The sequence below is a fragment of the Drosophila simulans genome, unplaced genomic scaffold, assembly GCF_016746395.2.
Source record: "Drosophila simulans strain w501 unplaced genomic scaffold, Prin_Dsim_3.1 Segkk87_quiver_pilon, whole genome shotgun sequence".
Classification (NCBI taxonomy): Eukaryota; Metazoa; Arthropoda; class Insecta; order Diptera; family Drosophilidae; genus Drosophila; species Drosophila simulans.
In genome coordinates, this window is record NW_025416883.1 from 1,325,405 (window position 1) to 1,387,454 (window position 62,050).

At 44.5% G+C, this 62,050-nt stretch overlaps 1 protein-coding gene and 1 pseudogene across 1 annotated transcript; both read right to left on the reverse strand.

The window, feature by feature from the left end:
* Positions 1-8,143: 8,143 nt before the first annotated feature.
* Positions 8,144-11,719, reverse strand: LOC123327449. Its single transcript, XM_044923870.1, has 2 exons — positions 11,000-11,719; positions 8,144-8,422 (listed from the first exon to the last, which is right to left on the reverse strand). Exons 1-2 carry the CDS (start codon positions 11,717-11,719, stop codon positions 8,144-8,146), a joined length of 999 nt encoding a protein of 332 aa, XP_044779805.1.
* A 6,032-nt stretch (positions 11,720-17,751) lies between these two features.
* On the reverse strand, positions 17,752-22,447 carry LOC123327453 (annotated as a pseudogene).
* Positions 22,448-62,050: the final 39,603 nt, after the last annotated feature.

The following is a 62,050-nucleotide window of genomic DNA, read 5'->3' on the forward strand; positions in this document are numbered from 1 at the left end:
AGGAAATATAACCTAAAGTTGCATCCAGAAAAATGTTCATTTTTCATGCACGAAGTGACATTCCTAGGTCACAAATGCACAGACAAAGGAGTATTGCCAGATGACAAGAAATATGACGTCATCAAAAATTATCCTGTCCCTCATGATGCGGACAGTGTAAGACGATTTGTAGCATTCTGCAACTATTATCGTCGATTTATAAGGAACTTCGCCGACTATTCACGGCACATAACTAGATTATGTAAAAAGAATGTCCCTTTTGAATGGTCAAGCGAATGCCAGAACGCATTCGAATACCTGAAAGAAAATCTTATGCACTATTACAATATCCTGATTTTCGCAAAGAATTTTGCATTATAACGGATGCCAGAAAACAAGCTTGCGGAGCGGTTCTAACTCAGAACCGTAACGGGATTCAGCTCCCAATAGCTTATGCATCACGTTCATTTACAAAAGGAGAAAGCAATAAGAGTACAACGGAACAAGAACTAGCGGCAATTCATTGGGCAATTACCCATTTTAGACCATACATTTATGGCAAACATTTCACCATTAAAACGGACCACAGATAAAATAACTTCACAGTAGAATACCTAAGGGGGAAAGATAATTTTGTAGCAGACGCACTCTCACGTATTAATATAAAGGAACTCAAAGACATGCAACATAAAGTCCTGAAAGTCACTACCAGGCAACAAAGTAGACAAGAAAACTGTACAGTAACAAATAAGGAACTATTGCCTAGGCAAAGTATCCAAAATGTATCTAAGCCCAACGTACACGAAGTCATAACAAATGATGAAGTACGAAAAGTAGTGACCTTGCGAATAACTGAATCTATTTGTTTACTAAAACGAGGAAATAAAGTTATTGCAAGAATTGATGTTGACGATTTATATACCAATGGAATTTTTGATTTAGGTCAGTTCTTCCAAAGGCTTGAAATGCAAGCCGGTATACTAAAAATCAGCCAACTCAAATTGGCACCGAGTGAAAAAATCTTTGAAACCATTTCAATAGATAATTTCAAAAATATGGGCAATATAAAATTGAAATCATTAAGAGTAGCGCTACTCCAGCCGGTGACCATTATAAAAACTGAAAAAGAGATACAATCGATACTGTCTACATATCATGACGATCCAATTCAAGGAGGTCATACAGGCATTACAAGAACGCTAGCGAAAATAAAAAGACACTATTATTGGAAAAATATGACGAAATATGACGATTGGATGAAATATGATATATGAAATATATGATTGGAAATATGATAAAAGAGTACATACGTAGATGTCATAAATGCCAAATATCAAAAACAACGACACATACAAAGACCCCAATGACTCACACAGAAACCCCAACAAATGCTTTTGATATAGTGATAGTGGACACAGTTGGTCCACTACCGAAATCAGAATATGGCAACGAATACATCGTCACACTAATATGTGATTTGACGAAGTATCTAGTAACCATACCTGTTGCGAATAAGAGCGCAAATACTGTCGCAAAAGCTATATTCGAAAATTTTATACTAAATTACGGTCCAATGAAGACGTTCATTTCGGACATGGGTACCGAGTATAAAAACAATGGAATTCAAGATATGTGTAATATATGAAAGATGTAAATATATGAAGATTGAAAATCTTACATCCACCGCATATCACCACCAGACTTTAGGGACAATCGAACGAAGTCATAGAACATTCAATGAATACATTCGTTCATACATCTCTGCAGATAAAACTGATTGGGACGTTTGGATACAATACTTTACATATTGTTTCAACACAACACCATCAGTCATGCATAATTACTGTCCATATGAACTAGTCTTTGGAAGATTACCAAGGCAGTTCGCAAATTTTAATAAAACAGATAGAATAGAACCACTGTATAATATAGAAGATTACTCAAAGGAAATAAAATTTAGATTAGAAATAGCATATAAAAGAGGTAGACTTATGTTAGAAAAAGCTAAGTCTTATAGAAAACAACTTTATGATAAGAAAACTTCAGATTTTCAATTAAAAATAGGAGATAAAGTTATACTAAGGAACGAATCGGGTCATAAGTTAGATCCAGTATATCTAGGCCCTTATACTGTAGAAACCATAGAAGACAGAGATAACATAGTAATTAGAGATACAAAAGAAGCAAAAAGTACATAAGGATAGACTAAAAATATATAATCAATGAAACGTTTCATTTCACTTAAGAAAAGGTCTGATCAACCTCAAAACAAAAAAAAAAAAAAAACCACAAAAAAAATTTAATTATTTTTCCTTCTAAGAAAGTTAAACATAAATCCAAAAATATCGTAATTCAACATACATTTTTTGTATTATTCTGTCATTATACAAAAATGCTTTGAGACAAAACATTGCTAATAATTAATAAGAAAAATCAATATCAAAAATTGTTCCTTTCTAAACACAATATTAATATTGAGAACTCAATGACTACATATATTACGTCATTTCTTTAAAAAGGGAGGTGTAGCATATTGGACTAATCTACCCTAAAAATACAATAAATGATTGGGTATAACTTAGCGTCAATACATTGTGACACTTTGTCATAATAAATATAAATATACAAAAAGACCACCAAAAAACTACGTAAGCACTCCAGCGCCCCAGTAATACGATCTAACGCTTATACATAAGCCGATCGCGGATCGGCTTCTGCATACATATGTATATGTATAAATGTAAGTAAGAATACATAGATATAAGCAATGTATGTGCGGGTTAGCTGAACCCAACTTCAGCACACTTTGATTATTCAAATAAAGAACCTCGAACAGAGCAGAAGCTAACATCAAAATAGCACCCTTTAAAATAGCACCTTTCATATTATCAATACAAAGAAAAAAAAAGTTTGAAAATGCTTTTGATCAGTTGAAAATATCTATGTAGATAATTTCCCCATTATAACCGGGAATTGGTGTTTCCGCTATGGTTTGTTGCACTGGGTGACGATTGTATTTTTTTCTTTGGAACACGTTCTGCAATTCGCTGTGATTTCTGCCGCTAGCTGGCCCATTTTGGGAAAAAAGTAGTCACGAAGGACCTGTTTTACTTTTTCCTGTCCTGCTCTATGGGCTCTATTGTGTTCCGTTATCATAATTTCCCTTCGTTCGGTACTGTTTGTTATATCAATGACCAAGCTCTTACAATGTCTAAGTGTCGTCGAGGGAAAGGCGACGATTAAATCGTGCTCAATGAAGGCGAGTATAGGTAGCTCGCAGTGGATTGCATTGACGAAATTTTTACTAAATCTTTTAATGAGCGAAGCAATGTTGTGCGGTCTGTAAATCGCACAATATTTTTTTTCCATGTTTTGCTTATTTATTGAATCTCCCCTTTTACTTAAGAGACTAACAATAAGTTTTTAAATCTTATTCTAAACTAACTAAATATAATTTTATGAAATGATTCGTGCTGTGTGGCCTAACAAATTTAACGCTGCGCTGGTTGGTCGTTCCGGTGCAGTTGGCTTCGGCTGCATACTCGAATAAGTTTTCTTGCAAGAGGATTTGGATATGAGGCTAGTTTTTCATTGTATTTTTCTTTCTTCTCTGCTATTGTCTCAATGACAAGTTTCATTTGTAAGTCTCTGTGTATATTCTCGTTCCGAAGATACCATGGAGCTCCAGTTGTGATTCTCAGAATCCTAGACTGCGCTCGCTGTACTATGTCGATGTTGCTTCTCGATGCGTTGCTCCACAGCTCGGAGCCATAGGTCCATATGGGTTTTAAAACGGAGTTATATAAGAGGACCTTGTACTCCAAGCTTAGGTGAGAGCGAACGTTTATAAGCCAGTGTATATGCCTTGCTTTTAGTCTGAGGTGCGTCGTCTTGACCTCTATGTGTTTCCGCCAGGTGAGCCGCTTGTCCAGATGAATGTTACGTTATCGGCTTGTGGGATGCGCGTGTGGTTCATTACCAAGGGCGGGCAGGTTTGTTTGTTTAGGGTAAATGTTACCTGTTTGCACTTTTCTTCGTTTACTCGTATGCGCCAATTTGCAAGCCATTGCACAAGTTAGATGGCGTGCTAGTTACATCGTAGCTTTTACTGATCATCTGGATCGACTTAGTATTGCAGTGTTATCAGCGAATGTGGATATCGTTAGCTGGTAGTTTGTTTGGATGTCCGCCGTGTATAGGCTGTATAGAATTGGGCCCAGAACACTTCCTTGAGGCACTCCGGTTTCTATATTACAATCGCTTGAAGTGCTTGAACTGCATCTAACAGCGAACACTCTTTTATATAGGTAAGACTTTAGAAGCTTATGTATGTTTTGAGGAGCAGTTTGATTATTTTAAAGTTCATCCAGCCATATTCTATCGAATGCTTGTGCAACGACTAAGAAGAGAGCTGTGCAGTATTCACGATGTTCAAAGGCAGTGCGAATTTCTGTTGTGATGCGGTGAACCTTTTCAATGGCTCCATGTTTTGCACGAAAACCAAATTGGTGCGATGGGAGTGTTTTGTGTGTTTTGAGGTGGGGACTGATGCGTAGCAGCAGCACTTTTTCAAATAACTTGGATAGACCAGTAAGTAAGCTTATTGACCTGTATGATGATGGCTGTGTTTTGTCTTTCCCGGGCTTAGGGATCATAATTATAATTGACTTCTTCCACTTTTGAGGGAAGTATCCAATTTTAGTAATTGCGTTTAAGAGCAAGCAGATTCGTAGAACTGCACACATTGGGAGCTCAATGATCATTTTCGGAGTCGTAGCCAGGCGATTTTTCAGTCTTCTGTTGCCCTTTAATGACTTTCGTTATCTCGCTTGGCCGAAATTCAGATGCTGTCAGATGCAGTTAAAGGCGGGAGAATAATTGAGTTAGTGGTTGGATTTGGTTGAAATACTTTTTTAAGATGATCAGCGAAGACTCTTGCTCTGTCCGTGTCACTGCGAGACCAGTTTCCGGTAGAGTTACGCAGAGGTACAACCAATTCTGTTGGTGCCTGTATGTTCCTGTGGTCTTTCCACAACGAGTTCTTTGTGCCTGTGGGGGTAAGATTATCGATGTACCTTAGTTGTGCGTCCGCTTCTTCTTTCTTGAGCGCTTTTGTAAGTCTGCGAGAAGCTGCTTTTAATTTACTCTTTGCGTTGGTGATCTGTGCTCCTGCCACTCCCTTCGATGTTGTCGTTTTCAAGCACAAGCAGTTCAATATCTCTACTTGTCTTGTTAAACTTTATACTGCATACATGGTTGTCTTGTGGAGTTGACGCTTTTGCTGCTGCGACAAGTATTGATTCTATATCACCAGCAAACTGATCAATGTCTTGCTCGGTTTCCAGGGGGCTAGAAAAGCCGGTATGAGAACAAACATATTTTTTGTACCTCGCCCAGTCGGTCCTATTGCTTGTAAGCCTAAACGGTCGCTCGATGTGTTGTAGCTGGTACAAAAGATGAAAGAGCACCGGACAGTGATCAGATGAGAGTTCTGGAAGTGCCTCAGCGGTAATCATTGATTGGGATATCCTTTTTGTGATGGCAAAGTCAATCAAATCTTGAAGCTTCTGCTGGCCAGTATGTAGGCGCTCCCGGGGAAACATAGTTAAGTTTGTGTTGCGGTTTGATGATTGCGTTGTTCAGCTGTTTTCCTTTAGGGTTCGCTATCTGAGATCCCCCGTACATATGCTTGGCATTCCAATCACCAGCTGCAAGAAACCTTTCACCAAACGAGTCAAAAAGTGTTGTGAAATTTTCCTCAGAGATTGTGAAGCGAGGTGGGCAATAGACAGCAGCCAGAGTGAGAGCACCGTTGTGGCATGGGAGGTTTATAGAGGTACATTGTAAGCAGTCTTCTTGCCAATTACCAAGAAAGTGGTGCCTAATTCGCATTCGTATTAGTATCCCAGTGCCTCCATGGGTCTTGCCATCCGTGTGATTCGTAAAGTATTTGGAAGTTGTAATTTTCGGTAAGGTGAGTTTCTAAGAGTAGCATAACGTCAATGTTTCTGTCTGCTAAGAACTGAGCAAGTTCTAGCTTGTGCCGCGAAACGCCATTAGCGTTCCAGGTAGCTATTGTTTTAGAAGAAACGAGCATTTGTTAATGATGTTTTGGTTCCTCATAAGCTCTTGCATAGTTTCATGCATGAAAGTCATGAAGTCTTTCATGCTTTGCTGCATAGAGAGCATTATCGCTTCAACGCCAATAGGCTGCTGTTGCATGTTCTGTGTGTTTATTTGGTGAATTTTACGCTGGACGCTGGAGGTGACTGCTGTCGGTTCTTGGATCGCTGATTTTAGTACACTTGCAAAGGACGAATTTGGCATTGTTCGGTGGCTGGCAGTTGAAGGGATGCTAGTTGTAGTCGGTTCCATTACTTTGTGAATTGTTGTTGTGATACGATCTCGAGCTGAATCCACTCGTTTGTTAAGGCGACTCTTGAGTTCCTAGTAAACAATGCATCCTCGACAGTTGGCTGTGTGTTTTTCGCCACAGTTGCTGCATAACTTAATTGAACTGTCGTTTTTATTCTTAGGACAGTTTACAGTACTGTGGGCATCGCTGCAAACGACGCAGATGAATTTTAGGGTGCAGTACGCTTTGGTGTGTCTATATTCTTGGCAGTTGGTGCACTGCACAGGTTGCCTGCGCTTGTGTGGGTGTTCGCAGTTGCTAAAGGTTCAGTTGCAGTAGATATCATGATTTCTGTACTGGTTGCTAAAGGACTTGACACCGTTTGGAATGGGAAGAGCTGTAGAGATACGCTCTCAGTGCGTTCGGGTTCATTTCCTGCAGTCATAAGCATTGGTGAGCAAGACCGCGATCGTTTGCATTCTGCAGGTGCTAGGTCATTGACCGGATGGATGACTTGGCACTTACGGGAGTCAGACACGACGGTGAAGTATGCATTGTTCCGGTGCAAAGAGAGTCGGCGCTCGTCTTGCTCTTTTTGCTGCTGAGCGCGCAATTCGCGTTGGCTCATTTTATAACGATCGATTTGTTCGATGTCTATTTGTTTTTTATTATTCCACACACAGAAAATTTTATAGTATAGGAAATTAACATTGCCAATAGCGTCTCTTTCGCTTTCGATTTGCTTATATATTTTATGTTATTAACTATTTACTTCACTAAATCAAGTGATTTTATACGGAGGTCGATGAAAACACGTCTGTTCACTCTGGAGGTTCACGCTACCATGTTGATTGACTTTACAGACGGGAAATCCGCCTGTTCGATCACTATTTGGTTCCTGAAACAGTTTACAGGTTTTTCTGTTTTTCCTCGCTGTGGATAGTAGCGCTGTCGGAGTGTGCATCATTATCTAAAGCGTTTACGTTTTGCCGCGACAAGGCGTCGGCTACTTGGTTTTCGTTCCCCGGCTTGTAGAACACTTGTGCCTTATATTCATCAACAAACGCTTTCCACCTTTTGAGCCTGGGATTCGAATTTGTATCCGACATTGAACCGGTCAGTGGTTGATGGTCGCTGAAGATGTTTAACTTCTTTACGCCATAAAGTTTCTGAGATTTTGAAGTGCCCATACTATTGTTAGTAGTTCTCGTTCATTTGTTGCCATTGAATACTCGGTTCCGCGTAACGTTCGAGAAATCATGGTGATCGGACGACCTTTCTGTGAAAGAACAGCCCCTAGGCCGCTTCCAGAGACGTCAGTGGTCAAATCAAATGGCTGAGTGAAATCTGGGTATGCCATCATGACATCCTAAGACTCCAGGGTGTTTCTTAGTTTTTCGAATGATTTCTGCTGCTCGTTGGTCAGTTCCAGTTTGACTTCCTTTGTGTGCTTTGCACCAACTTGTAATAACTGGCCAATCCCAGAAATGACCTAAGACTGAACAATGTGGTTGGAGGTTCAAATTCTTTTATAGTCTTAACCTTTTTAGGTGACGTTTTAATTCGCCCTCGGGACACTATGAATCCCAAATATTCTTCGTTCTCTTTAAAGAACTTAGATTTTTCTACAGACACTCTCATACCTGCATCGCACAAAGTTTTCAGAACCGTGTTTATATCGTTGACATTTTTGACTCTCCATTTTTAGGGAGAAAATAATTACGTCATCGACGTAGACATAGCAAGTTTTACCGATGTGTTTTCTCAGAACATCATCTATGGCCCGTTGGAAAATACTAGGGGAATTTCTTAAATCAAAGGGAAGTCTGTAGAATTTCTACTTTCCGTTGTTGATCGAAAAAGCTGTCGTTTCTCGATCGCGCCCCGCTCAATTTGATGGAAGCCCGACTTCAGATCAAGAGTCGTGAAGTACTGGGCTTTTCCAATGTTCAACAGTTTGGTCGATATGGATGGTACTTGTACTTCAATTGCTTTCTGATTCAGTTTCCTGAAGTCAATAACGAGACGTTTCTTCCTATGATCTTCTTCGTCAAAACCCTTCTTATCAACAACCCAACGTTCGTTCCCCTAAAAAAATACATGATTCGGAATCAGGCGTGTTATCAGCCTCGATTTCCGCTGGTCATTTGACTGCTCTTGAGTCGTATGGTTCAACCGTTGACGACTTCGAGCTGTATGCTCGCCCCTGAACTTAGAACGTGATGTGGGATCGACGTCCGTCCATTGGTTCAGGACCTAAGTTTTGCGTATAGCCTTTTCGAGGATTATTTGATTCATTGTTCTGATGCGTTTGGCCTTTGTATACCTGTTTTTTTGAAAATTGAGAGCCATTAGCTTGATAACTAGTGCCCGGTGCATTATTGTTTTGGTTTCTCTGGAAAGCACCCTGGGAGTTGATGTGGTTATTACCTTGTGGGGTCTTATGAAAACGGTTACCCTGCGACGGTTTTCTGAATGGTAAGATTTTTCTTCTTTATTTTTATTAAAGCTTGCAATGAACCAGGCTCGTTCATTGCAAGACTCTGCCCGTTGAGCCATGGCCAATGCTGACGGCAAATCTTTGGGCGCAGCTGAGAGAACTACGTGTCGGACTGATTTTTTTAACCCGGTCACAAAAGCGTTCAAGGCGTCCTGCCGTGATCTGTTATTTAAGATAGCGGCAGTATTTGTGTCATAAGACAACAAAGTCTTACTTATAATAAGAGTTAGCTTTCTCTCAATCTCAATATAAAAAGTCATTAGAGGAAGTTCTCCCTGACGCCTAGTAACCATTTGCTGCTGCGATACCTCAATTGGAGTTTGTTCTGCATATGCGCAGTCCATTTTAGCTATTATAGCATCGAAATTTAGTACTGTATTATGTGGCGTAAGTATTACTTCCGCGGGGCCTATTACCTTGTTACGTATGATTCCTACGGCCTGGTAGGTTCTAGAGCTACCCAAATATGGTTTGTAGATTTCGTAGGCGTTAACTGCTGCGGTTCGCCATGTAACATACTCATCTTGTTTTCCGTCAAAACTTGGTATGGACTTTACCAAGTCTAGTGGTTCATTACAAGGGATAGCTACGCAGCTATATATATAATGTGGTATTTGCTCGTATACCACTAAGGGTCCATCCTCATTTATTCCTGCCTATTCTCAATCTCTTTAAGCTTGTCTGAGAATATTTTTTGTTGATGCGCCAGTTTACGGTGCGCCATTTACGGCCGTTTCCAAGAGTCTAATTACATCTTTATTACTAATGGTACCTGAGGTTTTCGCTTGTTCTTGTGTCTGTGTTGTCTCTTGTTGAAGGTCCTGATGTTGATTTTGAAACTCTTGATCGTTAACCATTTTTACTTTGTCTGTAAAGCCGTCTATTAAGTTTTTTAATTCTATTATCTTATCTATATCTTATCTTACCCCCCTTATTTCTTATGTCTTTATAGCTCTGTATTAATTCCTTGTCACTGTCGTTGTTTTCGTTACTATTTCTATACATCGGACAATGATACGTTTGTGATTTTTTTTTATAATTTGTATGACAAAGAATTACTTTTTAGGAAAGACTTTAATTTTTCTTCTTTATTTTTTTTAAACAATTTGTATATGAAAATCGCTATACTTGAACTTTTAGTTGTAATCACTTTTTTTTATATGTTTTATTTCGCTGATTACTGATAACTGTTGATATGCAGCGGTTTTCACTTTTGTTTGTGCAGCGTTGTTTTGTTTTTGTGTTGCTGTTCACTGTTGTAGCGCACCGCGCGAGTCCGAAGTGTTTTCAAAGAAACCCCGATTACGAGACCTTGATTTCTAGATCTTTTTGTTTAGCTATTGAGCTTTTTCAATAGCTGTTGCGAATAATAAAAAACCGAAGAAAGTTTGTTTATATTACGACACTGTTTATTTTGCGAATTGTTTAAGGCAGCTAGGGCCGACAAAGAGCTATATCGAATGTACAAGTTTAGTCTTTTCCGAAACACGAAGAATTGGCAATTGGCGGGACAGACAGCCGAAATGCAGCGCCCAAGCTTTACGTAGGTAGATACAAACGGAAGAAGGAATGAGCGCCGTACAGATAAATGCGTGCGAGAACAGCTGTTTGTACTATGGGCATCGCAACTGCTACCACTGACTAATTTGGCTTACAATATTAAAGAATATGAGATTAGTCTACTGCACAGTTTTGGCGGCAGCATGACCCAACATCCTCCCCCCGCTGGAAGCTTGGCTTCCAACAGAGTCCTCAAGGGGAAGCAGACACAGCTTGTTCACTGCCCGCCTTATTACTCCAGACGCGGTCCTCAATTCTGCAACTCGAGCGACGGCGTCTCTGCCAGGAATCAACTGCATGACTCTCGCCAAAGGCCATCTCATTGGGGGTAGATTCTCGTCCTTAACAAGAACGACGTTGTCCACGGCTACGCCAGGCTTTGGGGTGCGCCACTTGGAACGCTGCTGGAGCAACGCCAAGTACTCTTCCTTCCATCGCGACCAAAATATTTGCTGAAGAAAGGAGATGCGCTGCCAAGAGTCAAGCCGATTATAGTTTAGGCCCGTTATATCTGGCTCGTCAAACGACGAAGGCGGACCACCATTGAGAAAATGCGCCGGAGTGAGGACATCCAGATCGGCAGGGTTCTCTGAAATGGGAACCACAGCGCGGTAGAAATGATGCTTGGCCGTTTTTACCGCTGCTTCCCAAAGTCCACCGAAATGGGGCGACCGTGGAGGGATGAACCGCCAGTCAATATGCTTCGGCTTCCGCCGGGTGCATATGAACCTCTTGAGTCCGCACAGAAACGCAACTGTCGAGAGATCCTTGATCAGCTCCAGGTGCACTGCCTTGGTTGCAAAGCATTTAAATACGCCGTAGCATTTAACCGCGGGCTTGTTGTGACTATCCGACTTGTGAAAGAAGGGTCCACAGAAGTCTATACCAGCAACCTCAAAAGCGTGAGATCCTTCCAAGCCCTCCTTGGAAGGGTCCGCCATTATGTGCTCTGTCAGCCGCGGCTTAATCCGAAAACATCTGATGCACCTGTTCACGGCCTTGGTAACCGTCTTCCTCCCCCCAATAGGCCAATATTGGGATCGAATTGCACCCAGAAGAGCTTGAGGTCCGGCATGAAGATTGCTTTCATGGTAATGCGAGATAAGTGCCAGAGTCACCGGATGGGACCTTGGAAGGATTTTCGGGTGGCGGCCATCAAAGTCCAATGACGAATTCCGGAGGCGACCGCCTACTCTAAGAAGTCCAAATTGATCAAGAAACGGCGAGAGCGAGGATATGGGACTAGACGAGGAAACTCTTCCCAGCGTTTTTAGGGACTGCAGGTCCTCCCATAAATGCGCGCGCTGCACCAACCGCAGCATCATATGAGTACCCTCTTGAATGTGTGCGATGGTGAGCCCAGGATGAAGAATTCCATTACAAAATTTGTAAATGTATGCAAACACTCGTTGCAGTGAGGGGTAAGAATTTGCAAATACATCCACGTACGGCGACTTTACGATGAACACACTTCGACGAAGCTCAAGCACCGGTTTGTCAGGACAAACAGCTGTTGGCCAATCTCTTTCAGGCTCCGTAAGATAGGCGGGTCCATGCGCCCAGAGTGACGATTCGCTAAGCTCAGACGGCAGGGATCCTCTGGATAAGATGTCAGCCGGATTTTACGCTGTTGGAACATAACGCCAAGCCGTGACATCTGTCAGCTCCTGAATGGCAGCAACCCTATTTGCCACAAATATGTTGAACCTTGCGCGCTCATCTCGGATCCATGCCACCGTCGAGTCGCACCAACAATAGTAGCGTCCTTTAAATACTTTCAAGCCAACTATTTCCCTCATGATTTTAGCCAGAAGATCCGCACCACAAAGCTCCAGCTTTGGTACTGTTATGGTCTTCAACGGAGCTATGCGCGACTTCGAACAAAGCAAATGGCTAAAACTTTGATTCCCTTTAGAAACCACATAAACGCAGGCTCCATAGGCATCAATGCTTGCATTACAAAACCCATGCACCTCAAGACCAGACTCTGCGCTAAACACGAATTATTTCAAAACTGCGACATATATCAAGCCATTTCGTGTTATGAGTTTCCTGGAGGCTTTCATCCCAGGTCAGCTTTTCCTTGCAGAGCTGCTGCAAAAAGATTTTACACCTTGTGATTACCGGACCAGGCCGAGAGGATCGTAAAATTTTGCAATCGCAGATAAACAGAGCGCCTGCAGGGTCTCAGTGGCGGCTGAAAGGCAGAGAACGAAAACAATAGCTGGTCGGAGGCGGGATCCCAAGCGAGACCTAAAGTTTTGGTGAAATCGCTACCATCTTCAAACTTCATGAATGACTCCTTGTCCTCGGCGGGCACACCCTCCAGCACAAGCGGAATGTTAGAGCACCATTTCCTTAGCTTGAGCTTGCCCTTCGCAAGAATGCCAGCCGTCTGTTGCATTATGCTGATAGCATCCTTTACCGTGCCTGAGCCGGAGATAAGATCATCCACGTAGAAATCACGCCGAAGGATTTCTGATCCAATGGGAAACGATGCCTGCTCATCGATTGACAACTGCTGCATAGCCCTTACGGACAAGAAGGAGGCTGGTTTGGTGCCGTAGGTAACTGTGTCGAGTTTGTATACTTGAAGGTCAACGATCGGGGAGTCCCTCCATACAATGCACTGCAAATAGCTATCTTTTTGCGAGACCCTCACACATCGGTACATTTTACATATGTCTCCTGTATACTGGGTGTGAGCGAAATCGAATTAGGATGTGAAATAGCTTGGGCTGGATGACCGGGCCAGCCATTAACACATCGTTAAGCGAGTAACCAGTGGAAGTGGCAGCTGATCCGTCAAAGACAAGGCGAAGCTTGGTGGTAGTGCTATCATTCTTCATGACGCAGTGATGTGGCAAAAAATATCGGTACGAGCTGACCTCGGAGGCAGGCACAGGCGACATATGTCCCAGATCATGATATTCCTTCATGAACGCCGCATATTAAACCCTCAAGCCAGGGTGCTTTGTAAGCTTCTTTTCCAGCGACAAGAATCTCTACAAAGCCTGAGGATAGGAATCTCCTAAAGAGTCCAAATGGAGTTTTAGCGGCAACCGTACCGAGTAATCACCAGCTGGCAGTCGGGTGTAATTTTTAACAAAGTGGGCCTCGCAGTCTAGCTCCTCCTTAGTGGCTTGAACTATTGGGCCGGGACAATTTTCTACCTCCCAAAAGCGCTGCAGAAGTGAATCAAGTTCAACATTAATGCTGTTTTCCTTTCTGGCTGAAGAAGGAACGCGTGAAGCTATGAAGGCGCTACCGCAAGGGCGCGCGAGTTAAGTCAGTGCACTCGAGGTTGGATGCGGTGATCCAGTTGCCGTCTACCCGGTTGAGTGTCCGACGATTTGTTTAGAGGCGTGGGGGTTTAGGGGGTGGGGTGGAAACTCCTCCCTCCCCAGTTCGATGTGACGGCCATAGCGAAGGTAGGGATGGCGCGTAGATTGGTACGTGATGATCCTCGTGGATGTGGACGATGTGTTTCGTTCGTCGGTGCAGCCATAAGATGACTGCTAGGGACGCTACCAATCCGAGCAGAGTGTAGAGTGTCCAGGTGTGCTGTATGGTATTGTGATGGACGGCCAGGATTTTATCCATTGCTTGGGTGGCTTCGAGGTGCAGTTTTTCTAGGCTTAGTACCGTAATAGTGGCATTCCTAGTTACTTCTCGCATGGGGGAAAGAGCTAAATCCGTCTGTTCAGGGAACGTGTCAACCGTGCCGTCGTAATCGATACCGTTAATCTGTATTGTTTCGTTAATGTATCTGATGATGGCTGACCCCATTATTGAGAGCTCAGAGCCGTTTGTTAGGGATACCTTCAGTTTGTTCACGTTGACCGCGAAGATGTAACCTCTCTCTGCCTCGAACACGTCGGTGATGAGGCCGGTTTCCCGTACATTGCAGGAACTGTTTTCTCCGTTCAAAAGGCGTTCCAGGCATGCGTTATTCTGCGGTGTATCAATGTAAAAGTCCTCGTCGCACAAGAATGTATTATCCAGTTTGGGGCATTTACGGGTCATATGATATTTCTTATTATTAATATTATAAGCTAGGTAATTTGGGGTTATTACAAAATATGTGTTATTTATTGGTAATGGAACTAGTCTGGCGAGGGTATAAAAAGGTTGTTTAAAAATTGGGACTTTGATATTAAAAATAATTTTTTGTTCGTAGCTTAGCGTATTCATTTGTAGGAAATTATATATATTTTGTTCATTTTTGACTGTGATATTTTGTTTCTCCAGTATTGTATTTATTTTATCTATTTCTTGTACATTTAGGATGAACTTGGGAATTATATTTATTTTCGCCAATAGCATACTTTCTGTTAAGTCATTTAAGTGGTTAATGAATAATTCTATGTTATAATTAATCCTATTTAAATATTGTATTTCTTCCAGAAGGGTATCTTGTAAGTTTAAGTGTTTGCAGATTTTGTTTAGTGAGGTATCAAAGAATTTGCTTATCAAAATTTGCTCATTATTTATATGGTCCGTGATATTTTCAAACCGGATAAGTATTTCGTTGTTAAACATTACTTGTTTTTGGAGATTGTCAAATGACTTCGGAATTTTTCTTTATATTGTCAAGTTCTTCATGTATTTCTTTATCGTCGTTGGCATCCATATTGCCGGTAACAACCTTTACTAGACTACCCAATCCGTTAACCAAACCACGTTTGTTTCTATATGATGGCGTAAGGGCTTTGAGCTTTACTTGGGCTTGGGTTAATTTGGCTTTTAAAATTGTGACGGAGTCCGTCAAAGTGGAGTCGGGATTAAATTTATTAATGGTCAGATGAAATTGTTCCATACATCTGCTGTAGTCTTGTAAGTTTATTACATGACTCATTATTTTGTACCTCTCAATTAGTAAGGCTTTCCCCAGTTCTATCCTGGCTATAGGGGTGATATCATTTAAATAATGGACATGGATAGCCTGAGTTGGCACCAAGAGTGAACCTGAAATGGTAAGTTAAGAGGTAGTGGGGTCAATTATTATCGTTGTTGCTTTTGTCCTTTTTCAAAACTGTTTTTCAAATTTTTGATTTGTGTAGTTTTTGATTCCTAGTAGTTATCAATGTACGAGCTTTGTCGTGTTTGACTTTGTGAATCGAAAACCTGGGTGTAATCTTATTACGTCTGTTTTCCTTCCTAAGGACTAAAGTGTCTGGTTGTAGGTCTACAGGGTCTGTTCGGGTTTCATTTAATTTTAGGGTTCTCCTAACTACGTCATTTAAAAGTTTGTCCGTAATGACGGGGTACAACTTCTCGCGAAATTCATTTAATTTCGTTAAGTAGTCGTGTTCATTATTGAACTGGATTGCTTGGTTGAATATATGAGTACGTCCGGTAAATAGTTCAAAGGGGGTATGTTTAGTCGCAGAATGAATAGCGTTATTATATGTGATTAAGGTTTCGGACATTATTTCGTCATGTTCGCTACTGAGTTTCTGTTGTTTTCTGGCGTCAAGTATTATTCTGTAAATCTCAGTTAGTGTCGAGTGAAGCCGTTCAACGGGAGAGTTACTAGAGGATTGTTGAAAGGACGTAACGTGCAGGTCAATGTTAAATTGAGTACAGAACTTATTGAACATATCACTAGCGAATTCTGCTCCCTGATCATAGATCAGCTTTTTGGGAATACCAAATTGAGAAATGAAATGTTTTAAGGCTTTAACTACGCTAATACAATTCCTATTAGCTATAGGGTATGTTGGGGTGTTGGGGGGTGCTGGTCCTGGAAAATTCCTAGTTTGCTGAAAAAAAGACCACTCGAAAAAACACTCGAAGACTTGTAGAATTAGAGCGGGCGCAACCGGGCGTATGTTTTATTGATCGTGGTTAGTTTTACACTAAAGCTTATTCTAATGCGTTGGGTTCTCCCAAGCGCAGCGGAGACTCCTCGGAGACTCTGTGGTGAAGAGCGGGAGAGCGTAAGAGGGAGTGGAGAACGTAAGAGGGAGCGGAGAGCGGGTGACAATCCAAACCCCGTAACATGAACATTCCGCCCCCCTTGCAATCACTGGGGTTGCAACATAGCCATCCTACGGCAAGCTGCAGGCACCGGACACGATCCACCCAAACACGGTCTTTTGAGCGACCGGCATTCCCTCGTCGAAGGTCAGGAATCCGGATTGGATAACCTTAGGATAAATGTCTGCTCCTAAGACCATGGATACGGTAGCAGGCCGATGGAACCCGTCATCAGCCAGCATGATGTCCCGGTACTTGGACACTACGGTGTCGCTTAACGCCCGGACAGGTGTACGGATCCGCACCCTGGGCTCGATCTTGAGCACGACCTCGAGCTTCGTGTTCGCGTCGATCCTGGAGCGAATCGTCGTCGTGCAGACCTTCTCGTCGCCAACATTGGTCATCGAAAGCTTAAAGGCTGACGCCAACGAAGCGTCGATGCAGCTCATGGGGCTGCACGGATCGATAAGTGCTGCGGTCTCGAACTCCTACGCTGAGTTGGCGGATTGTGCCGGCGGGAACGTTGGGACGAGGCCGAAGCTGCTTGTCGGGTTGGCACTGGTTGGCGACGCGAGCGCGCTCGCGACCGCGACAACGAGCTAACCTGCTAGTGCATGTGGAGCAGCGTGTGGTGGGATCGGTCGCACTTCTTGCAACGATCACCGCTTCGGCAGTCTCCCGTGGAATGCTCGTGAGCGAGGCAATTGGCGCAGTATTTGTTAATAAGGACTGCTCGCAAACGCTTTTCAGCGCTGAGCTTTAGGAACCTCGCGCACTTCCGAAGAGGATGGATACCGCGGCAGACTCGGCATCGGTAGGATTGAATACCTCGGGTACGTCTGCTCTCCACGGCACGAGCACTGCGTGCGTTTTGTTGACGAGGAGCCATGCTGCGCGTAGTCGAATGTCGAAAGGAGATCGAAAACGAAATGAAAAATAACGGATGATTAGTGCTAGTGAACTACAACTAAGGACGAGAGGAGCGCCTATTATTGTGGAGATTCGGAAGACTCCGTCGGCAAAAGCACCACTTTTGCCACTGGACGTTTAATAACTCCACGTGCAGTACGGATGTTTACTACACGGACGTTGCCGTCAGCTCCTGGGAAAACAGACTCAATTCTGCCGAGCCGCCACTCATTAGAGGGCAAGTTGTCGTCCTTGATGACGACCATGTCATCGATGCGTAGATTTTTGGACGGGGCCTGCCATTTAGAACGCTTGTGGAGTTCTTTGAGGTACTCTTCTTTCCATCGCACACGGAACTGCTGATGGAGAGCCTTCAAATGCTGCCACCGATTAAGAAGGGATTTCGTTTCCCCCTTTACTTCGGGTTCCACCGTGGACATAAGGGGTCCCCCGACAAGGAATTGCCCTGGCGTCAGAGCCAGCAAGTCTGTCGGATCTTCAGACATAGGAGAGAGCGGCCTGGAGTTAAGGCACACTTCTATTTTTGCCAAGAGCGTGGAGAGCTCTTCGAACGTGTATTTTCGTGTGGCCGTGCATTTGTAAAATAGCGTCTTGAAGCTTTTTACGCCTGCTTCCCAAAGGCCTCCCATATGGGGTGCTCCCGGAGGAATAAATTGCCATTGCATCTCTTGATGAATATAGGCATTCGTCACCGACTCTTTTACGGCTTGAAGGAAATCGCGGGAAAGCAGGGTGGCAGCGCCAACAAAGGTTTTGCCATTGTCTGACTGGACTTGACGTGGACACCCTCTTCTGGATACAAAACGAGAGAAAGCGGCAAGAAACTTCTCGGTCGTTAAGTCAGATGTAGGCTCTAAGTGGATGGCCTTGGTGGAGAAACAAACAAAAACTAACACATACCCCTTTGTAATAAGACATGCTCTTCCCGTATAGTTCTTTATATCGAACGGACCGGCGTAATCCATGCCAGTATACGTGAATGGTCGGGAGAACGATGCTCTTTCTTTGGGCAGGACACCCATCAGTTGGCTTTGCAACCGCTTTTTGTGGATCACACATACTTTGCACGAATTTACTACTGCTTTCATCAGGTTGTTGATTCTCGGAATCCAGTATTTCGACCGGATGAGGCGCACCATTAACTGGTTACCACCATGGAGAGTTATGCGATGCGTGAAATTCGCAAGGAGGCGAGAAAGCAGGCAGTTATACGGAAGAATCACTGGATGGCGTTCATTGTATTGAAGGCTTTCGGAAGCCGCCACACGGCCGCATGCCCTGATCAGTCCTTGCGGATCTAGAAACGGGTTCATGGTTAGGATGGCACTTGAACTTGGCACTGGACGCTTTTCACTTAGAATTTCCACAGGAAATTCTCTCCGCTGAGTGTTCGAAATTAGGAACCGCTCGGCGGCGGCGATTTCAGTGGCCAGTAGATGAACATCATATGGAGATGTCTGCTTCCTGCACCGCTGAATGAAGCGATAAACATAAGCAAGGACTCGTAGAGCTTTCTCTAGCTTGGAGAAACGTGCCAACAACTCTTCAGAAGGAGCTTTTGCGAGATGGACTTTTAGAGCACGCTTCTCCAGGTCGGTCACCGGAGCGTTGACCTGAGTTGGCCATTGGTTGCGTGGATTTTGCAAGGTCTGCTGGATTATGCTCAGATTGAACATGAGACCAATTCTCTGTTTTTGTGTCCTGGGCGATCTTCGTCACCCTATTGGCTACAAATGTGGTCCACTGGCATGCTGGCTTGCTTAACCATGCAAGCACTATCGTGGACTCCGTCCAACAGTAAAGTTCGGAATTAGTCGTAGGCATCTGCGGAATGATGGCTGCAGCCATTTCGGAAAGCAATAACGCTCCGCACAGCTCCAATCTTGGGAGCGAAACCGTTTTGACTGGTGCTACCCGGGTTTTCGCGGTTAGGAGTTGCACCATAATGGTGCTGCCCACTTCTACGCGGACATATATGGCCGCCCCGTAAGCCTTTTGCGACGCATCGCAAAAGCCATGATGCTCGACCTTGAAATCTGGACGAAACGATAGCCACTGTGGAATGCGTATCTGCTCTAACACTGAATAACTTTGAAGAAAATTAAGCCATCGCTGAAAAAGCTCATTTGGAATGTTTTCGTCCCACCCAAGTTCCTGCAGCCAAATCTCCTGCGTGAAAATTTTCGCTCGACCGATAAACGGCGCTAACCAGCCGGCAGGGTCGAACAATTTGGCAATTTGGGACAGGACTTGGCGTTTTGTAAAGGACGTTTCGATAGCCAACTCTGGCGGGGCGAAGAAGAATTCGTCGGAGGTTGCTTTCCAGCGAATACCGAGGGTTTTGGCAGTACTTTCTGCATCGATCTCGAGAAAATCAGTATTTAAAAGATGGTTGCTCTGAATGGCCGCTAAAACTTCCTTTTGGTTGGAGGTCCATTTCCTCAATGGAAATCCGGCAGAATTCAGAGCGTCTCGGAGCTCTTGCACCATGAGCTGAGCTTCTTCCGTGGAGTCCGCTCCGGCTAAAACATCATCCACATACATGAAATTTCGAATGACATTGCTAGCTTTTGGATGGCTGAGTTCTACGTCAGCTGCTAGCTGCTGCAGTACTCGGATTGCCAGGAAAGGCGCGCAATTGACTCCAAAGGTTACTGTTTTCAGTTCGAAATCTCTGATTTCCCCTCTATTGTTACGGAGAAGTATTCGCTGGAATGGAGTGTGTCTCGGATCTACCCAGATCTGCCGATACATTTTCTCGATATCGGCGTTGAACACGTATCGGAAATAGCGCCACTTCAGAATTTGAATGGTCAAGTCGGACTGTAAGACAGGGCCAGCATGAAGGATATCATTTAAACTGGTACCATTCGATGATGGGCTGGAGGCATTGAATACTACACGGAGTTTAGTAGTTACGCTCTCCGGTTTTAAGACGGCGTGATGTGGCATATAATAGGCGTTGCAATCATGCGTAGGAAGAACTTGTCGCATGTGCTTTAAGTCGAGATATTCCTGGATAACCGAATCATATCTCGCTTTCAAGGCCTCATCTTTCAAATTTTGTGAGGAGTTTGTCCAGTGAATTATCGTACGCGTGGGAGATCTGTGTCGAAAAAGAGGAAATTCTGCTTTGGGCTGAGGCTGACACTGGCCCAGTTAGTACCCAGCCGAAAATGGTCTCTTGCCCCAAGAGAGAGCCACAGATGTTGGTTTTTTCTCCACTCAGAAGCACCGAAGGCAGGATGTCGGCTCCGATAAGTACATCTATTTGTGCGCTCTCATAGAATTTTGGATCCGCCAGTGGAAAATCGGGAAGATCCCGAAGGAAATTTTGCGGAATTGGGTAGGAAGGCAGATTTCCGGCTAGTTGAGGGAGGACATAGGCCGTCGTCTCCAACTGCAACGGAGATCGGATGGTGAAACTGCAGAGCTTCTTGGACTGAGCAGCTACTGTTTGGTTTAATCCCGAGACTTGGGCTTCAACCACCTGGAATGGCAATCTAATTAGATTGAACGGTCGCTCGGTTATGAATGTCGCTTCTGATCCGGAGTCGATCAGGGCGCGTGCCTTAAAGTTAGTGCCAAGATGGGAGATATTGATTATGGCAGTGCCAAGAAGGATAGCTCTTGAGCCCGTGGCGAAATAATTTTGAACACCGGCTTGCTCATTTGGAACGAAATTGGCCTGATTAGCGGAAATTGGCCTTGCAGGATTTGAAGGGCTTGAATTGCTGGAACAGAGGTTGTTTCGGTGCAACAACGTGTGATGCCGGCCACGGCAAGTAAAACAATTGTGCGTGCTTTTGCACTCACGAAGCTGATGTCCCTTTGCAAAGCAGTTTAAGCATAACTGCTTCCGTTTAATGTAGGCTGACCGGTCGTCAACCGACATTTGGAGAAACCGCGGACATACACGGACAGGATGGTTCTCCTTGTTGCACAAGTCGCAACTTTTCAATTTTGGAGCCACTTTCGTCTCGTAGGAATTTAATTTTCTAGAGGGCCCACTTGAGTTTATCGCTTTGGAATGCGACTGACTCGGTACGGACGGTCTCACATCATCGATTGCTTCTAGGGTTCGATGACGTTCTGTGAGGAAGGTGTTCAGCTCTCCCCATGTCGGGATGTCGGCTTTCCTATGTAGCGACTGCTCCCATAAGGAGAGAGTTATCTTCGGGAGCTTGGATGAGCACAAATATACCAGCAGGCAGTCCCAGTTCTCAGTGTTGATGCCTGACAGTTCTAAGGCAGTCAAGCAACCTTGAACAGTACTTTGCAGTACCTTCAAGGCCGCCCCAGATTCCTGTGGTATCGACTGCACATTAAACAGTATTTTCAATTGACTGTTTACCAACAATCGTTTATTTTCGAAACGCTCTATCAGGTTTTCCCACGCAGAGCGGAAACCCTCGTTGGTGAGAGGCGAAATCGAAACTATGGCATGCGCGTCGCCACTTGTTTTGGCATTTAAGTGGAATAACTTTTCAACCGGAGTCAGCCGTGGATTACTAATATAAATGGCTGTGAAAAGATCCCGGAAAGTCAGCCAGCGAAGATAGTCGCCTGCGAAAACTTCTGTATCGCATGGAGGCAACCGACAGCCAGAGGAAATGTAGGCCTGGGGCGCAGCGTTCGCGGTTGGGATGGACTGAGAAGTGCCCTGCTCGATTTTATCAACGAGCTGGGCAACACACCTTCCATAGACTGAATAGCAATAACTGTATTTAGCCCTGAGAATAGGCATGTTGCTTGCTGCCGCTTCGCCTGCTGACACAAGGCACTCTGAGCAGAGATCGTATTCCTTCTCAACCTTGTCCCATAGGGTTCGGTCTTGGTCGCGACGGACGCCAAGCATCGTGACGGTTGGAGCTGCGAATTCCGGAGTGTTGATCTGAGCCTCAAATTTGCTTAAGCGGTCAGAAACCGAAATGAATTTGGCTAGCGCTAGATCTGAAGCAGCCATATTTTTAGCTGTGGCGCTGTACTGTGGCTTTGGATGGGGTAGCACAGTCGTCGGAAATCTGCGCAGGCGTTCTCACCGAAATGCTTGGGATTCTTGGACTCTTGGGCCCTTGTGGTGAAAAAATAGACCTGGGCTTGTCAGCGGACAATTTCTTCTTATCGTCCCCGATGGGCATAATCGAAGAAATACGAAATGGAAGGGAAGCCTGTCACACTTTTGAAAAAGTAGACAGATTCCTCAGACTGCACTTAATAATTTAAGTGGTGTAAAACTTACAAGTTTTACAAGAAGTGGAAACGCCGTAGTTTAGACTAATCGGACAGGTGACTCGGAGTGAACAGCGAATTGTATAAATGACCTGTGATTTATGGTAATTGGGTCCACCTTATTTACGGTTGGAACCCTTGGAATGTGGAACACGGTGATATAAAATGTTTATTAGAACGAAGAAAATTTTATTCTTTTATTTACAACTGGAAACGGAGAACATGGAATGACTGGAATTGAAGTCTTTTCTCCGCGTTGTAAATACTTATAAAACACCCACAAACTAATATCCAAGCAATACGAAAAGGAAATATTTGTCGGGTGAACGACTTGTATATGGCGGTCGTATTATTTATTTATGGATAATTATTTTTTTTGAAAACTTTCAAATTAAAAAATAATTTAATAAATATTGAAAATGTTTAATTTAATTTAAAATTTATTTATTGTTCGGAAATTAATTTGGAAATTTACCGAAAAACATTGATGGAAAATAAAACGCCTTTTCCGCGTCGGCACTTGGAATAAATTTTATTGGTGGTTTGGATTTGCCGACGGGAAACAATCTAAACTTTGGCAAACTTTGGTTATACGCCTTTTCCGCTTCGGCACTTGGGACACAGGCGATTTAAACTTTGGTAAACTTTGGTTAAAGGGAATGCAGATAATCTGCGCAATGTATGTCGGTACGATATGTAATGTATATGGAGATGTTTTTTTTTTTTTTTATTCGTTTATTGAATCCTTATTCTAAACTATAACATATAACAACATATAACATTTATGAGGGCAAATCCAGGACTCCCCGCGGTATGGCCGTGAAGCATTGCTTCGCTAGGACGATCAGGATTTGCTCACTCGTGGACCCTCCTGGCTCTCTCGGCTCTTCTGAGCTCGGTGGTTATCGCTGCGGCGAAGCTGTTGACCGCTTGCCATTCCGCCTCCCCCTGCAGCATGAATGGGACTAGGTTGTCCGCATTCAGTCTGCCGCCAAGTACGGTTTCCAGGGAGCTCCGTTCCCTAGTGTATTTACCGCACGAGAAGAGAACGTGCTCAGCTGTTTCGCTCCGACCACCTCCACACCATGGACAGTCATCCGCATCCTCGTGTCCAAAGCGCATCAGGTAGCTGCGAAAGCAACCGTGCCCCCTGATCAGCTGCGTTAGGTGGAACGTAATGTCGCCGTGCTTCCGCTCTAGCCACGTGCAATCCGCTCTAGCTTGAGGTTGGGTATCAGCTGCTGTGTCCAGCGACCCTTGGGCTCGTTGGTCCACCTGTGCTGCCATGACTCCAGGGTGTGCTGCCTTGCTTCAGCTCGAATTGCCTTCTTGACGCCGGGGGAGAGTCTTCGACCGTGGGTTTGGTTGAAGACCACTTCGTTTTCCTTCGCTAACAGGTCCAGAGGCGGTATCCCTGCGATCACCAAAGCCGGCGCGTTGGACACTGTTCTGAAGGCGCAGCAGACGCGTAAGGCCGAAAGTCTGTGGGTAGCATTTAGGCCCTGGGCGTAGCTTTCGGTACCAAGCGCTTTTGCCCACACCGGGGCGGCATATAGCATGGTCGCTCGGGTGACGCTCGTCAGTAGCCTTCTGCTCGCCTGTTTTGGGCCTCGGGAGTTCAACATTATGTTTGAAAGCGCCCGATTTACTCCTGCTGCTTTAGAGTTAGCGTAGGCAAGGTGTTCCCGGAACGAAAGCCTGGTGTCTATCATGACTCCCAGATACTTGATTGCCCGAGAGGAGGACACCTTGGTACAGCCTACTTCGACGGTGGCCGTCTCCACCGCTTTCCTTGAGCTAATCAGGACAGCCTCAGTCTTCTCCGGCGCCAGCTCTAGCCCCATTGAACTGAGCCAATGTTCGATGGCCCTGATGTTTTGGTTGCAGCTTTCTTCGGACTTGCCGGGATACTTGTCAACAACGAGCAAGGCCACGTCGTCCGCGAAGCCTACGATCTCGCCTTCCGACGACTCGCACAGTAAGACCCGATCAGAAAAATAGCTGCGTATGATCCTGACTAGGTAGGCTGGGACGCTGAAGCCAATTAGTGCTTCTAGGATCCGGTCCCATCTCGCTGTGTTGAAGGCGTTCCTGATGTCTAGAGTGACCATGAGGCAGTACTCTTTGCTGCCACCCTTCCATCTGGTGCCGTCGATTGCTTGGGCCGCTACTTCGACCACTCTGTTGACAGCGTCGACGGTGGACCGCGCTTTCCTGAATCCGAACTGGGACCGTGAGAGGTCACCCGCGTCGGCGATAGCCCTCTCAAGCCGAATACACACCAGTTTCTCCAGGAGCTTGCCAGTTCCATCGATGAGGCATATTGGCCGGAACGATGAAGGCTCCTCGGGTGGTTTCCCTGGTTTTGGGAGGAGAAGCAGCTTTTGGATTTTCCAGCAACTCGGGAAAACTCCTTCCTCCAGGCATTTGGTGAATGCCTTCGCAAACGAGTCTGGCTGGAGTTGGAGAGCAAGCCGAAGCGCCCTGTTCGGAATGCCGTCGGGTCCGGGGGCCTTGCCGTCCTTCAGCAGTTTTGCCAGCTCCAGAATCTCGTCACTGCTGACCGTGGCGTCGGAATCGACGTGGTCCCCTGTGGCTGGGTCGGCTGGGCGTAACCCATCCATCACAGGGAACAGGTGTTCCGCTACACTGCGGAGCATCGCTAGGTCCAGTAGCTTAGGAGTCCTGGTGTACGCCTTCTTGACCACCACCTTGTAGGCACTTCCCCATGGGTCGCTGTCGGCAGAGTCGCATAGGTCGAGGAAGCATTTGCGCTTGCTCTCCCTTATGGCTAACTTAAGCGTTTTTCTGCGGGCTCTGTATTCGGATTGGCGTTCGGCAAAGGACTCCGCACCTCTCGCGCGTTGGTAGCGACGTCTGGCGGAGAGGCACTCACGACGAGCCGTCTCTATCTCCTGGTTCCACCAGTAGACAGGGGCTCTTTGTCGGCTGTGCGGCCTGCTCGATTGCATGCTGGCGTCGCACGCGGCCTTCAGCCGTCTCATCAGCTCCACTGCCGTCAGCTCGGCTCCTTGTCTGCTCGTCATGGGTAGGAACTGCTCTCGAAACACCTGCGTGTCCAGAGAGTCCGTCTTGTATTTAATCCTGGCCTGGGCTGGTGTCTGGGCTTGGGACGAGGGTGGGCTTCCCAGGTCGCAGATGATGGCCAGATGGTCGCTGCCAGTGTAGTCCTCGCTGAGTCTCCACCTCGCTAGCCTGTACGACGAGCCGCTAGTGAAGGTGAGGTCCACCACAGAGCCCAGTCCGGCGCGCCTGAACGTGTGCCGGTTTCCATGGTTAAGAAGAGCCAGGTCCAACGTCGCGAAAGCCTCCAGCACCATCCTGCCTCTCGCATTGGTGGTTGAGCTGCCCCAGCTCTCTGACCATGCGTTGAAGTCGCCCGCTATTAGGACCTGGGTGCGGCCTCTAGCATCCGCTGCCAGTCTGTCCAGTGCCCGGCTGAATGCGATTAGGGTCAGGCTGGGGGCTAGGTATACGCTGTACACCCACCATCTGCCTACCCTGGCCCTAACAAATCCGATGTCCGAAAGAACATCGGTTATTTGCTGGGTTTCTCTGCTGCACCTCCAGATCGCTGCTTTCTTGGTGCGGTCGAAGGCCCAGTCTGGGCTAGCCGGCGTTCGGTAGGGCTCGCTAAGTAGCGCGAGCTCCACTCTGCGTTCACGCACCGTCTGCACTAGCAGGTCTTGGGCTGCCGTGCAGTGATTCAGGTTTAGCTGAATCAGCCGCATCATTGCAGTGCCTTTGGTGCTCCTTTACCCGCCAATGGGCACTTCCGGGTGCCCATTTGGTGGTTGGTCGCTTGGCTACCTCTGTTTGCGCACAAGAAGCACTTAGCTTCGTTAGGGCACTCGGCGGCTTTGTGTCCCGCGGTCCCGCATCTGAAGCAGCACTGGCTTCTGTCCACGGTGCTTCTGCAGTGGGCCGCTATGTGGCCTTCTTCCAGGCATCTGAAGCATCTTTGGCGTGGCTCCAGCTCCTTGATCAAGCATTGGGACCATCCTACCCTCAGCTTGCCACGTTTGATCAGCGGGTCCGTCAGATTGGCTGGGACTGCTATCACCGCAGTCTTCCCTCCGTACTGCGATTGCCGAAGGCTCTTGATAGCCACGACTGCTGCAGGGATCTCTGCCTGGGCCTCCAAGGCACTCTTCAACTCGTCTTCCGTGGTGAGCTCGTCGAGGTCGCGAATCACAAATACCTTGGTTTGTGTTAACGCGCGAAGGCTGGCGCGGTCACCTAGCACCGCTCCCATGTCCATCTTGAGCTTCTGCGTCAGGTCTTGGGCTGAGGCACGTAGTTCGAGGAGCAGTTCGCCTTTGGCCGTCCTCTTCACCCTTGCTACGTTTTCCCCGATGGCCCTGAGCCTAGCGTCCTGCCCTCTTGTGACCAGGGACAGCACTTCGCTGTAAGGTAAGCCAGCTGTGGGGGTGATAACCAGCGCATCTGGTCTCTCCCTCGGCGGTCTCTTCTTGCGCGGTCCGGGCGGTTCCTGCAAGTTTGGTTGCGACTTCTTTCCCGCTACAGTGGCTTGGGGCGGAGCCCTTGGTAGGCGCTTGGGTCCCGCAGCCTTCTGGTGGTCGGGTCGCTGGGCTCTCTTCGCAGACAGCGCCGTGCGATCCTTTGGCTTAGGGCTGCCCTTAACGTTGCACGGTTCTTCGAGGCCGGATGGGAGCTTAGGGGTGGTCTGTTGGCTAGCATCTGCTTTTGCCGTACGACCGACCTTCGTTTTCTCCGCCTCCGGCAGCCTAGTGCGCAGCTTTAATTGGAGCTCCTTCGATCTGGCGAATGAGTTCTTCATTGCCAGATTAATGCTCCTCACCCCGTTGAGGTTGACCTTCGTCAGAAGGTCGTCCAGGAGGTGGGGTGTTGTTGTGAGCAGGGCAAAAAAAAGGTTGCTGCGGTGGGAGATATACCGCTCCAGCTCGGTCGCCAGAGCCCCGATTTTAAAGTGTGCCGCCTACGCGGGGGGGGGTTGGCTATTGGTCTGCTCCTTGACTTTTAACACTAATCTTCTGCCTCTCCTGCTCGATTCATGGGTCTGTCTCCGGGATTCCATGGGATGTTGCCAAGGATAACCGTTGGCCGCCCATATATGTATGCTACGCCCGGAGAACAGATCGTTTGGTGGCTTCCGTAGCTGCCAACTTTCGTCAGTGAGTGCACTGGGTAGAAAGCGCCACCTATGCCAGGGGGCTCGTGCAGCCGACCAGCGCTGCCAGACCTGGGAGCTTTTGCCGTTTACCAGCACTGTTATCCCAGCTGACTGCGTGATCAGCTGACGTGACTGGCACTTGTCAGCCTCCACAACAACACGGAAGGAAGAGAAAATAGTGAAGAGAAAGTTGATTCCTACTCTCACCCTGTCCTGCCCCAAGGCCCTGAAGATCGTCGACGGCGGGCGATCCCTGGACCCTTGGAGCTGTGCCTACTGCTGTGAGTACGGCCCAACCTTCGTGCGTTGGGGACAGCCGCACCTGTCACTGTCGGCCCGGCGCGACCCGGGAAATTTCGAGATTTCCCACGAGCGCCAATTCAATGTACTTCGCGCGCGCGCAACTTTCCACCTCCAGTATATGGAGATGTATATGTATATGTATGTATATGGAGATGTAATGCATGCAATGTATATGGGTAAATGGCGGGAAAATATTTAATTAATATTTTCCTTGGAATGGCCAGCGGGTATGTGTTGTTTGTTTGTTGTTTGTATGTATAGCAGAGCAAATTGTGTTGAGCGGACTGCGGAGTTAAAGCAAAAAAATGTGTTGAAAAGAATTTGGCTTGCGTTGGACACAGTGAAACGAGAACGGAATGTTTGCCACTTTTGGCAGAGCTTTGGACTTTAGAAATTTTCACTGAACTTGGCACAAATTAATTTCACTTTTTTCACATTTGGAATTTTGCACTGTTCGGACTGGATGAATATTTAAATATATTCGGAAAATGGGACTTAGAAATTTAGAACGGTGGGTAATATGGCGGCGCCCGTGAAAATGGATAAGTAATTTCCTTTAATTGCCTTTTGTCGGAGATATCCGTTAGATTTGACAATAAATCTTACAGCAAATTGAACGAAATAGGATGTTCGAACCTTTGCTGCAGACCGGCAATTAAATGGTATGGAGATTTCGTACTTATCTTATAAGTTGGTCGCTGAAGGACAAACTTGAAAAATCCAGGATATCCGGCTCGAAGGACCAAGATGTTGGGGTGTTGGGGGGTGCTGGTCCTGAAAAATTCCTAGTTTGCTGAAAAAAAGACCACTCGAAAAAACACTCGAAGACTTGTAGAATTAGCGCGGGCGCGACCGGGCGTATGTTTTATTGATCGTGGTTAGTTTTACACACCCTCTTCTGGATACAAAACGAGAGAAAGCGGCAAGAAACTTCTCGGTCGTTAAGTCAGATGTAGGCTCTAAGTGGATGGCCTTGGTGGAGAAATAAACAAAAACTAACACATACCCCTTTGTAATAAGACATGCTCTTCCCGTATAGTTCTTTATATCGAACGGACCGGCGTAATCCATGCCAGTATACGTGAATGGTCGGGAGAACGATGCTCTTTCTTTGGGCAGGACACCCATCAGTTGGCTTTGCAACCGCTTTTTGTGGATCACACATACTTTGCACGAATTTACTACTGCTTTCATCAGGTTGTTGATTCTCGGAATCCAGTATTTCGACCGGATGAGGCGCACCATTAACTGGTTACCACCATGGAGAGTTATGCGATGCGTGAAATTCGCAAGGAGGCGAGAAAGCAGGCAGTTATACGGAAGAATCACTGGATGGCGTTCATTGTATTGAAGGCTTTCGGAAGCCGCCACACGGCCGCATGCCCTGATCAGTCCTTGCGGATCTAGAAACGGGTTCATGGTTAGGATGGCACTTGAACTTGGCACTGGACGCTTTTCACTTAGAATTTCCACAGGAAATTCTCTCCGCTGAGTGTTCGAAATTAGGAACCGCTCGGCGGCGGCGATTTCAGTGGCCAGTAGATGAACATCATATGGAGATGTCTGCTTCCTGCACCGCTGAATGAAGCGATAAACATAAGCAAGGACTCGTAGAGCTTTCTCTAGCTTGGAGAAACGTGCCAACAACTCTTCAGAAGGAGCTTTTGCGAGATGGACTTTTAGAGCACGCTTCTCCAGGTCGGTCACCGGAGCGTTGACCTGAGTTGGCCATTGGTTGCGTGGATTTTGCAACCAAGTCGGTCCGTGCCACCATAACTGGCTATCGGTTAGATCTTGGAGGGAAACTCCTCTACTTGCCAGGTCTGCTGGATTATGCTCAGATTGAACATGAGACCAATTCTCTGTTTTTGTGTCCTGGGCGATCTTCGTCACCCTATTGGCTACAAATGTGGTCCACTGGCATGCTGGCTTGCTTAACCATGCAAGCACTATCGTGGACTCCGTCCAACAGTAAAGTTCGGAATTAGTCGTAGGCATCTGCGGAATGATGGCTGCAGCCATTTCGGAAAGCAATAACGCTCCGCACAGCTCCAATCTTGGGAGCGAAACCGTTTTGACTGGTGCTACCCGGGTTTTCGCGGTTAGGAGTTGCACCATAATGGTGCTGCCCACTTCTACGCGGACATATATGGCCGCCCCGTAAGCCTTTTGCGACGCATCGCAAAAGCCATGATGCTCGACCTTGAAATCTGGACGAAACGATAGCCACTGTGGAATGCGTATCTGCTCTAACACTGAATAACTTTGAAGAAAATTAAGCCATCGCTGAAAAAGCTCATTTGGAATGTTTTCGTCCCACCCAAGTTCCTGCAGCCAAATCTCCTGCATGAAAATTTTCGCTCGAACGATAAACGGCGCTAACCAGCCGGCAGGGTCGAACAATTTGGCAATTTGGGACAGGACTTGGCGTTTTGTAAAGGACGTTTCGATAGCCAAGTCTGGCGGGGCGAAGAAGAATTCGTCGGAGGTTGCTTTCCAGCGAATACCGAGGGTTTTGGCAGTACTTTCTGCATCGATCTCGAGAAAATCAGTATTTAAAAGATGGTTGCTCTGAATGGCCGCTAAAACTTCCTTTTGGTTGGAGGTCCATTTCCTCAATGGAAATCCGGCAGAATTCAGAGCGTCTCGGAGCTCTTGCACCATGAGCTGAGCTTCTTCCGTGGAGTCCGCTCCGGCTAAAACATCATCCACATACATGAAATTTCGAATGACATTGCTAGCTTTTGGATGGCTGAGTTCTACGTCAGCTGCTAGCTGCTGCAGTACTCGGATCGCCAGGAAAGGCGCGCAATTGACTCCAAAGGTTACTGTTTTCAGTTCGAAATCTCTGATTTCCCCTCTATTGTTACGGAGAAGTATTCGCTGGAATGGAGTGTGTCTCGGATCTACCCAGATCTGCCGATACATTTTCTCGATATCGGCGTTGAACACGTATCGGAAATAGCGCCACTTCAGAATTTGAATGGTCAAGTCGGACTGTAAGACAGGGCCAGCATGAAGGATATCATTTAAACTGGTACCATTCGATGATGGGCTGGAGGCATTGAATACTACACGGAGTTTAGTAGTTACGCTCTCCGGTTTTAAGACGGCGTGATGTGGCATATAATAGGCGTTGCAATCATGCGTAGGAAGAACTTGTCGCATGTGCTTTAAGTGGAGATATTCCTGGATAACCGAATCATATCTCGCTTTCAAGGCCTCATCTTTAAAATTTTGTGAGGAGTTTGTCCAGTGAATTATCGTACGCGTGGGAGATCTGTGTCGAAAAAGAGGAAATTCTGCTTTGGGCTGAGGCTGACACTGGCCCAGTTAGTACCCAGCCGAAAATGGTCTCTTGCCCCAAGAGAGAGCCACAGATGTTGGTTTTTGCTCCACTCAGAAGCACCGAAGGCAGGATGTCGGCTCCGATAAGTACATCTATTTGTGCGCTCTCATAGAATTTTGGATCCGCCAGTGGAAAATCGGGAAGATCCCGAAGGAAATTTTGCGGAATTGGGTAGGAAGGCAGATTTCCGGCTAGTTGAGGGAGGACATAGGCCGTCGTCTCCAACTGCAACGGAGATCGGATGTTGAAACTGCAGAGCTTCTTGGACTGAGCAGCTACTGTTTGGTTTAAGCCCGAGACTTGGGCTTGAACCACCTGGAATGGCAATCTAATTAGATTGAACGGTCGCTCGGTTATGAATGTCGCTTCTGATCCGGAGTCGATCAGGGCGCGTGCCTTAAAGTTAGTGCCAAGATGGGAGATATTGATTATGGCAGTGCCAAGAAGGATAGCTCTTGAGCCCGTGGCGAAATAATTTTGAACACCGGCTTGCTCATTTGGAACGAAATTGGCCTGATTAGCGGAAATTGGCCTTGCAGGATTTGAAGGGCTTGAATTGCTGGAACAGAGGTTGTTTCGGTGCAACAACGTGTGATGCCGGCCACGGCAAGTAAAACAATTGTGCGTGCTTTTGCACTTACGAAGCTGATGTCCCTTTGCAAAGCAGTTTAAGCATAACTGCTTCCGTTTAATGTAGGCTGACCGGTCGTCAACCGACATTTGGAGAAACCGCGGACATACACGGACAGGATGGTTCTCCTTGTTGCACAAGTCGCAACTTTTCAATTTTGGAGCCACTTTCGTCTCGTAGGAATTTAATTTTCTAGAGGGCCCACTTGAGTTTATCGCTTTGGAATGCGACTGACTCGGTACGGACGGTCTCACATCATCGATTGCTTCTAGGGTTCGTTCTGTGTTCTGTGAGGAAGGTGTTCAGCTCTCCCCATGTCCCATAAGGAGAGAGTTATCTTCGGGAGCTTGGATGAGCACAAATATACCAGCAGGCAGTCCCAGTTCTCAGTGTTGATGCCTGACAGTTCTAAGGCAGTCAAGCAACCTTGAACAGTACTTTGCAGTACCTTCAAGGCCGCCCCAGATTCCTGTGGTATCGACTGCACATTAAACAGTATTTTCAATTGACTGTTTACCAACAATCGTTTATTTTCGAAACGCTCTATCAGGTTTTCCCACGCAGAGCGGAAACCCTCGTTGGTGAGAGGCGAAATCGAAACTATGGCATGCGCGTCGCCACTTGTTTTGGCATTTAAGTGGAATAACTTTTCAACCGGAGTCAGCCGTGGATTACTAATATAAATGGCTGTGAAAAGATCCCGGAAAGTCAGCCAGCGAAGATAGTCGCCTGCGAAAACTTCTGTATCGCATGGAGGCAACCGACAGCCAGAGGAAATGTAGGCCTGGGGCGCAGCGTTCGCGGTTGGGATGGACTGAGAAGTGCCCTGCTCGATTTTATCAACGAGCTGGGCAACACACCTTTCATAGACTGAATAGCAATAACTGTATTTAGCCCTGAGAATAGGCATGTTGCTTGCTGCCGCTTCGCCTGCTGACACAAGGCACTCTGAGCAGAGATCGTATTCCTTCTCAACCTTGTCCCATAGGGTTCGGTCTTGGTCGCGACGGACGCCAAGCATCGTGACGGTTGGAGCTGCGAATTCCGGAGTGTTGATCTGAGCCACAAATTCGCTTAAGCGGTCAGAAACCGAAATGAATTTGGCTAGCGCTAGATCTGAAGCAGCCATATTTTTAGCTGTGGCGCTGTACTGTGGCTTTGGATGGGGTAGCACAGTCGTCGGAAATCTGCGCAGGCGTTCTCACCGAAATGCTTGGGATTCTTGGACTCTTGGGCCCTTGTGGTGAAAAAATAGACCTGGGCTTGTCAGCGGACAATTTCTTCTTATCGTCCCCGATGGGCATAATCGAAGAAATACGAAATGGAAGGGAAGCCTGTCACACTTTTGAAAAAGTAGACAGATTCCTCAGACTGCACTTAATAATTTAAGTGGTGTAAAACTTACAAGTTTTACAAGAAGTGGAAACGCCGTAGTTTAGACTAATCGGACAGGTGACTCGGAGTGAACAGCGAATTGTATAAATGACCTGTGATTTATGGTAATTGGGTCCACCTTATTTACGGTTGGAACCCTTGGAATGTGGAACACGGTGATATAAAATGTTTATTAGAACGAAGAAAATTTTATTCTTTTATTCACAACTGGAAACGGAGAACATGGAATGACTGGAATTGAAGTCTTTTCTCCGCGTTGTAAATACTTCTAAAACACCCACAAACTAATATCCAAGCAATACGAAAAGGAAATATTTGTCGGGTGAACGACTTGTATATGGCGGTCGTATTATTTATTTATGGATAATTATTTTTTTTTGAAAACTTTCAAATTAAAAAATAATTTAATAAATATTGAAAATGTTTAATTTAATTTAAAATTTATTTATTGTTCGGAAATTAATTTGGAAATTTACCGAAAAACATTGATGGAAAATAAAACGCCTTTTCCGCGTCGGCACTTGGAATAAATTTTATTGGTGGTTTGGATTTGCCGACGGGAAACAATCTAAACTTTGGCAAACTTTGGTTATACGCCTTTTCCGCTTCGGCACTTGGGACACAGGCGATTTAAACTTTGGTAAACTTTGGTTAAAGGGAATGCAGATAATCTGCGCAATGTATGTCGGTACGATATGTATGTATATGGAGATGTAATGCATGCAATGTATATGGGTAAATGGCGGGAAAATATTTAATTAATATTTTCCTTGGAATGGCCAGCGGGTATGTGTTGTTTGTTTGTTGTTTGTATGTATAGCAGAGCAAATTGTGTTGAGCGGACTGCGGAGTTAAAGCAAAAAAATGTGTTGAAAAGAATTTGGCTTGCGCTGGACACAGTGAAACGAGAACGGAATGTTTGCCACTTTTGGCAGAGCTTTGGACTTTAGAAATTTTCACTGAACTTGGCACAAATTAATTTCACTTTTTTCACATTTGGAATTTTGCACTGTTCGGACTGGATGAATATTTAAATATATTCGGAAAATGGGACTTAGAAATTTAGAACGGTGGGTAATATGGCGGCGCCCGTGAAAATGGATAAGTAATTTCCTTTAATTGCCTTTTGTCGGAGATATCCGTTAGATTTGACAATAAATCTTACAGCAAATTGAACGAAATAGGATGTTCGAACCTTTGCTGCAGACCGGCAATTAAATGGTATGGAGATTTCGTACTTATCTTATAAGTTGGTCGCTGAAGGACAAACTTGAAAAATCCAGGATATCCGGCTCGAAGGACCAAGATGTTGGGGTGTTGGGGGGTGCTGGTCCTGAAAAATTCCTAGTTTGCTGAAAAAAAGACCGCTCGAAAAAACACTCGAAGACTTGTAGAATTAGCGCGGGCGCGACCGGGCGTATGTTTTATTGATCGTGGTTAGTTTTACACTAAAGCTTATTCTAATGCGTTGCGTTCTCCCAAGCGCAGCGGAGACTCCTCGGAGACTCTGTGGTGAAGAGCGGGAGAGCGTAAGAGGGAGTGGAGAACGTAAGAGGGAGCGGAGAGCGGGTGACAGTCCAAACCCCGTAACTTGAACAGGGTAGGCAGCCGCAAACTTAGAAAATTTATCGATAATAGTAAGGTTATAATTTTTTTGTTAATGGTATAAATATCTATATGTAAGATGTCCAACGGTTTTGAAGGTAGTTCGGGTATTTGGTAGGTGATCTTTTGAGGTTGTCTGTCATATTTTAATTTTAAACATGTTTCGAATTTCTTAATTAACTGAGTTATTCTCTCTTTCATATTTGGGAAGATCTGTTGTCGTTTTATGTGTAAATATGTTTCATCGATCTCTCGATGGTTACTATTACAGTGATAGTCGGTTATAAATTTTTCGATCTCCGTACTATCAGTTATTTCGGGGAGGAAGATCAAACATCTAATAAGTTTAAATTTACTGTGGGCTGAGAAGTAGGTTTGGTAGGCTTGTTCCACCATTTGAAAAATGTGGTCGGGGGCAAATACCGCGCATGTCTTGTTCGGTTTTAACGACTGCCTAAGAATGCAAACTACGTCGTCATATTGAAAATCGGGTTTACAGAATTCCCTCCTAAGTTTGTGTTTAAACGGGGTCAGTGTGGCGTAATTTGTATTTGGTGTTATTTTGAACAGGAGCTAAATATTAAAATCATTAAGGGGGCAAATATTTTATGGTTGACAGAGGCCTCTGGTCTACTAAGAGCATCACCGATTACATTTTGAGAACCTTTCTTGTAGACGACTTCGAAATCATACTCCTGAAGCTGGAGTCTCCACCTAACTATTTTAGAATTTGGTTGTTTGAAATTCATTAACCAAGTTAATGGTTTGTGATCGGTGACTATGGTGAATCTTTTTTCAAAGGCCTTTTTGAATTCGTCATCTATTATGATCGATTTATTGTTACCCTTTAATATTTTTGTCATGGGTTGGGTAAGTCTCGCAAAATCTCTGATGAATTTCCTGTAGTAACCCAACAAACCTAGGAAAGACTTAATTGACTTTTTACTGTGGGGACATGGAAAGTTTTTAATGGCTTCGATCTTATTGGGATTTGGCTTAACACCTTCTTGTGAAGTCGGATTTGGTGAGTTGTACTTTAAAGTTGGCAGATCTGAGTCTTCCAAAAATAGTTTTCAAGTGTATGAGGTGTTCTTGTAAGGAAGTTGAGAAAATTATTATATCGTCTAGGTAAACTAGGCAAATAGTTCCGATAAGGTCTCCAAAAATATTGTCCATCACCCTTTGGAAGGTGGCTGGGGCATTTTTGAGGCCAAACGGCATTCTAATGAACTCGTAGTGACCCTCCTCTACTGTAAATGCAGTTTTGGGTGTGTCGTCGGAATTCATTTGATCTGATGGATGGATTGCCAGATCAAGTGTGGAGAAGTATTTAGCTTTGCCCAATCTGTCTAAGATGTCCGCGATGTTAGGTATTGGATATCTATCGGGTATAGTCTTCTCGTTGAGTTTTCTATAGTCGATATAACTAGACGCCATTTTTGCTCTCCCGTAGGAGTGATTTTCTTTGGAACAACCCAGACCGGGGCGCTCCACGGGGAATAACTGGATTTGATGATGTCTTGATTTAACATTGCCTCTATTTGTTTTGTCTATTTTGGCTAGAGTTAGAGTATGGTCCCCTGCGGTCATTTCGGTCGTTTCGTCCGCCGCGGTTATTGTTGTCGTAGCTATTTCGGTAGGTTTTATTTTCTGATTCATTGGGTCTCTGCTCTGGTCTGTTGGTTCGCTTTTTTTGTGCCCTGTATAAGGTCTGCTCTATTTGGCATTGCTCGTATGCCTGTTCAAGTGTAGAAGGGGACTTTATCCTGACGAAAGTCTTGAGAGGTTCCTTCAAACCAGTCATAAAAGCACAAAACCTCGTTGTAGACAACCTTTTTTGCATCTACAACGGTGTTGTTGTGTTCGCTGTTCTTGAGTATAGAGAAGAGTTGGCTTCTCACCTTTGATATACCAAAGAACAGTTGGCCCAAGGTCAGGTTGTCCGAAAATGTGTTAAGCTCGCTTAACAAGTTGGCCTCACTTTTTTTGCTCGAGTAAAGGCGGATGAGGTTGCTTTTAATCTCATCCCAAACCAAGGGGGTATTCGCAAGTTCCAAGGCTTCGTCGGCCCTATCAATGATTTTGTTCCTGATGGTCCTCAGAGTAAGCAGACCATAGGGTGTTTGGTCAGCTCCCCTGATGAGCATCAGGATTTCTTCTACGCTAGTGATAAACCTATCTAATTGACGAGGTTTACGATCAAAAGTTGGTTGCTCAACAAATGCCATAATATCTTTAGGCTTGAACGTAGTTGAAATTAAGGAGCTAAGACCACTGACAGTGGGCGCCAGAGGAGATGGAGTGGGACGGGCAGAATCGTTTCCTGAGTCCATTATGGGGGTTTGGGGAGGTATTGACTTGGGTTCTTCCGAAATCCGATGGGATTGGGCCTATTAATGTTTGGTGGAACTCCAACAACTGAACGTGTAGTCTTCCTAAGGTTGTAAACGAACTTTTTTGACATTAAGTTTGAGGTTACTTAATATATTATGTGTGATCGGAAAAAATAATGAACAAATTTCTTATTTACTAGAGTGTATGGGTGTGTATATATGATGTGTATTTTAAATCTAGTGCGTGTACTGATGTGTGTGGGTATCTATCTTTGGCTTTATATTTTTCCTTTTATGCTCTACAATGTGATTAATATTAGTATTTGTTTGATATACAAAATTACACAATGAAAGGAAACAAAATATATATATATATGTCGACTTCTTTGGTACATTGTCTTGGTTATTTTGAATGCGCAATACATGAGCGTATCAACCCATTGTAGAAGAGTGAAAGGCGAGAACACTTGACGATACTCAAGCGTTCACCCCTTACCTCGGCTACCCAGACATGGGTGCGCAACTACAAGTTAACTAAGTTAACCGGACCGATCGTCCGCACCCCAGCTCCGGTCAAATTGCTGACCAAGCATTTGGCCGGAAGCCCATGCATAGCCGGCAAAAGCTCTGCACATTGGCGGAGGCCGCTATGAAGCTCTTCTTTGTTAGCTTTTAAGTTTCAGTTCGTTTTGGACATTCAATGAATAAAGAGCACTAGCTCATAAAACTAACTCCGGCAATCTGTCGTTATCATTTTAACCTACCATAGCTATCTGAGTCCCTAGGCCAGTAGCCAAAAGGAAGACAGTCATCTTCCCAACATAATCGTCATAAATCTTCAAGTGGAAACCACCACCCCCGCCTTCGGACGAAGGCATCTGAAGATCATCGGCCAACCGGCAAATTACCAGTGACGGCGGCGAGAGATTCCCCCCACCTTACAGCATTGGAAAATAATTAATTGGCACCCAACTACAGGAAACCGAACCCACAAGACTACACACAAATTATGTAAGTGAGCTCCTGATCCAAACTGCACTTAGAATTTTTAATATTTAAAAAAAAAACATTTGTGCAACTAACGAAGTTAGAATAACAAAGTCTGCACTTCCATAACATTGTAAACGTCGTGCATTAAATTAAATGTTGAATTTTAAATTTTGATTGACTGTGCGGGTTATTTTATTCCACACTAGTCGCAAAGATTATTGACTTTGCAATTTTTATTCTATTGTGTGCATTTCGTTCCACTTTGTTTTTCATGTGAATTCGCTACACTAGCTCTGCAGCCCTCTCGAGCTTTGTTGTTGTTACCCCACTCCACTTCGCCAACCGACACCGGCGCATGTGTGCTGTGGCAATTTTGTATTTTTTTCTCTTTGTCTTCGCGGTGGCAAATTTTATCTTTGTATATTTGTTTCTCTTGATGGAAACCCGCCCCCTACAGGCCCTTCTCCTTGTTGTTACTTAGCTGGGCAGCGGCTCTGCTCACTGAGTCTTCGGCCAGTGCCTTCAAAGCGCCGACTCAGCCCCCGCGTCCCCCTCGCAGTACGGTTTGGCCCCATGGGCCCAACGGCTTGAGTTTCCCATACACAGCTCCCCATGTGCGAGCCGTTTCGGCGGTATAGAACTTCTAAAAAATACGCTAGCGACTTAGAGTCCGAAAGCGACGATTCTACAGGAAACTCTGCACGAAAAAATATCCGAGCGAGTACATTTTCTTCAAGTGAAATGTCTCTCGAAGCGGAACAAATTAAAGCTCTCATAAGGGCGTTTGAGGAACAGGCCTTAGAGAGTCAGCGCAAGGAGGCTGAGTTGCGTACGACAATTCAGGAGCTTGCCGGACAAGTCGCAGCTCTACGGGTTGCCCCCGTACAAAAAGAGACCCCACTGATTAAAGTTTATAAGCCAGTGGATATCTCCGGACTGGTCCCTTGCAACGAAACATTAGATGCCGTTAAATGTCTCCCAGAATTTTCGGGGACACAGGAGACATACGTCTCCTGGCGGCAAGCGGCAAATGCCGCTTACCACATGTTCAGGAAATATGAAGATAGTTCACGCCACTATCAAGCGGTGGTTATTATTAGGAGCAAGATCAAAGGCCCTGCTGACGCAGTGCTATCATCCTTCGGAACTGTCTTGAACTTCGATGCGATTATAAACCGGCTCGATTTCACGTACAGTGACAAACGGCCGATTCATGTGATCGAACAAGAGCTGGGCACCCTCAGACAGGGTAGCCTCACGCTACTCCAATACTATGATGAGGTAGAGAAAAAACTTACCTTACTTACTAACAAGGCGAATATGTCATATGAACCGCCGGCAGCGGCAGTTCTGTGTGAAAAATTCCGAGATGACGCCTTGCGAGTTTTCGTCTCAGGACTCAGGCGCAACCTCACAGATGTGCTATTTGCGGCAAAGCCGAAGGACATGCCATCAGCGCTTGCTCTGGCGCAAGAGGTGGAATCCAATCATGAGAGATACACCTTCGCAACTTCGTTTGCAAGAAGCCAGGAAGATAGGGACCGCAGGCAGTACCCCAAAGTGCAGGAGCGCCAACAAGCCCTTCCACAGTCCAACGCGCAGGGAAGTGCCGGGAAGAACCCGCACTTTACCAGGCAACACAGAACAGAAGTGCACTCTGCTCCGCGAAGCGGCAGAACGGCCCGAGAAGGCACACCAGAGCCTATGGACGTGGATCCCTCATCGTCCAGAGTACAACCATCCCACGCCCCGGCTTTCCCAAAATTCAAGCCGGCCGCGTCCGGCCGCTCGGCCCCCCCTAAAAGGCGAAGGGTCAACCATGTTGCTCCGGCCTTAGATAATTCCGACATGGCTTACGCCACCGCAGCCTCCAGTGCAGCGGATAAGATCGATGACAATGCCATCTTAGAGTACGACTCGGATGCCGTTAATTTTTTAGGGGAAAATCCCTGCTACCCGTCATCAGACGAAGAGAAGCAGGGATCGACATGAAACTCTTGGTTGACACGAGTGCGTCAAAAAATTTCATCCGACCATTTAAGGGGTTGAAAGGCGTCCGCCCAGTGGAGTCGCCATTTGCAATCCATTCGATTCATGGTGTGACTACAATCACAAAAAAATGTTTTGTGTTCATTTTTAACCTTAAAGCTACCTTCTTTCTACTACCGGATTTGACCTCCTTCGACGCGATCGTTGGCCTAGACCTCTTAAAGCAAGCCGGCGCGTCGCTTTGCCTAGCTTCCGGACAGCTCAAATGGGGCTCCGAAGCGGAGCAAATTGATTTTCACACCTGCCCCGATGTCAATTTTACCAACGTAGATTGCTCGGACGCACCGCCCTTAATTAAGGGTGCTTTTTTAAAAATGCTTACGAATAGGAAAAAAGCTTTTGCTAATCCTAATGAGGCTCTTCCTTACAATACGTCGGTGGTAGCCACCATCCGGACGATTGATGAAGAGCCCATTTATGCCAAATTGTACCCATATCCCATGGGAGCAGCGGATTTCGTCAACGGCGAAATCCAGGAACTACTTAAAAATGGCATTATCCAGAGGTCGAAGTCCCCCTACAATAACCCAATATGGGTCGTAGACAAGAAGGGCACCGACGAGACGGGCAGGAGAAAAATGCGTTTGGTACTGGACTTTCGCAAACTGAACGAAAGAACAGTACCAGACAGATACCCCATGCCAAATATCTCAATGATATTGGGGAATCTTGGAAAGGCCAAGTACTTCACGACACTCGACCTGAAGTCTGGCTACCACCAAATTACGCTCGCTGAACGCGACCGTGAAAAGACGTCATTCTCAGTGAACGGAGGGAAGTATGAGTTCCGAAGATTACCGTTCGGACTCAGGAATGCTGCAAGCATCTTCCAGAGAACAATTGACGATATTCTGCGAGAACAGATCGGAAAGTTCTGCTACGTTTACGTCGATGACGTCATCATCTTTTCAGGAGATGAAAACGCCCATGTCAAACACGTAGATTGGGTTCTGAAGAGCCTGTACGATGCTAACATGAGAATATCGGCAGAAAAGTCGCGTTTTTTTAAGAAAAGCGTGAGCTTCCTGGGGTTCATCGTCACCAACAATGGCGCGGCGACTGACCCAGAAAAAGTTAAGGCCATAAAGGAATTTCCAGAACCCAAAAACGTATTTGAGGTAAGGTCATTCTTGGGCCTGGCCAGCTATTATCGTTGCTTCATTAAAGACTTCGCATCAATAGCGAGGCCCATTTCAGACATACTGAAGGGTGAGAACGGGAGTGTTAGCCGACACAGGTCCAGGAGTATCCAGGTGGAATTTTCCGAAGCGCAGCGACGTGCCTTCGAAAAGCTACGTAATATCCTGGCATCTGAGGACGTCATCCTTAGATACCCTGATTACAAGAAAGCATTTGATCTAACGACAGATGCTTCTGCCTACGGCATTGGCGCAGTGCTGTCCCAAGAAGGACGTCCAATTACAATGATCTCTAGGACATTGAGCGACAGAGAGGTTAACTATGCTACCAACGAAAGGGAGCTGTTAGCCATAGTCTGGGCACTAGCCAAATTGCGACACTACCTTTATGCGGTCAAAGAGATAAACATCTTTACCGACCACCAACCCTTGACGTTTGCGGTATCGGAATCCAATCCTAACGCCAAGATCAAGAGGTGGAAAGCACGCATCGACGAATCCGGCGCTCGAATGTTTTACAAGCCCGGAAAAAGTAACCTCTTTGCAGATGCACTCTCCAGACAACAACTCAACGTTTTTGACGACCAAGAACCACAGTCGTGCGCAGCCACGGTTCACAGCGAACTTTCGCTCACCCACACTATCGAGTCAACGGACAAACCCGTAAATTGCTTCCAGAACCAGATAATTTTAGAAGAGGCGCGCTCCCCTTGGAAACGCACTTTTATATTATTTGGGAATAAGAAGCGTCACTCGATAAATTTCTCCTGCAAACAAGCCTTGCTAGAGGAACTTTCCAACACCATTATCCCTAATGGTGTGAACGCCTTCCACTGTGATCTCCACACGCTGGCACAAATCCAGATTAAAGTGGTTCGACAATTTCCGGCCACAAAATTCTGGTACTGCAAAAATAGGGTCACCGACATTTTCGCGGTTCAAGAGAGAAAAGAAATCCTTACCGCCGAGCACAACAGAGCTCACAGGTCGGCACAAGAAAACGTGAAGCAGGTACTCTCCGAGTACTACTTCCCGAAAATGGCCAAATTGGCTAGCGAAATAGCAGCCAATTGCAAAACTTGCGCCAAGGCGAAATATGATAGACATCCGAAAAAACAGGAGCTCGGTGAAACACCAATCCCGGCCCATGTAGGAGAAATATTACACATTGATATTTTCTCAACGGATAAGAAATACTTCCTCACCTGCGTGGACAAGTTTTCGAAATTCGCCATGGTTCAACCGATACAATCTAGAACAATTGAGGACCTAAAACCACATTAGGAATGTTTTCCCTAAAGCCAAAGCCGTATACTGCGACAATGAACCCTCATTGAAATCGCACACAATAATGGCCATGTTGGAAAACCATTTCGGCGTCAGCATCTCGAATGCACCGCCCCTCCATAGTGTCTCCAACGGACAGGTGGAACGGTTCCACAGCACGTTGATTGAGATCGCTAGATGCCTAAAAATCGACAAAGGCATAGATGACACGGTGGAGCTGATCTTGCTGGCAACTACCAGATACAACAAGTCCATCCATTCTGTCATTGACAAGAAACCGGCCGAGGTTATGCGGGCAAGTCCGGACGAAACGCAAAAGGATGTCCAAGAAAAAATTAGGAACGCCCAAAATGCGACCAGAAGCCGAGAAATCGTTTCTCGGCAGAACAAAGTATTCCAGGTCGGTGACAAAGTCCTAGTAAAGTCAAACAGACGTCTAGGCAACAAACTCACTCCCTTATGTGAGGAGAGGACCATCGAGGCGGACTTGGGGACCAGAGTCCTAATTAAAGGGAGGGTGGTTCACAAGGACAACCTCAGGTAAAACGAGCAAGACCTAGATGCGAGTCACTCGAGGTTTTTATTTTTTCATTCGTAGCCACTTGGCATAAGTTTTCATTATTTTTTATTATTCATAGCCGCTCGGCATACGTTTTTTTTTTATATCTATTGGCGGTGGGCAACCCTAATTCGGACATGTATTAATCAACCACACATTTTACAGGTCGTTTCCAACGCTTTTACTCTGTTTCCTGGCCGTGACATCTGCCCATATAACAGACTATTCCCAGGCTAATTATATTCCCGTCGTCGACGGTCAAGTCTTGGTCTGGGAAGAATATGCCTACGTTAAACACTCAGCTAACATCTCTGAGTATAGGCGGGTGGTTGATGACACTGAAAACATGCTCGATATGTTCCCCCAGTCTCACATGAGAAAGCTTCTGAGCATTGATATCGCTCATCTCCGTGATATGCTTAATTCGTTGAGCATCCATCACAGAGTTGCCAGGAGCCTGGACTTCTTGGGAACTGCGTTAAAGGTTGTCGCTGGGACACCTGACGCCGAAGATTTTGAAAAAATAAAGTTCACAGAAGCACGTTTAGTCGATGCGCACAATAGCCAAATTGAAATTAACACTAAAACACAAGTTCGCATTAATGAACTCACGACCACCGTCAATAAAATCTTGGAATTCTCTAAAAATGCGCAAATTGATTCAGGCCACCTATTCGAGATGTTATTAACTCGTAATAGGATGATTGTTATGGAATTGCAGAATTTGATGCTAACTGTCACACTCGCCAAAATTAACGTAGTCAACCCAAGCATTTTGGATCATGCAGATCTGGAACAAGTTTGGATCGAGGAGCCCACCGACACCCCCATAAGGGAAATTTTGTCCGTTGCGTCCGTTAAAATTTTACAATCTCCTAACATATTACACTTCATTATTAAGTTCCCCAAGATTAAGATGGCCTGCAACAAGATCACCATCCTTCCGGTGGCACACCGCGATACGGTGTTGAGGTTAGAGGATAATGTGGTGGCAGAATGCAATGGAGAAGTCCGCACCGTGAAGAACTGCTCCATATCACCTGGGGCGATGTTCTGCCAGTTATCCATGGTGAGCTCGTGTGCCCAAGAACTCCACGCTGGAGTCATGGCGCATTGCACTGCGCAGCAGAGCGACCTGCATCCGATCACTTACGTCGACGAAGGGATAATTGTCATCAACGATAGACCAGCACTAGTGCGCGTGGACAATGGAACCAACATCCACATTAAAGGCACGTACTTAATAACATTCATTGAGAGTGCTATGGTCAATGAGACCATAAACCACGACACGGTCCAGAAACGGGCACCGGGAGTAGCTAACTCCCCTGTCCTGAATATATCAATGAAACATGACATCCTGAGCCTTCCATATCTTCATCGCTTGAGTGAAAGGAATTTGGAGCAAATCATAAGATTCGAGGAAAAAGTCGACGGATTCCGACTAAGTCAGATAGCGCTAATTGCAGGAGCAATTTTATGCGCTCTTATCTGCTTTGGTTTATACTGCCTGCGTGCCACAAGGGCTAGAAGATCCGCAGCCCAACTTAAAGAAATCCTCACCCAAATAGGGTCGGCCGAGGGCGGCCTTAATCTTGAGGGGGGAATAGTTAACTAAGTTAACCGGACCGAACGTCCGCACCCCAGCTCCGGTCAAATTGCTGACCAAGCATTTGGCCGGAAGCCCATGCATAGCCGGCAAAAGCTCTGCACATTGGCGGAGGCCGCTATGAAGCTCTTCTTTGTTAGCTTTTAAGTTTCAGTTCGATTTGGACATTCAATGAATAAAGAGCACTAGCTCATAAAACTAACTCCGGCAATCTGTCGTTATCATTTTAACCTTAACCTTAACATTTAACATAGCTATCTGAGTCCCTAGGCCAGTAGCCAAAAGGAAGACAGTCATCTTCCCAACATAATCGTCATAAATCTTCAAGTGGAAACCACCACCCCCGCCTTCGGACGAAGGCATCTGAAGATCATCGGCCAACCGGCAAATTACCAGTGACGGCGGCGAGAGATTCCCCCCACCTTACAGCATTGGAAAATAATTAATTTACACATGCAGCGTTGTTGTCGCTGTGGTACGCAGAATGAGCCTCGCTTGGTTTGAAATATGATATTTGTTTATGTTTTGATTCTTCGCCGACATATGGCGGTGTACGTTTGAGTGTACAATGTATTAAAGAGGCTTTGGTGCTTTGTTTGTTTATACTACAGTGGCATGATGATCAGCGTTTGATTCCATGCCAACGAGGCGGTACAGTACGCGAATGTATTGGATTGTAGTTGCTATTGTATGTTCGAATATATAAGTGTATATAGAGGCTTTGGCGATTCGTTGGCCAGCGTATGTAAGTACCGATGACGTGATGATCAGCGGTAGATTCCACATCAGCGCGGCAGTACGGTACGCTTGCACCTTTTTTTTTTATAAAAAATTATGACGTTTGGCAGCATATGTACGTACAGATGACGTGATGATCGGCGGTAGATTCCACGTCAGCACGGCAGTACGGTACACTTGCACTTTTTAATGAGAATTATGGTGTTCGGCAGCATATGAACATACCGATGGCGTGATGATCAGCGATAGATTCCACGTCAGCGCGGCAGTACGGTACACTTGCATTTGTCAATTGAAAATTTATGGTGTTTGGCAGCGTATGAACATACCGATGGCGTGATGATCAGCGATAGATTCCACGTCAGCGCGGCAGTACGGTACACTTGCACTTTGTGGTATGTTTAGCGTTGTGTGTTTGAATGTATGTTTGAGTTTCATTTAGTACTTCACAGCTTCAACTTTGTTTTATAAGAATTTGTTTCTAGTCACTTTCAGTCGACATTTTGCCAAATGGAATGTGGCCATTAACTCCTCAAAGTCAGCCTGTGTAACTTTTTCCCTGCGACCCGGAACCTGCACAGATCTGACCTTCGATGGAAGCCCTATCACCAATGCTAGATCGCACTGCTACATAGGAGTTCATCTAGATCGGAGACTGACCTGGAGGGCCCACATCACGTCGGTCAAATCTAAGTCACTGGCGAAGCTAAAAAAGCTCGACTGGCTCTTCCATTCCAGCAAACTTCAAATGAGATCTAAGGCTCTTTTAATCAACGCCATTCTCGCTCCAACGTGGAGTTATACCATCCAGGTGTGGGGAACTGCCGCCAAATCCCAGCTTAATAGGCTCCGTGTGGTCCAGTCGAGAGCTGCACGTCACGCATCTGGGCTCCCCTGGTACGTGACGAACATGGTCATCGAAAGAGATCTGAAAGTTACCCTTCTTGGGGATCAGATTAATTTCCATAGCAGCCGTTATGCCGACAGGCTTATGGCCCACCCGAACCGACGAGCAACTATCCTAGCTGATCCCATCTCCCTCCGAAGACTGAAGAGGGTACACCCCAGCGATCTCCTTACCCGGAGGATAATATAACATTTTACATTTTAAGTAATAGATAACTAGATTAGATTTTTCTTTCTTTTGTACTTTATAATTAAGATACCACTTGGTCTCATTTATCTTTATCACACATTAGGTTAAGTTCAGAGGAATTACTGAACGATTCCTTTTGAAACCTTAATAAATAGAATTACTAGTGAAAAAAAAAGTTTCTTACATGTTTACTTACAGGTAGGTGATTATTAATAGGTAGGGCATCCTACCGGCTGCGCCAGTTAAGTCAGTGCACTCGAGGGTGGAGCCTTTTGCAAAGATATGTGATGTATATACATATATGAGGGCTTTTAGCTTTCAGCAGATATATGTGGTATATGTATGAAGACTTCCAATAAAATGCGACCGACTTTCTTGAAGTTCAAAACCAGAGTGGAGCTTATTGTCAGAAAAAAGGGCTACTTCAGTACTCGGTTTCAATCTTATACATAAGTACATAGGTTCTTAATTGTAAACATAATGACCATGCTGACTCGGCATTAGGCTAGCCGGGGACAATGTTGCAGTGCAACTTTGTGTGCAATGTCAGCATTCAGCCGGATGCGGTGTTCCAGTTGCCGTCTTCCCGGTTGAGTGTCCGAAGATTTGTTTAGAGGCGTGGGGGTTTAGGGGGTGGGGTGGTAATTCGCGCAGCCTCCAGACACAACCCAACCCAGACGAGTTTTTTGAAGCAGGGGCAGTCCTGGCAACAACTTTATCTGACCTTTGCACAGCAGCTCATAAAACAGGCTAGCTCCTATTAACAGGTCAACATATTGAGCTCTATAAAAATCCGGGTCGGCGAGCTGCAGGTTTTCTGGAATCTTCCAGTCCCCAATGTCCACATTCAAACTTGGCTGGCGATCCGTGATATTGGGAGCGATAACTGCTGTTATGCTCGTTGAGAAATCCGAAGTGACAGACCGAATCGCAATTCCTACTGAGAATCCATCAGTCGCGAAATTGGAATCCCCGATTCCAGTGACGGAGCCGGACGACCTCGACCTTTTAAGTTGCAGTTGATTTGCAAACCGAGAGGTGACCAAGTGCAGTTGAGAGCCAGAATCTAACAAGGCCCTGCAGGGAACGAACAGTCCCGACCGATTCTGCACTAGAACGGTTGCAGTGCCTAGCACTACCGAGATCCTGGGCAATTAGAGTAGAAGAAGTCGAAAGCGGGGCAGAAGTCTCAGTGTGGGACCTTGAAGACACCGGAACATGTGGCTGCGAGGAAGGCGGACCATCCAGATGGAGCAGCGTATGATGCCTGATTCCATAGGTGCGGCAGCGGCTCGAGCTGCATTGCCGTAGCTGATGACCTGCCTTTAGGCAATTTAGGCAAAGTGCTAGTCTCTTTGCCTCGCGCAGATGATCTACTGGCGCTAAGTCTCTAAATTGCGGGCAATAATATATGGCATGCTCTGCACTATGGCAAAGCATGCAACCAAGAGAATTTTGGGTGGTAGCAACTAGCGTCGAACGATTTCTGCCCACCTGAACGCCTGGCGCATAGGTTGCCATGGCGCAATCCACGGCCTCCAAAGTCCTACATCGCTGTTCCAGGAATGCAGCCATCGATTCCCACGACGGAATAAGGTTGGCAAAGACCGGATCCTCCAAGCGCTCCTCCCACTTAGATTGGCTCGCCGCATCCAGCAACGGCGAGTTGCTTTGAACAACTCTAAGGCCGCTTCGTAATTGCTGTTTGAAATCTCCAATGGTCGGATAGTATCCAGCGCTGAATCCCTCAAACATGACCGCAGATGTTGAAATTTCTCAATGTTGGAGAGGACCGAATGGCTGTCGATTATGCTCGTGAACACGGAGTAAAAATCCGCCCAGTTTGCGTAGCCTCCGCCAAACGTTAGCAGCTGCACAGGCGGCAACGGCATCGGCCTCGGCCGCGTCTGCGTTTGAGGACCACTACACTGGTGGGGCACAACACCTTCCGCAAGCGTTGAGTGCGGCGCGAAATGCACATTGCGTTTGGCTATTTCCGCGCGGACACTAGCCTTGAATTCAACGATGAATTCATCAAAAGACTCGCTCATTTCACTGCCAATTTCGTCGAAATCCAATTCCTCCAGTTCTGTATGCAGAACATTGAAGGCACTTTACAGCTCATCAATCTGCTCCAGTTCGTCGTATCCGCTAAGCGTCTCATTAGACAGCGACGTTTGTAGCCTCTGCAACCTGCTGAACAGCGCATTGGCTTTAAAAAGGTCACCCTGTTTTTTTCACCTTCAGCGGGCATAGCAACAAATCGCCTTTAATTCGGTTCAGCGGGAAGATGAGCACAAAATAAATGCCGAAAATGCAAGCGGGGTCAATGCACTATATATGTAGCAATGTATGTATATATGTAATGCTAACTCGCTTAAACACAGCCACTATCAACGAAATCACCACTCACTTGTCCAACCGATTGCGATTTAATGTATTCATATTTATTTATAAAAGCAAATTAACACTATCACGTCGGGGTCACCAATGTTTGTTTAGCTATTGAGCTTTTTCAATAGCTGTTGTGAATAATAAAAAGTCGAAGAAAGTTTGTTTATATTACGACACTGTTTATTTTGCGAATTGTTTAAGGCAGCTAGGGCCGACAAAGAGTTATATCGAATGTACAAGTTTAGTCTTTTCCGAAACACGAAGAATTGGCAATTGGCGGAACAGACAGCCGAAATGCAGCGCCCAAGCTTAACGTAGGTAGATAAAAAAGGAAGAAGGAATGAGCGCCGTACAGATAAATGCGTGCGAGAACAGCGGTTTGTACTATGGGCATCGCAACTGCTACCACTGACTAATTTGGCTTACAATATTAAAGAATATGAGATTAGTCTACTGCACAGTTTTGGCGGCTGCATTACCCAACACTTTTTATTACGGATTTTACGATATTAGGACACTTAAGCGCGTTGGGTGGCAATGAAACCAAATACGTTTGTATTATTAAATTGTTCTTTTATTAGAGCCAACTGCTCTGAATTCTGGTCTGTTACGAACTAGATACAAATCAAATTTATTAAGGCCGCCAAGTCTTTGGTTGGATGCAGCGGACTCATCAGTGCGGACGCTTAGTCAGAGCCTCGTGCCAACTGGAGTTTAATGCCCTCAACGGTCACCCAGCACGCACATGCCCGCCTCGCATTACGGTGACCCTTGCACGTCGCTTTCGCTAAAGCGAAATGCGTTACTGGGCTGGCTCAGCGTCGTCGATGTTATTGTTGGCACATCCGGTCTTGGTTGGCATTTCGGCGGGTCTTTTCACCCCTCTGACTTGCTCGTGTTAACTTGTATGTGAAACAAAATCAAAACAATATACAAACATATATATGTATGTACATTTTCATACTCTGCCAGACGCAATATTTTTGATCGCCATAGTAAGAAGAGCGCAGAATTTAATGCGGCCCATACGAAAATCAAATGACGAAATGGATAGAAGCAGGTAGAGAAGTGGGAAGAGTTGTTGTTGATTTATTACGTTTTGGTTCAGTTGCTCTTTCAATTTTAAATCGTCAGGATCGTACGTGTTTTCTTAAAAATTTTGCGGTGGCTTGTATTTTGCAAATATTATATCTAATATTATTATTAAGTAAGTCGGTTTGTATGTGTACTGCGACCCAGTCGGATCTATTGTACTACCCCTTCTTGACTCAAAAGATCCCCCTGAAGTCCAATGCACTGTATATATGAAAGAATTTTATTGGGGTTCAGGGCTGCAATTGTTTCCCGTGGGACTACATACAAGTTAAGAATAAATTCTTTACAAAACAAAACTTACTAACAAAAACCATACAACAAACCGCCACGCTCGCACAAAATTCACTTACAACATTTTGGTAACAACACAAAGCCGCTGATCAGGCGTCTGCTTCACTTCCGCCACGCTCGCACCAATTTTACAATGGTCGCTACCAATATTCTCAGCACTTTAGATTCCAGGAAAATATATATATCACACAGCTTTTCTAGGGACAAACTTAAATTTGTAAAATCAGTTTCAACCAATTTCTAATCGGAAGCAGACCTTTCTGGAAATAAAATTTATGAGAATTTAAAAACTAAAAACATTTTGTGTTCTTATTTTTTATTTTTTTCCTTAACAAACATTCTTTTCGTCCACTTAACGAACAGGGACCGATCGCGTAACAAAAGTTTAAAACAGTTCTACGTATGTGTATTGGTTATTTTGACCACGATAGAACAAAACTGATTCTAGGTGGCCCAAAATTAAAAAACTTACTCACGATAAAACAAAACGAATTTCTAAGTGAATTAAACGTCGCGATAGAGCAAAACGACCTCTAAGTGCGTTCATAACTCGATTAGAAATTTAAAAAGCCACGACAAGGAAAAAACTCCCTTAAGTGTGTGAAAAATTGTAAGTGTGGAAACTTCAACCATCAAAGGTAGCACACGAGACAAAAAAAAAAAAAAAAAAGAGCACACTCTGTTGTACCAGTTTTATTGTATGCAGAGCAGAACCCGAGTCGAGTCCTTTTTGGAAGAGAGATCACCAAAAAGGAGAAATTCTGAACCATCGGGGATGGCGACCACACACCTCTTAGTAGTGTAAGTAGTCAAACTCAATACAACGAAAAACGAAAATTTAACAGAAATTAAAAACAAAAGCAAATTTAAAACAATAAAATATATTTAAATTCTTGAAACAATGAACAAAAATAATTAGAAATTAAAAACAAATTCAAAAAAATTTTTTATATGAATTAAGAGAAACAAATTTTTAAAACAAATTAAACAAATTCAAATCTTTAAAATATTTCATTAACAAAATTTTATTAAACTTCTATAAATATACTAAGTGAAAAGTTAACAACTGTTGCCCATCATAAGTAGTAATAATATAACTAAACCAAATCATATTGGGCAACATTGACAAAAAGAAAAATCTGTAAAAATATTTGTGTCATTGTAGTGCCAGTCTTTCATGGAGAATTAAATGTCTAAATATAAATTTTAAAATTTACTCTTGATCGGCAAACATAGGTGACAAAATTATTTTCTTGACTTATCGACCGAACTAGCATTGGCATTGAATTTTTATATAAATTGATTATTTTTCCTTTTCCTTGAAATAAAAGGTTAATGGCAAACCCCCATAACCTTATCAGACCCCCTGTACTAGTTGACGGTTAAGACCAAGGAGCACATCAGAGACAAAGACAAAGACAACAAGAATTTCGACAGAATAGAAACGAAGACATTATAGAGGGAATAAACCAAGAGCTGCATTCAGCCACCGTAAGTCAAATCTTGGCACAACAACTACCAGTCCTACTTAGGCAACTTAATGCACCTGAAGATGTCGACAATATAGCCGACGCAGCTATTGCCCCCGAACATGCTGGAAATTTAAGTGATTTAGATAGGGTACCGGACATTGTAAAGACTATCAGTGAATTCTCAGGTGATCCATCCCAATTTACCTCCTGGAAAAGAGGCGTAGACCGTATCTTAGAAGCTTATAGCGCCTACCAGGGCACACCAAAATATTTCGGTATCTTGCAGACCATTCTTTACAAGATGATGCCGACAGAGCACTAGAAGCGCATAAAACGCCTCTGAACTGGTTAGCCATTTCAAAGGGTTTGACACTTCATTACGCTGACAAACGCGATGTGAATACTCTCGAGTATCAGCTGACCTCATTAGTACAAGGCGCAAACCAATCAGTCGAAGATTTCTATAAATCAGTTTGTAAACACCTTTCTCTCATTCTAAATAAAATCGGCTTTATAAAACGAAGCGGGAAGAAGCGGAACAAATAATAACCAAAATGTACCGCGATAAAGCATTGTGTGCCTTCGTACGCGGATTGCAGGGCGATTTATCCCGCTAGCTGGGAATGAAAGAACCGGCCGATTTGCCCTCAGCGTTACATCTTTGCCTTAAACTGGAAAATCAAAATTTTCGTTCAAATCATGCAGCAACCAAGACACAGAATATAAGCTTCCGAAATCAGTACATTAAACCTACACCAGCTCCCAGAAATATGCAGTTCACAAATAGACAACAACCTTTACTTCCCTCTAGATTCCAACAATACCGACCACAACATTTTGGACAACCACAACAAAATATTTCTATGCCCTGACAATCAAATGACTTTGACTTCCGTCAGCCTATTTATGTGTCACAAGGAAATCAAGCATTTAATAGAGGACAGGAACCGATCGCACCACCACGTCCTTTGGCTTCGAAACCTCTGCCACGGCCAGAGCCCATGGGGATAGATCATTGCATTAGGAGCAGACAAATTAATTACATAAATCGACCCAACTTTGAAACCGGGAAGCGACCACTAACTAATATGGGGCCAACTGCTGACAAAAGACAGAGGAATTTTACACTGAAAGTAATGAGGACGGAAACGACGACCAAGACGTAACAACGACAGACTATCAGCAGAACATAAATAACTACGAAAACGCTAATGATTTCGAAGAACTCGTTGAAGAATATCAAGACCAAGGCGAATATGACCAAGCCCTTGAAACCGAACAACCCGATTATGCCGACCTGAATTTTTTAGAGTAAGCCGTTCCTCACTGCCTTACTTTGAAGCTAGACGGAGGGACGGACAAATTTTAAAGATTCTAATCGACACAGGATCTAACCGCAAATATATTAAACCAAATTTAGTCTCAAAGCCAATCCGCAAAGCGGCAGTATAAAAATCACGCACCACAAGATAGCTCATTTGTTTAATATGGTAAATACCCCAGTTAAATTCTTCATACTCCCTACTCTAAAGTCTTTCGATGCCATTTTGGGCAACGAGAACTAGAAGCGATAATCCATACAGACAAAAATTTCATGTTGGTTAACAACCAAATCACTATTCCAATTAAAGAAAAGAAAATATAAGCTGTAAACAATATTCAACCAAGATTAGACCATCAACCAACACACCAAAAGAACCATTACAAACTCTATTTAAAAAAATATTTTAACTTATTCGCCAAACCACAAGAAAAACTTACCTACACTACGAACGTGACTGCAGAAATACAGACAAGCTCAGACACCGCCGTTTATTCCAAATTCTATCAATACCCCATGTCTCTTAAAGACGAAGTAAAAAAAACAAATTTCAGAACTATTAGAAGACGGTATAATTAGACCATCCCAGTCTCCATATAACTCACCTATGTGGGTCGTACCAAAAAAACTAGACGCTTCAAACGAAAAAAAGTACAGAGTTGTAATTGACTATAGGAAATTCGAAATCATTGATCAAGGGTTCGATTCTATTAAATAGGACTTTTTCAAATACTTTTGAGAGGACAGGTAATAGGCTGATTGGTTACTGATTGAGCTTAAAGTATTGGCGTTTTTGTTTGGTTTTGGAATTGCTTTAATTTGGCCTACCTTCCAAGTTTTGGGAAAGTACTACAATCGAAGCATTACGTTAAATAAGTTTCTAATATAGGTGATTAGTTCTTAAAGAATTTTTCCTCCGAATAAATCATATCCTGGGGCTTTCTTGTTTTTAATTTGTTTTATCTAAGATTTAATTTCTGCCTTTGTTATAGTTTTAATTGCACAATTTGATTTGTTGATTTGCATTGGAGGCTCAGCATTATCGTTGTCCATGTCATTAGTAAATGATGTTTTAAAGTGTTTAGCAAGAGTGTCTGCTTTTTCTTTGTTTGATCTCGCCCATGTGTTGTTGTTTCTTATTATAAGTGGCTTGTGTATAGTTGAGTTCGTCAATTTTTGCTCGCTTTCCACAGGGAATAGTTTGTAGATAAGGAAGTTCCAAGTTTGCTAAGGTAGTATTGAAGCCGGTTATCTTTGTCTTCCCTGAGAGTTCTCTTGAGCTCGTCTGTTGCTCTATTAAGTTTGTTTTTATCTTCTGTATGCCTAGTTCTTTGCCATATCCTCCCAAGCTTACGTTTTGCCTGATTTTGTCTCTAATAAAAGCGGGAGTTTTCTTTAATGTGATCATTTTTATAGATGGTGTCGATTGCGTTGCTGCATATATTGTCATTTAAATATGCTATTGCACAGTCATGTTCCTTGTGTCTTTAGAAAAAGTTCCAATTTGTTTTGTGGCTAATTAAAGGGGAGTCATTGTTGTTTTCTTCTAGCCCACCATGTAATGTAATTAATATTGGGGAATGGTCGGAAGAGAGGTCTAGGCATGATTTTATTGTTAGGTTCTCGCATGTTATATTTCTTGTATTGCAGAAGTCAATTAAATCCGGTAGTTTATTTGTGTCAGTTGGCCAGTAAGTCGGCTCTTCTGTGCTTAGAGCACGGCTATTATTGTTTCTTATTGCTTCATACAGTTAATGTCCCTTTGCAGTGGTAAGTCTGGACCCCCAAGCTATGTGTTTGGAATTATAGTCACCTCCTGCCAAGTACCGATTTCCCAGTGATTTTAGAAAATCGAGGTATTGGTCTTTTGTATTATTAAATTTAGGCGGGCAATAAACTGCAGATATATTTATTGGACCCGTTGTGTCTGAGGTCGATATAGTAGTAGCCTGTATGTAGTCCTTTTTAAATCCATCGTGCTCTATGCATTTGATGCTTTTTTTTAATTATTACAGCAGTTGAGTGTGTTTCAGTAATGAGCATGACGTCAATTAGCTTTTCATTTAACTGGCGTCTTTAAGCTTACTACGTTATTTTTTGTACTGTGTTGTGTCGTTTAATGTGTTTTTTCTGTTACAGGTATTTCTTTTTTCCGAAGAGTTGGGACGTTACGAAGAATTACCTTAAAACCTCTTTGGTCTTTTGGTCTGAAGGTGTAGTATTTGGTCGACTTATCTTTTAATAGTCTTAATATGTTGCGATAGCGAGTAGTTTCTGTATTTTTAGTAGGGGCTGTAGTGGATGTAATTTCATTTCGTTAGTTGATAGTGCTTTTAGTTCATATCGTGTTTCTTCCAATGCATTTAAAGCAGTAGTTAGTGCGTATATGTTTTCAACATTTTAAACATATATAAATTAAGTTTTGTCCTATTGCCAAGAGATCCTTCCGATAGGGTCCGTGTAGATAGCAGATCCCCTGGTCCTGACGTTAGTCACACGGATTGTCTTCTTACACAGAATATGGTGGAGGGCGCGACTTTGCCCCCTTTGCTGGACACTGGCCTTTGGGCTCAGCGTGGATAAATTATATCAAATACAATTGGTTTTACGGCAGAAGCCGGAGTAGCTTGTTCTTTATTTATAAAGTGCTCGCTTACAACTGAATACAAAGGAATGGGAAAATATGAATCTACCCTAGCTTCAATGCATCACGCCATAAACCCATGGTCGGCAAGCCGACTCAGCATTTATGCAGCGCATTTCGATACCCCGGATGATGGGTATCCAATTGCCACTGCTGACCGTTCTTAGCGCAGAGCGCTGAACTCAGTTGGGGCGCGTCAGCATTGTTTATCTGAAGCTACTTAGTTGGTATGGTAATTTTAACGTAAACTTATGCTCTGTCAGTTGTTAACTGCTCCCCCCTTCAGATTATGACCGTCCTCGGTTATATTGAGTTTATCGATGGTTTGTTGTATCTCGATGGAGGCTCGCCTTTTCCTTATAGCCAAAAAAAGGATGAGTGAACCAATCAGAGCAACGTTCAGGATTATTCCAGCCGCAAACCAAAGTTTAGGGGAGCCCGCGGCGTCAACCTTGTCCTTGAACCCTTGGATAAAGCAGATTGTCGTTGTTCATGCGGTGTAGCAAGGGCATGCTCAATACCGGGTCATGGTCGACGATGTTCAGTAGTGACGATCTTGCTACGCCAGGCTGCTTATCTAATGTTTTTTAAAAATTTATGAACTCCGATCCGTTGACGGTAGCTAACCGTTCGAAGGTTATTAGGTGCGTTCCTTTGACGAGAACCTCTGGGCCGCCGTCCGTGCTGACGCGGGCTATCGCTTCGTTAATGACAACGATGCCGTCATCTATTTCTGTTCCCAGGTGGCTGGGTTGAGTGTAGCAGTGGGCCGAGATTCCCGCATGGAGCGTGCAGGCGCAGGTTTCGCGTCGCGACCGCTCACAGAAGGTGTTGTGCGTTGTTTCCGTGCACTCTGTGACCGAAAAGGTGTCTTCTTCACATTCCGCCAAAATGTTTTCGTTGAGCCGTAGGATTATTTGATTATGTGATACCGGGTATATGAGGACTTTTTTACATCTGACCTTAACTATAGGGTAGGCTATTAGTATATGGATAATATTATCGGACTGGAGAACTCTAATTTTAGCTGCTTCTAATAAACCAACTATTGGAGTGTCTTGTGCAATTAGTGATTTCAGATCGGCATGACTAAGGATAGTGGGATTTATTATATCAGCCTTATCCAATGTTATGGTTAGAATTAAATTTTGTATCTCTGTCGTCAGCATTCTATTTCTCGCTAGTAGTGCTTCGTACAGGTACGGGGTGTCAACCAAATTGTTATTTCGGGCCTTAATAATTTTATTAATGGTGTCGGTCAGTTTGTTTATCTGTTTTTGAGTCTCTGAGCTTATGTTAATCTGCCTGGAGTTTGAGTCCACTAGCTGAGCTTCTGTCATCTTGACTTTTAGGAAATCTGAGGCATCAGGAGTTCCTGCAACTACCTTAAGAGCTGTACCTAAGAAGTCTAAACTCCTCGCAATTCGCTGGTGTATTTTTAGAACGGACAACAAGTTTCTCAAATGATCTGTATCAACGTATAGTAATGTGCGCATATGCGACTGCGGAAAAGACTCGGAAAATTTTTCTGTCTCATCTACCATACTAGGAGAGGTAGGTTCTAAGAGGTTGGTCGAGTGCCTCAAGCAGTCACGTTGTTCAAACACCAGTACATCTCCATCTGCGACGGGAATGTATTTGGCGTTAGAAAAGTCGCTAATCCGCGCATTTGCCACTGCCAGGGTGATGAGCGTTGTGAAGGCGAACCTGCAATCCAAACGTAGAATAAGAACACGGCGTTTTTACCTAAATCTAGCTTACTTTTAAAGGGTATGGTATAAGCAAATTAAAAGTGGGGGAATTTATTTGAGGTTGTCCTTATGGACCACCCTCCCCTTAATAAGAACACGTTCCCAGGTCTGCCTGCACTTTTTGTTTTCGCACAATGGAGTAAGCTTGTTTCCTTTTGTTGTTTTTGACAAAAACCTCTTCTCTTACCTCAAAAACACGGTTTCGCCTAGCTGGGTTACATCATTCGATATTAATTTGCTGGGCATTTATCAACCTGTCTTTAATGCCTAGGCAGCGATCATCGGAACCCGTGTGGAGAATCTCGACCGGTTTCTCCTGAGTGACAGAATGTATTGTCGTTATTATATTCTATCGTTGCCCTCAAGATTAGCTCTACCGTATCGCTGATTTTTTATCTAGCTTAAGACATCTGGCGACTTCTGTCAAGGTGCTGTGGAATCGTTCCACTTGACCGTTTGACAAGCTATGTAGCGGGGCCGCGTTCATAATGTCAACGTGGTAATTGTTTTTAAGTAACGAGGTGATCGTTTCCGAATTGAAGGCGGCCTTATTGTCGCAATATATTGTTCTGATTTTAGGGAACAAGTTTATGAGTTGAAGCAAGGGCCCTGTGACGTCCATTATTGTTCTGGACAGCAGTGGTTGCACTATTGCAAGCTTCGAGAATTTGTCAACGCATGTTAAGAATTGCTTCTTATCGGTTGAGAAGATATCAATGTGCAACATCTCGCCGGTTTAGCTTGGTATGGGTGTTTTCCCAAGCTCCTGTTTTTTTGGGTGCCTGTCATATTTGGCTTTGGTGCATATTTTGCAATTTGCAACCACCTCCTTTGCTAGGCCGCTCATTTTGGGGAAATAGTAATCGCGGAGGACCTGCTTGGTATTCTCATGAGCCGCTCTGTGTGCACGATTGTTTCCAACGATTTCCAACTGCTCGTTTCTATTGGTATATTTTTACAATATCGAAACTGCGTAGCCGCGAAATGAGCAATTAAGTCATGTTGAAAACTTGCCAGGGTTTGGTAGGTCGCAGTGTATTGCATTTACGACCTCGGGGTTCACGATTTCCTTCAGCATTTCCAAAATGGTGCTTTTGTCGGCGAAATTAATTATGTGGCGAGTTTTGCTACAAACACCAAGTTTCGCATTAGTTGGAAACGTGCTTCTTCTATAACAATTTGGTTTCTGAAGCAGTTTACTGGTTGGTCTGTCGCTTCGACCGTGTAGGTCAGTGACAGTTCGCTGTGAATAGTCGCAGCGTCCGACTGAGGCTCATATTGTAAGGCATTAATGTTCTTCCTGGAAAGAGCGTCGGCTACATGGTTGTCTTTACCCGGTTTGTAGTGGATTTTTGCGTTATAATCATCAATATACGCTTTCCATCTTTTTATTTTCGGATTTGGATTTCGATCGGACACCGCGAATGTCAACGGTTGATGGTCCGTATAAATATTAATATCGCCAGCGCCGTATAGGTAGTGTTATAACTTGCCTAAAGCCAACACTATGGCCAATAACTGCCTTTCATTCGTGGCTCACTCTCTTTGAGGGTCCTATAGATCATTGTGATGGGTCTTTTGTCTTGCCATAGAACCGAACCGATACCGTTCGCGGAAGCATCCGTCGTCAGGTCGAATGGCTTCCTGAAATCATGGTAACTGAGAATTACATCCTCGGAAGCCAAGACATTTCTCAGCCTCTCGAATGCATCTCTCTGAAAGTCACCGAACTCAATAGGAGTCTTCTTAGACATGTGCTTGCTGACAGAGCCATTTTCTCCTTTCATCAAGCTTGTCAAAGCCCTCGAAACATCGGTAATAACTGGCTAGACCCAAAAATGATCTATTTGCCTAACATGGTCGTCTTCATTTTCAGAAAAAATAACGACGTTACCTACGTAGACATAGCACGATTTGCCAATCTGTTCCCGTAAGACGTCATTCTTCAACCCGAACGGTAATCGACAAAATTCATACTTTCCTCTGTTTACCGAAAAAGAGGTCTTCGCACGGTCATGCTCGGCCAAGTAAATCTGGTTGTAGCCGGACTTTAAATCTAACGTTGTAAAGTACTTGGCTTTTCCTAAGTTTGCCAGTATCATGGGGATTATTCGCACGGGTCCCACGGCCACACCTCCCGCCCAACCGACCGAGGGGCGCTGCCGTGTATCGTACGGCTCGATTCGCGAGAAGATATAGACGCGATATAAAAAATAGAATAGGAACGAGGAAATTAATAACTATGTTAAATATTAGTGTTAGTAGGATCTAATTATGTAATAGAAAAGATAAAATGGATTGCTTTAATAGCGGCAGAGAGTCAAGATAACAGATAATAGGATAAAGTCTATTATAGACAGAACATAAAACTCTGTAAGGGTCATGCAACTCATAATTAGATCTACAATGATTTAAGATAAGGGGTATATAGTTTCTAGTGAATCTACTTGGAACCGAGAAGTTAAGCCGACTAATCAAGTCGGGACTCTCAACATCCCCACGAATAAGCTTACAAATAAAGACTGTTCCAAGCATAGTTCTACGGTTAGCTAGGGATGGTAAATTAATTAAAAGTAGTCTACTGGAATAAGGAGGTAATATATGGTTTGCATCCCAATTTAGGCGCCGCAAGGCAAAAAGTAAGAAGTTTTTTTGGACCGATTCAATGCGGTCCGAGTGGACTGCGTATTGTGGACTCCAAACAGGTGATCCGTACTCGAGAATCGGACGGACTAACGAAATAAATAAGGTTTTAGTCAAGTAAGGGTCATTAAATTCCTTGGACCACCTTTTTATAAAACCAAGCACACCCCTGGCCTTATTGACAATAGACGAAATATGGTCAGAAAATTTTAGTTTTGGGTCCAGAAGAACACCAAGATCATCAACTCGTGTTATTCTGTCCAGAGAGCACTCACTTAGAGTGTAAGTCGTGCGTATTGGGTTGGCACGACAAAAGGTCATAACTTTACACTTGGAGCTATTTAAGTCTAATATGTTATCACGGCACCATATTTGAAATCGGTCTAGATCGGATTGTAAGTCCAAATGGCAAGAAGTGTCCTTGTACTGGAGGCATAATTTAACATCGTCTGCGTACATAAGTACACGCGAATGTTTTATTATTAAGGGGAGGTCGTTAATGAATAAGGTAAAAAGAAGCGGACCAAGATGGCTCCCTTGTGGGACACCGGATGTGACTCGGAGAATAGAAGATAACGAATTTTTAAAGAGGACTTGTTGTGTCCTGCCATTCAGATAGCTTGAAATCCAATTTAGAAGATCAACAGGGAAACCTATAAGGTCAAGTTTTTTTATTAGAAGGTAATGATTAACAGAGTCAAATGCTTTACTGAAGTCAGTGTAGATGACATCTGTTTGAAGATTATTTTTGAAACCCTGTATTACGAAAGAAGTTAGCTCCAAGAGGTTAGTGGTTGTAGATCTGCGTTTCATAAAACCGTGTTGACACGGTGATATGATTGATCTACAAAGGTGCTGCAAATGAGGAGTGATAACATTGGCATTGGGTACTTATCAGCTATGGTTTTTTCGTAAAGTTTCCCAAAGTCTATTACAAGACGCTTATTTTTGTTCCACAGCTCATTATGGCCTGTTTTGTCCACAACCGATGTTGGATTGTTGTACGGTGACCTTGAGGTTCTAATAATGCCTTTCTGCAGTAAGTCTGCGATTTCTCGCTTAACAAACTCAGATACACCCATGGGGTGCGGGTATAATTTGGAATATACTGGCTTTTCGTCGCTTGTGCGAATTGTGGCAAAAACAGAAGTGTAAACGGCAAAATGTTTAACGTGAAAATGTCTTAGATCTGTTTGCGATCATGTTTCGAAATTGATCTTTTACAGGTTCTGGTACGCCGATGTCATTTACGTTAGTAAAATTTACATTGTCGCAATTTTGATGCTGAAGCTTGTCAGAAACAGAACCATAATTAATTGTACCTTTCTCTTCGTCGAGTTTTGCTCCCACTTGAGCTAGGAGGTCAAATCCTATAATACCATCGAATGGTGTTAGCGCGCCTAAAAGAAAGAACGCAGATGTTTTTTCAAAAATGTTCATCAAACATATCTGGTGAACTCTGTTAGAACCATGAATGGAACTAACTGTGAAAGAGGAATCGACCGGCATCACATTTTTACGGGCTTGATGTAGTTCTTTGCCGCCCCTGTGTCGATTAAAATTTTTAGTTTCCTCCCATGTAGCTGTCGTTCAATGAACGGCAGTCGGGAGCGCTCCCTAAAAAATTGATCTGATCATTATC

Bases quoted from the DNA above. Each gene is read 5' to 3' on its own strand.
- LOC123327449 (XM_044923870.1), bottom strand. From the start codon at position 11,719: ATGATGCTGCGGTTGGTGCAGCGCGCGCATTTATGGGAGGACCTGCAG. The intron at 8,423-10,999 runs GTGGTTCCCATT...GTATTTTTTTAG, and splicing joins AGCATCATTTCTACCGCGCT to GGGAACGAACGTTGGGTTGT.